We start from the raw sequence: 72,089 nt of genomic DNA, 5'->3' as shown, positions 1-72,089 counted from the left end.
CATCGTAAAAAGTTCTGTATATATTACTATACATCTCCAATATGTTTTCATATTACCTGCATCATATAATTATATTAGTCATAAAACTGTAAATAAAGATAAACTTTGGATACATGATATGATATTGTTTCCTGAGTGATTCACGTTTTGCAACTCCGCTTTCCTGTAGATAAATATCTAACATAGATCTTGTGATAGATACCGGTAGATAAATAAATAGCAAACATACAATTTCACGTAAAGTCATGTAAAGTCATTTCTTGTAAGCTCATTACCTACCCATGCCCATTCCTCATTTAATTACTTTGCTTATTAATGCAACAGAATACTTGATAATAATTATCATAATAAGCTAGTTATCTTATCAGGCATTCCACTGTATAGTCTATAGTGATTGTGACTGGGTGAATGTATGAGGGGCCAGCGATATAGCTATCTTATACGCTGAATGATCTTCGAGTGGTGTATAGGTTATATCCTTCATATACAGATCGTCAACCCTGCAACAGATTGCACAAAAAACTAAGCTTTTGTTTGTAAAATATTACATGAAAAGAGTTGTAAAACGCGTGAACAGAGGGGTTTATGATTGGCAATATATAGCTAAGAACAAAGTCTTTACCTGGCGGTACAATTTAAGGCAGGGATCGAGCTTTGTACAAAGACCTATATTTGTACAGAGTACTTGGGGAACAGAGAGCTTGTGACGAGAGTGTCAGAAAAAAATGATAACCATAAAAGCAATTATAAATCTTACTTCTCCCCTTGGCACGAAACTAGACAGAAATGAAGACAAAGATGAAAATAGCATAAACAGAACAAAAGCAGTTGCAGTCAAACAGTCGTAACAAAACGTAATTAAAAGTAACCCATATCGATGGCTGTTTATTGCATGTTTGCATAGCTACTCCGAGTCGCTGAACTTGACCGCCGGGTTCGTCGTCTATGTCATGGTAGGGCTGATAACAATATACGCTCTCGACTTGAATGTTTGAGATAGCGCAGAAGTCATGGGTTGTACAAGGTTCATTCCACCATATCACACAGCGTGTGCCCTCCTGCCGCCCTAGATGTACATTTCTGCAATGCCATCTCTCCTCCCCAGGTCATGTATCAGTATACGTGCGAACAATCCATGCTAATGATTCATCGTTATATTGACACATCAATTCTTGTACAATGATTCAGTCCATGCTATCAAACCATTACAAAAGACTTGAACTCTTTGGACTGTCATCCGTCCGCCGTAGGCCTATACTGCTCATGGTCCACAAGGAGGATAGGGACGAGGTCGAGGTGGGTATAGGGAGGAGTGGGGTGGGGGGGGGGGTGGGGAAGGTATATCTCTGTCACACTTGCATACAAGTGTATTAAAACATTTCATATATCTAAAATTAAAGATTTGCCGGTGTCGAACCCAAACTAATCAACCCAACGCAACTACCAATGAATGTATCACAAATAGCAAGAAACAACACGCACAAGCACATCCGAAACTTGAATACACAAACCAGTCACTCAGCAAGAAAGCAAGGATATAGAGATGTAAGAAATGTTCAGAAATTAAAAATTCCACGCGTTTTCACTCGATATTGATATCTGTGGCACGCACTTGCCATAACATGCAAATGGGACGAGGCTTGGACATCAGTTCTTTTATCATGATCTGGTTTGAAAAAACAACAACAAAAAACAAAAAATACAAAATCAGGTCTGTGGTCAATGGTGTTTTGATATCAGCTATAGACACAGATTTCATTTCGTTTTCTATTTTTATTAATCTTATTTATTTATTTCCAACAAAAACACATTTGCAATTCATTTGAATGCACATAATCACACAAACGCAGTACAACATTGTAATAAAGGAAAATACAGTGCGATAAAAGTTTTGACAACTCTCCAGTAATTCAATATATGGATATTGTTTCATCCATTTCAATCTAATTTCTAAGCGAGAAATTCAGTGTGTTTAGCACAGTGATAGGCGCATAAGGTAATAATTATTATATCATCGCTTCATCCATATTAATCTGACTGTGACCACTGTCATTGTGCTGTGTAAGTGCGTGTAAAGCCTGATAATGTCACAACTCCCGTATATGATAGTATTCCCGATATCATTGAAATATTTCTGTCCTGTTTGTTTGGTATCTGTTTTTATCACTGGCATTTATAGAATCAGCAGAGGCAAAATCAGAAGGGGGGGGGGTTATAAGTAGACCGACAAGCGCCTCTTTCTCAGGTGTGTGTATATTAAAATGGCGATAGCCGCGGCACCCAGTGTATACCCGAGTGTCATCATCTCGATCAATCAAGCCAGTTGATCGGGCCTCGGAGGTGATGATGAGGCGGAAAGAAGCGGCTATTGGCCCAGCTAGTCATTGATTACCCCGAGGGACATTATAGAGGCCTGCTCTATCATCGGGGTAAACCAACCTTCGTATATATATTCGTGGCATGTTTCATCTTAAATGTCTCTTGGATTCTTAAATGATGTAACGTTGAGTATCCCGACAATCATCTCTGTAGATAATGATCTCTACTCGCGATATCAATCATGATGATAATAAGAATGACGACCCTACTAACAACATCATCAACAACAACAATGATTAGAATGATGACGATGATAACAATGATAAGGATAAAAACAATAATAATGATAATGAAAACGCTATGTGATAGTTATAACATTGATCGTGATATTCATATAACGATGATAGGTTCAGAGCCATATCCGTCGAGTTATGATGCCAAGGGGCTCTCGTGTGATGCACACATTACACTCCCCGATGAGCTCGTCAGCCAGATAGCCAAGCTTCGTATTTTATAGTTAATCCATGCACGTGACACCAAGGTAATTTTTCTCTTATACATTCACTACTGATCGAATACAACATAATAAAAAAAAAATGTCATTGACGCCATAAAGAAACAGTGTGATGACGTGATGTCACTATCAAAGCGATGTCCTATGGGGAAAAACAGTGTCATGTTCTGGTATTAAATCATTAATGGTCTTTTCGTGATTAGTTGAAGGATTGTGTCGATTCTCTTCAATTGCAATGACTCCTTGAGCATACACTGGACTTCCCAAGAAAGGAAAGTGAAACCGTGTGTCGTCGATAGGTATTCATTTTGAGAGAATGTAACGACAAAACCTTCACAATATTCTGGTTTGGGGAATTCGTCCCAAATGTTTAACTTAATTTGTGAGAGGGTTGAAAGATGGTATGAAAAGGGTTTACCGTCTTCACATAATTCACGAGAAATGACCATCCGATATCAACAATGAACTCCACCTCATTCTGTTAGTTAGAATAACGGGAACAAATAGATCCTTTATCCTTCTGTCTTTTGAAGATGTGAGGCTCTTGAACTGAAATGTTCCTGTGCATTCATTTGCAAGGATGTTAGCGTGTGTGTGTGTGTTTGTCTATTAACATTCTACATACATACAGAAGTTATTGGTTTTATAGCTGCATGTATAATACAGAGGTAAAGTTTTAATGAGACGTCTCTGCAAGACAATATAGGGCCTACGTATACATCCCGAATAATCGGAGATATACCATTTGAACCCACCTCCCCCCCCCCCCCCCACACACACACACACACACTCACACACACGCAAGCACACATGCGTATACACTCGGTATATATTCCTTGTGAGGTGTTTGTCTCAGCAGTGACCACAGTACTTCATTCCGTCAAGCTTCTGGGGTACAATGACCAACTCACGGGGAAAAGAGAACATTAACGAAAGCGTATACCCCGCACCTCAATGTGTGTGTGTGTGTGTGTGTGTGTGTGTGTGACAGTTTTGTCATGAAACTACAAAAGCTCCGTGGTGTTACTTTCAATTTCCATTCAATATTGTACACTTGCATCGGTTTTGATTTCGGTTATGGATGGTGAACCGTGCGTGATGTGACGGTTGAGATGAAAATAACGGATTCTCCTTGCACGTAATATTTAAAGAAATATTTGATGACTCATCGTTACAGGTCTACATGTCTCTTTGAATTGAGGATGTTTAAGACGAGATACAATAATTGCAAGTGTACTCATTCTACTGCTTATGGGCTTGTTTATATATACATCGCTGTATTCTCCATGTATCAATTTCGCTCATCTATTAATGCTTTCCTGGGTTTTTTTTTTTTTTAATTCTTCTTCTTCTCTTTCCAGAAGAGAACAGAAGCGAGGACTCATTTGGGCGGCAATTTTACATCGTCCTTCCGGTCGAGAATAGCACAAGGATACGGATGGTCCACAACCTGCGGATATCATCTCGGAGCAGGTAACGCCGTGTCACACGCATATCATGAATGTCAAACGTATCATGAATTAACACAATGTAACATGCATTTGCATTGCATAGTTCTTTTATCATGCTAGTGACATGGTGCACGAACATGCTTCCGCTGTGACTGAAGGAGCATTGCAATCGTCATCCGTGGTTCATTCATTCATTTCATTTTATTTCATTTCTGCCACAAGTATACAATACAATATGACATTTGCATATACAAAAAAAAAAATAGAGTACAATGTGACTTTTGCATATTCAAGCGAAATTAATGCAGATCATTTTTTTTAAACAATAAAACAAAACATTCTTGTAGTTTATGGAAATGCATTGTCAAACTGTAACTGCTTCGAGTACTGTCATGCTAAATCCAGTGGTTGGCCGTTGAAGGTTATAACACCAATGCTGTATAGTTTTCTACAGTTTTGTTTGGAAATAGTTTCGATTTAGAGTTCCTTCTGTTACGATTTAGAGTTCCTTCTGTTTTAATGTGTGCCAAAATTCAAACGAAACGAATGACTCTTACTCACAAAGATATATCAGGTCCTTGTCTAAATTTAGTCCATCAACTGAAGTGAGACCCCCGTCCCCCCCCCCCCCTCCCCCCACTAAAAGCGTATATCGTTCGTGTGCGTGTCAACGTGCTTTATTTTAGGATGTATGTTGGTGTATAAGCTGTGTTGTGCTTAATCCTCAGACCACATTTTAAACTCCCTTTGCGACGTCTGACGCGTGTCTGGCGCTCATACTTCATCATCAGCGTAGGCCCTGTCTCAAGTTACTTCAGCAGTAGATGTTGAATTATTAACACGCGGATCGAAGTGTTCTTTTGTTTTGAGGATCATTAAAAGCAAGGGATTATCAAGCAGAGGGGTGAAGATTGAAGTATGAATTTTCTTCAATTTTTCTCCGTCTATACAAATGAAATGTGCAAGAACGCAACTGCTGATCTACATTTTTTGTTTTGGTACGTTTGTTCATTATTGTACAAAGGGAGACAAGTTGAAGAAAACTCATACCTCCAGAAGATCATTATTATCATCATCATCAATGTCCTCCGCGATTGATGTATCCACACTTATTGCTGGCGCAGTTTCCATGACAACGGCTCCGAATCACCTCCGCCCAGCGGAGCAGAAATGGCCGCTAATGTAGAAATCAGGTGTGACCCACAACCGGGCATTTAAGATGCAACCATGGAGCTGCTCCTTGGTATAATGACGATGAAAATCTCTTCCCTCTCTCTTCCTACATCCATCTCACCCCCTCTCTTTCTCATCTCCCACCCTCATTACTTGTCTGCACATCTGTACGCTGTTTGACTTGTTATTCCAGCTTACCTTCTTTATTTCCCTACTTGCTATTCCTCTTTTCCCCTTGGGAAATAATGTTGCCGTGTGTTATTGACCAACACAAAATTTCAGCAGATCAAGAGAGAATAAGTGATATATTACCGCTGGCTTCATGCAATCGTGATGATTGAGTAGGTATAGTGGTGGGCTTGAAGAATAACTGCAATGGTTGCTGAGGGATATATTCTGTCAGCAACTTTGTAAATTGCATTAACGCGGTCGGTTGAGTCATAGTTTTGTTAGGCCTTTTTGTTCACAGTATAATACCTATTTCATCATTTTCTGGTATGAATGATATAGGACTCAATCAGTATCATGGATTATGAAAACCATAAGACAAACTCACTTTATGTGGGCACCATAGTCTACGTTATAAGCAGATATAGATACTTTATGCAAGATATTTTCACATGATAGCAGTCCAAGTTTGAAATTCCTGACAAGATAATGATTGTCCTTTACGAACAATAAACATGGAGTCAGTTTCCAATAGGACTGGTCAATTCTCGATTTTGAATATCCCCTCTTTCTTCTTATCTATCTATCTATCTATCTATCTATCTATCTATCTATCTATCTATCTATCTATCTATTTATCTATTTATCTACCTATCCAGCTCAACTAGATACTGTTTTGATAAAACATTCTGCTGTAGTGAGAAAGCTGTATGTGGAAGTTTGAATGACTGTTACATGCCTAACTTGCCGAAAATAGCAGTGAAATTCAGTTTTAAATATAAGTTTTTGAGGTGTAAAACTCTATTCAAAACTCTGTAACATTCAGAACTCGAAAGCCTCGTGTTTCTACATAGCAAAGGGTATAGTATAGGTATGCTACGTACCAAAACTGCCTATAATATCGATGCCATTGTACGTGTGTCTGAAGAGTGGTGAAAAGGGAGTAGATACAAGTAGCGGCTTATCGGGGCAGGGGCCATAGTTCCGTACTTGTAACGTATACTCTGCATTTGTTTTTGAGACAATCACGAATTTGCACACAATTCAATACCGCCATTTTGTAGACCTATAAGTTAGCTCGAAGTCTTATGGTGACCTTTTCTTCACACGTCTTTCTTACCATAAATCACCATATTATCAGCTATAGATAACACCCTGGCTGCAAGTATAGGACACGTTGTAAACATAATATGCCGACGGATGGACATTGGACTAATTAAAATGATTGAGACAGAATCAAGAGCTCTGAAATCTCACAGAGACAATGAATACATAGGCCTGTGTGATGAGTAATGCATGTTTTTAATCTTCGAGCGATCTTTCAAAATTAATCTTTGCAAAGGTTGTGGAACCGCAAAACAAGATACGCAATGTGCTAATGTGTATCTGCCCTATTTTGTCAAATGGAAACAGTTACCATAATGTACTTTTAGTTTATATATGTATATGTATATATATATATATATATATATATATGTATATATATATATGTATATATATATATATATATATATATATATATATATGTATATATATATATATATATATATATATATTTAGTTTGTAGTTATATATATATATATATATATATATATATATATATATATATATGTATATATTATCATGGGCAAAATAATTGATCATTCACTGTGATATCAGTTCAATTCCACGACAACTTGACTCCATATGTTCCATATAATAAGATGATTAACTTGACATTCAGACAGCGCATGGTTTGAAAATTTAGATACAATGCAAATGGAACACAGTTCAGCGTGTGATGATTTGCCAACATAATTTGTCAATGGCATTTGTCAATACGGCGTCGAATGGCATTGGTATTAGGTTGTGTGTTTCGCTATCTATTTTTCCCATGGTTATCAATTTCGTTGGGTTTGGGCATGTTGGGGGTTGGCCAGGCACAGGCACAATCGTATGTGCGTTATCTACCTCGGATGAGGAGTCTTTCCCAGCATACTTACATACTAATCTTAGCTGTTTTATGTGTTCGATGCCATGCATTCAAAGTCGTGTTGTGATAGAGTCTGGCATGTTTCAATGTTTGCCATGTTGATATAACATCAATATTGTCAGAACAATCTAACTTCATATCAGAATTACGTCCATGTATACATTAGAATCTATATCCACTCTCCTCCTCATGTCTGTCTGTCTGTCTTTCTGCCTGCCTGCCTGTCTGTCTGTCTGTCTGTCTCCCTGCTGTTATCATTTAGTCTGCGTGCAGATTTATGCACACCTCTTTGCATTTTCATGTCACCCTGTCAATGATGTGACCATCAGAGTTACCGTTCCAGGTTTGGCAATATTAGGCGTAAGCGCCTTCGACATAATCATGTAGAATTATGTCATTTACTGTTTGAACGTTCAAATTCAGTGTTTCTCATTCATTTTTCTTTAAACGAGTTATCCGAAAAAGAAGGTGCATTTTCATGAATAAACTTTCACATTCACTTTCTTTCATTCGAATTTGTTTCCCCGCAAGATATTCTTCAAATGCATCATCCAAAGTTAGACTATAAAAGCAAGCGATCCGAGGAATGTGCATACGAAATATTTTCCTTCTTTCGAATTGATTGTTTTGTTCAAAACAAAAATCAAACAGATTGTTCAAATTCAAATAAGAAACATAATGTTTAGCAAACGGGCACTTAGGTGCCCGCCATCTTGGACGTTGTTCTATTCTGTAACTATTTGATTAAAATTACACTTTTGTCGACTTCAAGAAAAAGAAATGAATCAGCCTCGAGATACTAGTTAAACTAATTGATGAGAGTAGGTTTTTTTTTCTACAAGTTGATAATTCAAGATTTACGAATTAGATTGGTGTGGATGTGCTGCTCCTTACATTATGCCTTTCAGACGTCAAAGACCAAGTATGTAGAGTGATATAGAGTTTATTGTGATGAGGGATGTTTAGTTGGTTTTTTTTTTATCGCAGTTATTGCAGTTTCCTGCATAAGGTTTTTAATTCATTGCTCTCCTCAGGGATACAGTCACGGTCAACGTGACAAGACCTGGTTCGTCATGGGCGGGGAAGAGTGTGGACATTCAAGCACACATTGCCGGAAACATCACCCTCGACATGGCTGGACCCATCAGATACCCCTACAATCCGAATGGAATCACCATCCAAGTCGAAGCGGACGATGCTATATCAGTGTGGGTGGTTCCCGGGCGCGGCGACTTCATTCTGGACGGGTACAGAGCAATACCCCGGGAAGCGTTGGGGAAAAATTACGCCAGTGTTTTGTATCCTGGAGCGGGTGGGTATACATCAGAAATCGTGTTATTTTCCCCCTATGATCTGTCGAACAACATCTACCTCGCTCACGCCAGAGTTAATATGACAGTCACAATAGACAATAAAACGTCGTTGCTACCATCTTTCATCAATCTCCCGAAGATGGATTCGGCAAAGATCGCCTCCTTGTCGGATCTGAGCGGCATGGGTTTCGTTGCCGACGAGCCGATTTCTGTCGTGAGTATGAGGATGTGCCGACAAACAGCCCCGAACCCAGGTCCTGCGTCCCAGTCTTGCAATAGTCTCATAGAGGAGGTACCTCCGCTGGGCGCGTGGGGGCGCTCTTTCGTCATTCTTCCGCAAGTTTCTCCAGCGCCTGCCAAAATGCAGATACGTGTGGTTTCTGGTTTAAATAACACAGTCGTGTCAATCCTCAGACCGTCTGGGGTGCTTTACCAGACGTGGAATATGTCTGATGAGAACATCGTAAAGGACGTTAATGTAAGCTCAGGCGTTCCTCTTACACTGAGATCAAATAAACCAATATTAGTGACACAGTTTTTCACAAGCGGTAGAAAACGCCTGGACTATGGCGCTATGCTTAACGTACCTCCAGTAGAACAATTTACAAATCAAACCGTTGTGTTTCCCGCTCTAAATGACACACTTTTTAGGAACACATTGATATTGATCACTCGTTGTGAACATAGAAAGGACATTACTCTTGATGGGGAAGACATAACTGGACAATATCAGCATAGCGTAGTTTTCACCCAGGAGTTAAACCACACTGTTCACGGAACGTACTGTACGTTGAACACAACAGTGAAAGCTGGTTCGCACACGCTGCAGCTCCGGAAGAACGCCAACATCGGGACGGCGTACTCCGCCATTCTTTACGGCTCGGCCGCCGACCAGGCTTACGCATATCCGGTGGCAGCCGACATGCGGGAAATCGTGTGTAACCTCGTCAAACGCTTTGACATCGAGCTGTGCGATTACTACGTACCGCCTGATTACATCTATTCCACATCGACTTCCGTGCCATTAGGAACATCCGCGCCGAAATCAAATGGTGGTAAGAACTCTGTCATGTTTCATCTTTATAGACGAAAGGTTACGATATTAATAGTTGAATCAGGTCACAAGTTCCCTAATTCAGAAAATAGAAGAAGCTAAACAAGGTCCAGACCTTCTCTCCTTTAGAACTGTCGTTTCATAATGACGATCAGCACTCCTCACGAAGCCTAAATTCAAACATAATTTCTTTTTACCGCATTCCTTCAAATTGAGTGAAAGTTAATGAAATCATTCGCTGAATAGGACCCCAGTTTGATCCTTTGATAGTTTATTCAGAACGAAAGACAAAGGTAAGCATGAGGATTCACTTAATGACAAAAAGATAGTAAAGACGGCATGACTACAGAATGCTCAATCGATTTAATCACCAACGTTGTTTCTTCTTCTTCTCTTTCTTCTTCATGGGTACTGTCCAACTGTCCAACACCCCTCTGCAGGGGCCAATCGGACAGGGGGCGCGCTGATATTGGCAGCGCGGAGAGAGAAGTTAGAAGCTAGAGTTAATTATGTTTGGCTCTTGAATGTGGTGGAGGACTACTATGTTGAAAGTATATCCTCGTGTCACCCAGAAACGAAGTGGTTGAAAACGTCCTCGTTATATATACGTAAAAGAAAGCTGATAAAGCGTTTTAGATGGAACTGGATAAACCAATAATCTAACAAATCCGATTTCCAGTATGTAATATTAGTATTCCCTTCTTTAGTTGATTGAGATATACATGTATTTGCTTTGTATATCACGCACGCAATCGAATGAACAGTGCGTCCGTGCGTGATTCTAGTCAATTCTATATCACTATATCCCCCACCTAAAAGTGAAATAAAAAAGAATGCGAAACCAATATACTCTGAACAAATAACACCTTGATAGCCAAAAATTTAGCAAAAGCAGTAATATTACTTGTAGCAAATAACAAAAACAAAAACGTTTTTCCATCAGTAAAAAAAATACCTCCCTTACCTCGCTAACATGCCCTTCAAAATATTTTTGGGATAATGGTACCAAAGAATCTATCTCTCCACCTTTTCCTGGTTTATCGCACGTTACTGTACACCTGTCCAGGATAATCATATAGCATTACTCAACATTATTACCTTTGTACGTTGTTTTTTCTTGACCCTGTCAGCGCCTGATCACAGCGTTGCTATCATCGTCGTGCTCGTAGTTCTCTCATCGTTGGCTGCGCTCATCGTTGTCGTCATCGTCATTGGTCGTTGCGGCAGGACTAAGTAAGTGTAGGCTGGGCAGATTAATCTCTGCGTAGACAATGCTTGTGTTACAGTGTATTTAATAGTTGACACACAAAAAAACCCAACAACACCCCAATATGAGACAGCGTGTCTTGGCGCCGGCCAAACAAAGAGGGCACTCTCAACAGTTCGTGCCATTGCCGTTTGGAGTCTAATCGTGTTCGTCGACGCTTTTGTGAAGTAACTCGTTCCCGCCTTCTGTTCGCAAGGACTTTGACAGAAGAGTGTGGTCAAAATTTATATCGTACTTTTCAACATCACAAGAGATTTTATGCCTTGATTTCCGTCCGTCGCGACAGACGCATCGGAGAAACGTTGCTATTTTGTTTTTGCTGTATCACTAATATGTAATTGTTTATTTCTATTATTTTTTCGTACGTTATTGTATCTAGAGACAAAATTTGTTTTCAACTTTCGGATATAGAATCAAAATGCCCAATATTTTTGTTTCCTTAATGAATGAATAAATCATTTTTGTAGAAAAAGAATCTAATTACGCAAATCGTTCACTACGTCTTATAGGAGTATGGTGTGAGATCCTTGGAATCCTTAGTTCCTACAACGATCTTATACGTAGAAAATGACATGATGGTGCCTATGGTATCTTAATGACTAGCATGATTGATTAGCTGGGATATTATTAATTGATATTGATCTGACTCGAGGAGATATTTTACAAAATTTATATGGCCTTAGCTCAGGCAATATCACTGATCACTCTTTCTCCACGGTATCAGTCAATAATGTCCGTCTTGTAACTCTGCAATAAAATGTTTGCTGTCTTTCTCAACCACTTCTTTTTCTCTTAATATAATTATGTTGGGTTGTTTTTTTTTCTTTTTCCTCAGGGATGGTTCAAGAGTAACCTGGAGTAGGCTCCAGAACACAGGCGACATCCACTACGATGTCAGCATCGACGGCGACGACGACGTCCCTATGGACAGTGTGTGAAACATGTCCCGATTCAATGACAGAAAATCATAGAATATTATGATGCTCCGCCGGAGCTCCTTCCGGAACTTTCCGCATTTTCGACTCGACGTGCTTGCGCTCCACGGCTGCAATGGACTTGCGCCCACTTCTCATGAAATAACGTCGTTGTGTCGACCACATGGCCTGGTTGGTCCTCAGCGGCTGTTATTACAACTTGATCTGCAGCCACGAACGTGGGCAGTGTGAATGACTCGAACAAAATGTTGCGACGAGATACACACATCAACTCGTCTTTGATGGCAGGTCACTGCGATGATACTTTGTGACGATTATTAAACAAATTGTGATATGCCGCGGAAGTACTGTTTAAAAGATTGTCACATATTATAGACGTAAATAGTATATTCAAAGCAAAGTTTTATTTGAAAAAAAAAAACAAACAACATACATTCAGAGCGAGCGATAAAGAAACGCGAAAGCGATACATAGATGAGAGAGAGAGAGAGAGAGAGAGAGAGAGAGAGAGAGATAGAAGAGGTGGGGGCGGGGAGATAGGAAAATGATTGAGGGGATAAAGGAGATAATAATTATTTATACAGACGGACGGACAGATCGACAGAGACAAATAGAAGGAAAGAGTCAGATCCTAGAGATGTTAGGTACCACTATGATATGTCAGGAATGGGTCGGAACATGGACATTCCTCCAATTCTGTATTTTCTCCACTAATTTTGATATGCATGCGCTGACAAAAGGCGATAGTTCTTCGTTTTGTTTTATAGATATAACATTATGTACCATGAGCTCCTGGAGTATAGATTATCATCAATTCTTACCACCGGATTATTTTTAAAAGACCCATTAAATTATCACTTGAGATGACGAAAGATTCAGTGTGCATACATACGTTGTTAGGGAGGAACATTAAAGGAGTACTTCAGCTCTTTGTTTCTACAGAGAGATTTCATTTCATCTTGATATGCTGCCGTAAACGCGGAAGGAGAGGGAGGAGGAGTGCAGATTTTATAGATGTATTCTTGGGGTTCACCTAACTTGATCGCGAAGTTTTCATACAAAATTGAGACGAGAGAGGCGATTGTTGGTATCAAATTCTGAGAGCGTTGATGGTATTGTGTGTACATGTACAGTCAATACATTGTACTGAGGTTTTATACAACTGTGTGTGAAGATAAATGAACGATTAAATGCCTACACTATAACAAACTAGAACCGCAAGACTCAGCAGGTGATTTTATGTTGTGTTGAGAGTCAGTTTCCCCCTGTTTTTAATCATAATTTGTCAATAAAAAGATATATCGTATCCCTCATACCCGTTCGAAGGTGTATATATATATATATATATATATATATATATATATATATATACATACATATATATGGGACACTCCAGGAGAACATGACTAAAGGTTTCTGTTTCAGAGCAAAATGTACACAAATTGTCACTTACAATTTTCCATTTGAAAAGATTAAGGTAAAATACGATGTAATGTCTTAAAGTAGCATTGCTTAACTTTGTTGTTCCTTAGTTTTCGAAATTTCTGTTTCAAAACAGTATTCCAATCAAAATCAGTACTCAAATCAAATCTGTCTTTCCAACATAACAGTATAGTTAGATCACTTTTCTTACTCTCACATAACAAATTATGAAATTGTTTCGATGTTGTTCTAGATAATCTAATATAATCATAATCTAATATAGTCATTGTCCTTTATTGCATATAAATCAATATCGTAATCTTTGCGAGCGTTTTCACATTCATCTACTTCTAATATACGTTCCACTTCCACCCATATCTTTGGAATTTGCCTTTTTAAGTTTTGACTGCTTAAAGTCCACTAATAAATTATCACAATTGAGAGCACAACAAATTGACTCACGAGATTTAAACATCCATTTTCAACTACATCATTAAGTGTCACGATACCTTTCTTGTGCCATTCTTCAAAAAACAAAGTTTTTCCATTAAAACATATATTACTGTTATACCACAATATTTCATCTAGTATGTTGTTCACATTAAGAAAATCAATATATCTTAATTCGCACCACGAAAGTAAACAATGAGTGTAGAAACGAGGTAGTCTATGCTTCTTGCATAGTGCTAACATATCTTTACATGAACAGTTCGTTTTCATTATAAATTATCAGAGGACTTGGACCGATTTTCTCGACCCAAAATTTGAACATAAACTTCCATGGCGAGTCTGGATGGCAATTTTGATAATTTGCGAACCACGACAAATACAACGATTGAAATCGAGCATGTAAATCAAACATATTCAAACCGCCTTTTTCAATAGGATTTAGTAAAATAGATCGCTTCACCTTTTCTCTCCTAGAATTCCAAAGAAAATTATAAATCAATTTATTCAATTCCATAATGAACTTCTCTGGAAATGGTAGTACTAACGCTACATACACAAATTGTGAAATTATCAATGATTTGATAATTACCACTTTACCATACAATGTTAAATTTCTCATTCTCCAGAATTTTATCATAGTTTTGACCTTTTCTAATTTTGAAAACCAATTCAATTGTTCAGATTCATTTCTGTTCTTTGTTAAAAATACACCCAAATATTTTACAGGATCACTAGTCCAATTCAAATCATTTACACTATTTTCTTGAAATTTCATTGTTACTGCTTTTGTTTTCATGACATTCAAAACTGGTCCAGCAATTTGCCCAAAACGTTTAACTTCCCCGAGTGCTATATTAGCAGACTCTATCGATTTGACGAAAATAACAGTATCATCAGCCAGTTGTGAGATTTTGAATTCTTTTTGTTGGGCTGTGTTGCCGGTAATAACAGTGATACCCCTTATATGACTGTTCTGCTTAATTCTCAAGGCCATTACTTCAGCTACAAGTATAAATGATAAAGCGGAAAGTGGGCAGCCATTAAATTATCACTTGAGATGAGGAAAGATTTAGTGTGTATACATACGTTGTTAGGGAGGAGCAATAACCCTATTCTAACTGGGGGGGGGGGGGTGTTAATTTGACCCCCCCCCCCTCGACATTTCGCGCCGCGATTCCGCAACGCGCAAAGATTTCGCCGCGTCGTTTCATGACTTTTTTCTTTGAAGTCTCCCGCATATTTTGAGACCAAATTTGCGATGTCCGGGTACACCATTCTGAAGTTACGTAATGTTTTGCGTATGCATGTCAACCCGAAAACGGCTCAAATTCATGATATCGTGTGCAAATCCAATGCAAATTGTGTTTTTTTGTTAAATTGATATAAATTCGATTATTTCAACTTTTAATCATTGAAATTAATCAATTTTAATGTAGATAAGCTTGCAAAAGTGCCTGCAACAAATTTTGGCCAAAAAACAATAGAAAACAAAAGGTTAAAAACACAAATAAAATACATAAAAAATTAACAAAACAATGAAAACAAAAGAAACTGATTTTGATTGTGCTATTTTTTTACACGAAAATTGTTCAATGTGTCTTGAGGAACTCTTACACAAAAAATTTAGCAATCATTCAGTCTTTTTAATGGAGTTATAGGTGAAAATATGATTTCATGCGTAAATTTGCATAATTAATTTACTAAAAATAGAAAATCAAAATTTTTCCTTTGAATGACCAAGTTAGTAATCTTGTAGTTGACATCCGGCTATATGTTCAGGCAAAATTTTGCGGCGATCGCGCCATCGGCGGCCGAGATCTGAAGGGGGGTCAAATTGACCCCCCCCCCCCCCCCCCAGTAAAAACTTGGTCTCAAATAGCCCAGTTAAAATAGGGTTAAAGGAATACTTCAGCTCTTTGTTTCTACAGAGAGATTTCATTTCATCTTGATATGCTGCCGTCATATTCCACTGTAAACGCGGAAGGAGAGGGGAGGAGGGGTGCAGATTTTATAGATGCATTCTTGGGGTTCACCGAACTTGATCGCGATGTTTTCGTACAAAATTGAGGCAGGAGATGCAGATATTGGTATCGTATTCTGAGAGCGTTGATGGCATTGTGTGTACATGTACAGTCAATACATTGTACTGAGGTTTTATACAACTGTATGTGAAGATAAATGAATGATTAAATGCCTACACTATAACAAACTAGAACCGCAAGACTCAGTAGGTGATTTTATGTTGTGTTGAGAGTCAGTTTCCCCCTGTTTTTATTATAATTTGTCAATAAAAAGATATATCGTATCCCTCATACCCGTTCGAAGGTGTATATATAATATATATATATATATATATATATATATATATATATATATATATATATATATATTATATATATATACATATTATATATATAATTCAATATTTGATATGTATGAAATAAATATATATATCTAATAGATGTACATATTCGCGCCCAAACACAAACACTCATTAGCAGCGGTTTTTTTTTTTTTTTTTTTTTTTTTTTTTTTTGCTTGTTTCGAATACTTTCATGTCTTGGTGTTGATCGGTGGAACCTATTATTATTTCACATACCCACATGCATAGACAAATATTGCATCTGTATGGCATTAGATCCCATGTATTGGGATGCGCAACGTCTAATGAACTTCAGGTCCCATGTGACTCTAGGTTCGACGGATTAATTCCTAAACATCGGATGACAAGTTCCGATACCATAATATAGAGGTTGGCGTTGTTCTGGTCGTGAAGACAGCCGATTCGCTTCCTCGTACGTTACAAAGTAAAGCACGCCCTCTTCCGGTGATTGGTAGGGCCTGCTGTCATTAAAATCATGACTGCTCGGCAAAAAAAAAAAAAAAAAAAAAAAAAAATTGTCCCTCGTCTTGAGAAATTAAAATTGATGCAAGCACAGAAAACGAACACCCTTCTGTTGATATACGCCAAAACAAACATTTTGATTCTATCGAGTGTTATCCTTGTTTATTATGCACAGCGTTTTTTCCGACAAAATGAAGTCGTTCACGTTCTACGCAGAGTATCCTCCCGTCACCGTAATACAATAAAGTCAACTCGATAATAATAGCAAAGGTCTATAGGAAACCAATGAACTTTGTAACAATTGGACTTAGAAGGGATATAGATCAGTCGGCCTCAGTTGAGAGATAAACCCGATCTCCTAACAAACTTTCTATGTTTGTAATAAAAGTACATGCATCACCATTGTTGCTGCGCTTTTTTTTTTCTGTGTGGACATAATGCACAGAATCAAATTATGTTTATTAGTTCAAAACAAAATACAATATACATCATAGAATAAAACAAGATAAAAATCATCAAAATACAATTCCAATTTGATGAGCTTGCGCTACGGCTAGAAGTACATTTATTCTATATCTATTAAAATACAAGTGAATAAGGTTATATCGAGGACATTCCTAAGCCATATCCTTTCCTTAGTCATATTTATTGTCTTGCCCATAGGTTTATTTGGTTCCTATCATTTCTTTTATTTTCTATTATTTTTATTCTATTTTTATCCTTGTTTTTTCTCTTTTTTTTGTTACGCAAACTAGCTTTTGCTATAGGTACCGCTGGTTAAGTTCAGGTTAATGATTTGGTGAACTAAAGAGGCACCGTCGATGTATAGTGAGGAAGTGGGCACAACAAAAAGACATTCATTAACGGATACAAGTCTTTAGCTATGCATACTTTCTGCAGAAGTGTACAGATGTATCACATTCGGAATTATCCTTAAAAAAATGTTGAGGAAAAACGGCAAATGTAGACTAGTGAAATTTTCCAACTACTTTCAGACCTTATCAAATAATCAGGTCCTACATTGCAGTTAAATGCTCTGACGCAAAGCTTGCATAGTGTGGCGATAAAAACATTATAACAATCAACCCCATTAATGGAACTTTTATTACTGCTCAACATAAATGAAGAAAGAAAAGGAGAAAGGTTAAATTTTGGTCAACTCGCAAAATTGATAACATACTGTTTGTTTTCCACTAGCGCATTTCTATTTGATGAGCTTTTCCGCGCAATTAAATTACTCTTTCTGTTTCAGCACCAAACGACAGGGGGAAAAAAACCGCAGATCTGTCAAGTCACTATGTATTCGATGACCTTTGATTGACCATCAAACAGCTGTGACGACACTCACGGCTCTGATCACCTTGGCTGCATGCCAGCTGCTCCTCCGAAATCAAAACTCGTCTGCATGAAAGCATGTAAAGGAAAAACAAAAAATCATTTGCCTCTAGAAAAAGCGATACTACCTACTTAGGATTCAAATGACAAGATCCATCAGAACAAAGAAATGCACTAGTTGACGCAAAGATGTTATGGATACCATCGAATGTACACATCGGCATGGTGCCAAGATTCTGACGCAGATTACGCCTGACATTTCATGTGTTATTATTTTCATTTTGATTACGTGATGGAAACATTGACAAGATGACCAAACATGTATAACTGAGAAGGAATGCCCAATATTTAGCAACATCCCCAAAATACACCCACACATTCGAACACATTACAAGGGCCGAAATGCAACCAATGTCCCCAAGTACGCACAAATTCAAATGAAGTGGTCAACGACAGGCTTCTGGACAATCAAAGCAAGTAAATTGACCACAAATACTCTCGATACCCAGTCTGGTTTAGGCTTGTCAATGTTTACAGCTATAATGGAACAGCAAAACAAAACCAACCCATTAATTGTTGTAGTTTCTTTTTTCCCTTGTTTGGTCATATATATATCATACATGTTTGATCAGCCTAACTCCGAACATTTGCATACCAGAGTAATGAAACCCTCTTTATACATAGTACTTGATAATTCAAATGACCAGTTTTACATGAGCCAATGTAAATTTAAACCTAACCCTCAACACTATAACTCCCAAATACTATTAAGGACACAGTTCCATTCTATTTGCATTACAAGTTCAATTCACTGACAGAGACAATAATCATTGGCCTGTCCATATGTTCTAGTGGACATACATATACACTATCAAATTTGAAATGTCATATCTTTCACAAGCTGTTGTTGTTGTAACAAAAAAAAAATGTGTGTGTGTGTGTGTTATTCACAAAATTTAGGAAGTAGTACCCTCGACCTGTTCAAAACACAGAGTGTAATTGATTCATTGAGGTAATATTTTGTAATCTACACTGGTCTATAAGGTCACATGTGTTTGTGTGTGTGTGTGTGTGTGTGTAGTGTATGTGTGCAGTGCCTGGGTTGTATGATTGCTATAATATTGACACACAAAACAACGCACTCCTAACAGCCCTGGCATAGCTTTCCGTCCTATGGAAGAAAACCTGTATCAACATACTTACACGACTCCCACTAACGTCACACTCTGTTATTTCTTCCTTGGATTGCAAAGACTGAATGAACTCCTTCTGGCATTTGAGATACTAGTAACACAAACCAGTAACAGACATGCCTCACAGAACATTGTAAAATATACTAACACACATCAAAGAAAGAGTCTACCCATGTTCATATCTATGAAAATATATAAATGTATACATGAATATATATATGTGTATTTTTGTATTTTGCATATTTTTAATTCATATATGTGTGTGTGTGTGTGCGTGTGTGTGTGTACATTCTGTATATTCATGTATATGGCTTAAACTTTGTGTCATCACATTGTTTTCATTTCTCGTCCTCATCATGACACAAAAACATACAATGTATATACATGTGGACTGAGTGATGCAGCAGTATCAGTAGAACACATCAGCAAAGTTTGATGAAAATTTGGACAATTCATGCACAAGTTCTGAACTTCTAAAATTTCTGTGCCACCATCCAAGGATGAGAAGACTACTACAGTTTGTGACATCACACATGTATAACGCTATATGAAGAACACATTCAGAGAATTCCACAAAATTTCAGTTCCTCACAGATACCCTTGAATTCCTACTCACATATACAGCCCCGTATGATAAGAGTATTACAGTGTATATTTTTGCCCCTGCTTTCTGAAAGAGGTAAGTCAGTGCTCTTTGATTATGTCAGAAAAGTGAAAAAATATCATTGAACCTCCTTTGTGTTTTCTTTATATCTTTGTCTAAGCGTGGCCGCACAAAAAATGTTGAAGTCTTGACACCCAGTGAGGGCAGCACTGAACCTTGGAGAAAAAAAACCACAACAACTCATAACTTTTGAACAGATTGTCTGATTTTCCTTAAACTTTTCTGATGTGTTCTACTGATATTGCTGCATAGCCTCAATCGATCGATCTATCTATCTATCTATCTATCTATCTGTCTATCTATCTGTTCTCCTTTAATGTGTATTGTTGTAAAAATTACATTTACAACATGGGGAAAAACAGATACATAATGGAATGTGCAGAGGTAAAATTTATACAAAACCATACCTTCACATATCATAATTAACACACAATAAAAAGATAATGCATATACTGCTATTATGTCGGCGGAAAACTGAAAGTTTTTTATTCTCTTCTTTAAAAGAAGAATACAGTACATGCACACATTTTCCTTTCAGTACATGAAGGTCAAATATTTGGTGATATATATATCTAACAACAGTTGTCATGACAAAAATCTTTCCTCCAAAATCACACTTTCCCCACATTTCATTCTTGGAAGTGTTTTCTCTTTTTAAAGGGATCTATAGTTTTGGTTGAGACCTAAATTCAGGTTTCTAACATTTTTTGGTGAGATAATGAGAAACCTCTTATGAAATATGAAAGAGCATGTAATTCTATGAGGAATTCAACATTTATTTGATGAAAATTGGTTTTGAAATGGCTGAGATATGCAAAAAAGACGATTCTAATAAAGTGTGGGACCCACACTCTATTACGATCGCTTTGTTTTACTTTGTTTTTGGATGTTTCAGTCATTCCAAACCAGATTTTCTTCAAAATAAACTTTGAATTCCTCTTAAAATGGTATGTTCTGTACTATATAATAAGTGTTTTCTTGGTATCTCGCAAAAAGTTAAAAGTCCAATTCTCATCTCTACTAATACTATACCATCCCTTTAAATCATGAAGAGACTTTGCATTCCAGATACAACTCTAGAAACGAGAAAGCCTGACAGATACAAGTCAGACAAAAAAAGAGGCGGAGAAGATACAGACGGGAGTGGATGTGAGGAGATACAAAGAAAACTAGAAATATCACTTAAGGTGATTAATACCCCCGTCCCGTGACGACAGTCTTACCCAAGGAATGATCTTTCCTTGATCTTCTGCCATTTAAATGCCGTTACCATGGCAACGCAGCTTCCGACATGTCCGAAAAATATGTCTTGCACATCTTCCCACCAAGACTATTGTGTGTGCCGCATTTCATAAGCTTTTGTCAAAAACTGAGGAAGCAGTTCAATCCACAAGATCTTTCCTTGATCTTCCACCATTAATATGCCGTTACCATGGCAACGCAGCTTCCGACATGTCCAAAAAATATGTCTTGCACATCTTCCCACCAAGACCAATGTGTGTGCCACATTTCATGAGCTTCAGTCGAATACAGAGGAAGTAGTTCAATCCGCAAGATCTTTCCTTGATCTTCTGCCATTTATATGCCGTTACCATGGCAACGCAGCTTCGGACACGTCCGAAAAATATGTCTTCCACATCTTCCCACCAAGATCAAGGTGTGTGCCACATTTCATAAGCTTTGGTCAAAAAACTGAGGAAGTAGTTAAATCCGCAAGATCTTTCCTTGATCTTCTGCCATTAATATGCCGTTACCATGGCAACGTACTTTCGGGTACTGTCAAAAAATGCGTCTTGCACATCTACAACCAAAGGCACACATCTGTACCAAGTTTCATGGAAATTGGGCAAAAACTGAGGAAGTAGTTTGCAACACAAAATTTTCCATCATTTTGGCTCATAATATGTGAGCTGTTACCATGGCAACATACTTTTTGTCACTGTCAAGAAATGTGTCATGCTGACCTATATCCTAAGACAAACATTCAATATGAATTCCATGAGAATTGGAAGAACACTGATGAAGCAGTTTTGCCATGAAGCATTTTACCCTATATTTTACCAATAACATGCCGTTACCATGGCAACGCACTTTTTGCCACTGCGGAAATATGTGTCTTGCACATTAACATATTCAGATGAACATCTGTACCTAATTTCATAAAAATTGATCAAAAACTGTGGGAGGAGTTCGCGACGCAAGATTTGTACCCATTTTTGCCCATAATATGCCGCTACCATGGCAACGTACTTTTGGGTACTGTCAAAAAATACGTCTTGCACATCTACAACCCAAGGCACACATCTGTGCCAAGTTTTATGGGAATCGGTTGAAAACTGAGGAAGTAGTTCGCGACGCAAGATTTGCAACGGACCGACCGCCCGACCGCCCGACCGCCCGACCGCCCGACCGCCCGACCGCCCGACCGTCCGCTGATTCCTATATACCCCCTTCAAACTTCGTTTGGCAGGGGTATAAAGAGAATCATTGTTTCAGAGAGAGAGAGAGAGAGATAGAGGAGAGAAAGAGAAAGAGAAAAAGATAGAGAAGATACAAATGGAAGTAGATGAGATGATATACAAAGAAAAGAGAATGGATATTTGAAAAAGAGAGAAAGAAATGGAGAAGACATGGAGGGGAGTGAATGTGGACAAATATAAAGAAAAAGAGGATGGTTTTTTCATAGAGAGAGAAAAGAGAAAGAGATGGAAAAGATACTGATACTGAGGAAAGTAATAAGATACAAAGAAAAAGAGTGGTTGTTTCAAAGAGAGAAAAAGAGAGGGAGAAAGAAAAAAAGAGGGAGAAGATTCAGAGGGAAGTAAATGTAAGGAGATACAAAGAAAATGTGAATGGTTGCTTCAAAGAGAAAGAAAGAGAAAGAGATAGACAAGATACAGAGAGAAGTAAATGTGAAGAGATACAAACAAAAGAAAATAATTTGTTTCTCAGAGAGAGAGAGAGAGAGAGAGAGAGAGAGAGAGAGATGATAAAAAAGAGCTACAGCATAGACATAATTGTCATCATAAACCTCTCTTCTTTTCTTTATCTTTATAACATTCAGCTAAAACAGAAATAAGTTCTGTCACCCTCATAAAGTCACAAATCCTACAGCTGAGAAAAATTTAACACAAGGTGATATGCGTTGATATAGAAATTCAAATTTTCAAGGTCTTGTTTGATTTGGCTTCTGGTTTGGAAGTATGACCTGAACCTTTTCAGAGCAGCATCAGAGACCCTGTAACCTCTTTTCCAGCCACTTGAGAAAGTATGTCTTATTCTGGTTTTATACTGCACACAACGCCCTGGTGGGCTATCACGGTACAGTGGTCAAGGACATTTGCAGCAGCAATAATTAAATTTTGAAGTGATATTTTTGGTTATGTTTAACACATCTATATTGGATTAGGGGCGGATCTAGCTTTTTATAAAGGGGGGGTTGGGGGCAGTATGCGAGGGAACGTAGCGACTGAGCCCGATCGAGCGGAGCAAGCGAGGGGGGGAGGGTGTGGGAGGGGGGTGTCCCCCCTCCCACAGTAGGGAGAATTTTTGAAAATCTGTGTGTGAAAATGGCGTTTTCTTGCATCTAAAACACCACTATTTTTGGTATGGAGGTCATTGCCAAATTAAAAATTACAAGTTTAAAAAAAAAGATAAGATTTAAAAAAAAAAAATGGTCCCCGGATTTTTTTTTTTTTTTTTTTTTTGGGGGGGGGGGGGGGGGTTGCACCCCCCCCCCCAACCCCCAACCCCCCCTCTAGATCCGCTTCTGTGGATAGGTCTGCTTTAAACTTATCAAGGTTGTGGGCTGTCTTCACACTATCTGGTAGTAGGTTCCACTCTGTCTTATTTGATAGACCAATGATTTTTACATTTATGAGAGAAAACAACAGAATGAGGCAACAATAGTTCCCATACTTTCTTCTTTCTTTGCATGCTTGACTGCTTATTCATTCCAGTGCAGTCCTCAAAGAATTGTGCTGATATGGTGGCTAGAATTCCCATTTTGTTTCCTTTGTTACCTCCGCCAAGGGAGGAGGTTATGTTTTCGTTACCGTTTGTTTGTTTGTTAGTTAGTTAGTTTGTCTGTGTGCAAAATAACTCAAAAAGTGGTTAACGGATTTGGATGAAACTTACAGGAAAGGTTGAGAATGACACAAGTAACAAATGATTAAATTTGGGTTGTAATCTGAGAATTTTTTGGGAATTTATGAAGGATTTTTGATATTTTGACAGGTAGGGTCAATGAACTTGGGAGTTCAAGCTGCGCATTTGTGAGGTTTTTAAACGCGCACTAAAGTGCATGCTCCACTTTCTGCTAGGGTGAGGTACGCCATGCAGCTGAGGGTTTATGACGTAACAAAGGCTTCTATATTGGGAAATCGGGTGATTTTTCAGTATGTATACCTATGGGTGGAAATCACTGCTCTCGCCCAAAGAGCTTTTCCCCAGTGGTGGAGAGGTGAAAAATCTCTTTGGGAAGAGCAAGATCATCGGTAGAAAGTAGCTGCTTGGCAGAGGTCTGCGCTCTCAGAGTGCTTTTCTAGTTGTTTTTGTGATAGGACCTTGTTTGTAAAGTATGAGAAACCATGCATTATTTATATGCTTAGGGTATGGAAAATACAATTCCAAAGTCAGAAAATTGAGGTCGAAACACTTTATCATGCTTTCATGGTGGCGGGTTGCATACACAAAATCGGAAGTAAACAAACCAACAACATTGCCACCTACAAAGAATCTGTAGCTTGCAAGATGAAACCATGAATATTAATTGCAAATTTGCTGCATATGAAAAAATTAGATTTCACAATTGTGAGCTATTTGCACTGAATGTCAAGGACAGTTCGAATGGAAGCTAAATCACCAGGCAAACTTAACAGTGGCCCATCTATGATATGTACGGTAGTTTGTGTCATCATCTTATTACAAATACTTGCCACTTCCTATTACCTTCAATTTTGTTTTTGTCTTTTGAAAAAATGAACTATTCTTGTAAAAAAAAGGCAGCTGCAACTCTGTTGGCACTGAAAATGACTATTAGAGCACAGAAAAAAAACCCAGAAAGACACAAATAAAAACCAACCCCATAACGAAACACACGCTGGAATTGGAAAGGAATTATTTCAGAAAAACGTTGAATATTAACAGGCAAAAATTGGCTTGGTATGTCGACCCTTTGCTAGCTGATCGCCATGTAGTGCTTGGCAGTTGTACTGATGACTGCGCTTGCTCCTTCCAGCCAAGTGAGGGCCTCCTTCACCGCATCAGAACTGATGTGCTCATAGCCCGCCATGTTGTGCAGACGATCCGTGATGTGCCAGAAGTGGCAGCCGTCCTCGTCTGTACAGAGGAAAAAAGGTAAGAGAAACACACAACCTTCATCAGGATTATTAGGAGAATTACGGATGGCTATGGGAGGGACTATTACCGTCCTAGATGTGGTTTGTTGCGAGCAATTCAACTTGGACGGCAACCAAAGGGAGTGATTGAGAAACGGTGCTGAACGCTGAAGCTGTTGGCGTGGCGATCGTGAAGATGTTGTACAAAATCTTGGTCCGTTATCACTTATCGATTCACCTCATCATGGTAATTGCTGTGTTACATTGGGAAACAATGATTTAATTATCAACTCGAGGCACGCGTTCTGCTCACATTGCATCTAATGTTTGTGTGTGAGAAGATGACTTTTAAGGAAACATAAAATGGGTGCAAAGCTGGTTTGACTTACTACTGTCAGTTGGGCAAAGAGAGTGAAGATGGTCTAAAAGGGGTTCAAGTTAGGCTCTGCACATCAACTCATGTGACTTCTCAACTTTTCAGAGTGCCTCCCTTTAATTCCTCGAGGAAGTGAATACACATCTCGCCTACGTCACACAACCTCCTTGACAGCAACTACATGTGAACTCCCCAGCAACAACACAGCTGTAATGCACACCCAACAGACATGTAAACGACACAAAAGATGAATACGTCAGTGAAATTCTCACACTGCCCTGGCATTTCTCGCTTCATCTAGCCTTCCAAGTGGCACAGAAAAATTTACTCGCCAGAGAATCGCACACCAGCATCGGAGGGATTAACGAAACAATTATACTGAAGGAGAGTCCTTCTGCTTTCGGAGCTTAGTTTCATTGTTGTATAAATCAATTATGGGTCATGATCAGTTTTCATAGCGAGCGAACGATTACTCAAGTATTTGTTGACATCTACATTACTGGGCTTGCATCTTGTGGTAATCTTTACTACCCAATGTGTGCTGCATGGCTTCCCTGTAAAATACTTGGTGATGGTGTTCACCACGGCAAAGTAAACATTGTACAATGATTTATCAACCTTTGCAATATGAATGGTTCATTTCATCAATACAGGCTGCAAGATATTGTAGAGAAGTATGGTATTGATGTGGCTCATCACAAGGAACTTCCCAATTTTGATATGGAAAGGTCCTTGTCTGTCCTTGTTTCTTTTTTTTTAATCTATTGACTTCACTCTGGCTACTGTACCATGGTTGAATCCATTTTGATGTAGGGACTGTGTTTTCATGTCCCTCATGCCATTTTTATGAAATCAATGCACATCTATGGGTACTGTTCTTCAATGTTATTGTCTAAAAACAGCTACAACGAAGCTATCAGAGCCTATTATTGATTTATGGTGTCATATCGCAAGCCACACAAGAGTTACAAAACCAGCCACTAGTTGCAGTTCATTTCTGCATTCTGTAGTTGCTTGTGATAATATTACCTTGTAGGAGTATTTATGATCTATGTGGCTCTCTTTAAATAGAGAATGCAAACCCACACTGCACATAACTTGCTTTGAACAAAATCTCTCGTGACAAAAAAAAGCAGCAACACTAAACAATGTCTCGCAAAAAAGAGAGAAGCTACTTTGGGCTTGCAATAAGCCATTATGTGACCAGCTACAACAAAAGGATCCAAAAGTCGGGGGAGGTCCATTTTCTGATAATGACATGACATTATTCCCTCACTCTTCCACTTTAATTTCATATATAACATGACTCATAGAATTACTCAGTTGCAGAGATATTGATAATTTTATGAGACCATGTCGAGTGGTCTAGGAAATCAGCATTTCGAGAAAATTGCCTTCAAAGTTTTCTGTCCGATGCAATCGTGATCAATGGGAGTGAAGACAGTTTTCACCACTTGCAACAGAAGGTCTGCTCATAGCAACATTCGCGATGTTCATTCAAGCTTAGTGCCAGCAGTCTACACACAACCAATCAGTAACCGGGATGCCACGCACTGACCAATAAGATCACTACCTCATTGCTACGGGCAGAGTTTATCTGCAGCGCTAAATCAAAATCTTCGGACACGTTTCTGTTCCACTGAAAATCGGAAAATCATGGCCCAGAAATATCCAAAATATAAGGAGATATCTTTATATTTCTTATTAAACCATAACTGTAGATGGTTTAGTCTGGAAACATTTTTATTATATCTATTGTTCACATTTTGTATATTTAACAATACTTAAAGGGGATGGCTAGTAACTGATCAGTGGGAATCAGTGGGAATGCTGGAGGATGATTGTTCCAATCCTTGTGGGATTCATTTAAGAGTACATTATATATCTATTGTTGTGTGAAAATTATTTGCTTCAGAATGGTCTCATATTCAAGTACTGTAAAACATGATATATTCGCGGCATGAAATTTTCGCGAATTGGAGCCGACAGCCTTTTTCGTGGCATGAAATTTTCGCGAATTGCCACTGGCGTTCAATGCATGTAGTGTAGACAAAAACTTTCGCGTGCATTTTAATTTCGCGAATTTTGGCGCTCGCGAAATTCGCGAAATTAAAATGCACGCGAAAATTTCTCGTTTTACAGTAATGTGCAATTTAGTGTTTCCAGGTTAGCGTGCCTGGTCAGTGATGGGGCATTAATCTGCACATTACTTGAATATGAGACCGTTCTGAAGCAAATAATTTTCACACAACAGTAGATATATAATGTGCTCTTAAATGAATCGCACAAGGATTGGAACAATCATCCCTCAGCATTCCCACTGATTCCCACTGATCGGTTACTAGCCATCCCCTTTAACTCGATTGTACTGGTTCAAATCTTTATATTGCTTGTCTATCTCCCTAACTCACATTTAAGAACTATTTTGAAGCATTAATGCTGGGTTTTTGTTTCATCTGCAAATAGTAAAGTATGCCTTTAAAATACATTTATTTCATCTTTAATTATCCATGCCTTGCTTGTAGTTCAAATTGCTGTTCAATTGCTGCTCTCTTCCTGTGTATCATGCCATGTGTAGCTGATTGTTTGTACCAAAGCACCATGACGGTTGAAAGGCAGTCCTGTGTGCCTCACATGTAGTCACTATCATTTTTATCGTCATTACCATTATCATTACCCTTGCCATTACCGTTACCGTTATCCTTACCATTATCATTCTTCTTCTCATTATTTCTCCACTAATTCTTGTTCTTATACTACAGCTCAGAGCCAGTGCTTACAAAACCTTCGATCTGTGTGCTTTGTTTAAACCCAAACAAAAGATGTGGGGGCGCTGTGGCATAGTGGATAAAACTCTCGACTCCCGATCAGAGGACCTGAGTTCCAGTCCCGCCGAGTGCTTATGTCCTTGGGCAAGATGTTTTTACCCACCATGTCCATCTCGACCCAGGCGTATAAATGGGTACCTGGCAACGCTAGGGTAATAATGATAGCAGGGCCCCCTGGTAGACCAGTGGCAACATTGAAGAGGATACGCTGGGTAGATAAGACCTTATTATTATTATTATTATTATTATTATTATTATTATTATTATTATTATTATTATTATTATTATTATTATTATTATTATTATTATTATTATTATTATTATTATTATTATTATTATTATTATTATTATTATCATATGGCAATATAGCCTTCAATTAGGCATCTGCCCTTGACTGGAATTCCCTGTCTACAGAAATCAAGAAAACACCTTCATTTGCACTATTTACGACTGTTCTCAAGACCCACCTGTATTTAAAATGCAGAATGCTAGTAGTAGAATGCAAGTAGAGTTCTCATTTGTCACTCTGAAGAAACTTGTAACTCAATTATTTAATGACTTTCTTAAATCTAAAACTGTAATTACTTCAATGCTGTTATATATGTGTGTATGACTGTTAGCACATGTATGTAAAGTGCATATAGAAAATTAAACAATAATCCTTATGTAAATCATTATAACAATCACTTTATAAACAGGCCCGTAACTAGGATATTTATGGGGGGGGGGGATTCAGAATTAGAAAAAGTTTAATCCACGTTTATGTTCAGTTCTGTTATTTTACACATTCCGAGCAATACCAATTAAGGAGCAAATGGGGGGTTCTGCGGAACAAAATGAACCTGTCCCCCCTCCAGTTGCGAGCCTGATAAATCACAATTATCATTATTTCTTGTTTTGTAATGAGAGAGAGGGGGGGGGGGACAATTCCTTTCTTTATTTTGTTTGTTAGATTCTGATATGTTCCTATGCTTTCCTGATGACAACTTTCAGTACCTAACCACATCCATGAAAGCAAAACATGAAAAGCATATCATCGAGGGTTGTAGAAAAAAAACACCACAATGACACAAAACATTGAACTGCTCGAGCAAGAAGTGCTGCTTTAACATCATAATGGGGATCAACGCTCTTCATGGGACGGGGAAGAGGAAGAGGAAGAAAGAGGAAGAGGAGAAAGCGAGAGACGGAGAGGAAGCAACCATCACCACAACATTACGCCACGTTGCCATGGCTGCAGTGTTTTCCAACGACGGGTCTCGTGACAGAAACGAAAACAAGAGCTGAAGGAGGGGAATGGGGCCTTCTTCTCATCTTGCATGATCAGCTTTGCTAGGTACGCCAGACGTTACGGTAATACAATGCTCTAAGACACCAAAAGACGGAAGGAGAGGGGAGGATGGGATATCAGATGAAACAATTTCCGGTCTTTTCTGTTTTTGCTTTGCAATGACGGAAGAAAGAGATACAGAAGACTGGAGAGAGAAAAAAGAGATAGAGAAAAATATTACAGATAGAGAAGGATGGAGAGAAGGGGAAAAGACTATCCCTACTCCCTATTTGAGGTCCTCTGGTATAAAACTACTATATATGCCGAATCTTTCATGAGGTTTTCATTTTTGCGAATTTCACGAGTCGGTTGCTATTTGGGAATTTAAAAACACACAAAAATATGAACTCTGCTCCTGACATGAATGTAACATGCACGCAGACATTTTTCTGTTCAGTACTGTGCTCCACAACTGCCAATTTAACCACTAGCAAAATTGTCGGGAAGTTTGGATTCACGAAAAATTAGACTTACTGAATATATGGCATATACAGTAAAAGAGAAGACATCAATGATATTTGTACTCACACTTGGGAAGTTGGCAGTCTGCCCGAAGAATGTCCAGCAATCTGTCATTCAGTCTCTTGTTTCCGTGCGTGGGCTGGCGGAAAAGAAAAATTGACATTTTAATCAAAGATGCAAATGAACAGGAAATCAAAATATTGTTGCCACCTTCAACAGCATACCAACTGGGTTGAAGACAACGTACACATCAAGCTGCCAGATAGATGTTATGTTTTCTTATGACGACATGGGTATACACTACCCTGTGTCAATCGTGTTTGTTGTGAGTGTCTCTCAAATGAAATGCAATGGAAGGGAACAGCTGGTATTATACAAATTTGTATCATCCATCGCCCCTGTCGAGATATTGTAAACTTTGCATCTTAGCATTGGAATATCCTTAACGTATGTCTTCTTCCCACTAATGACCAGACATCCACTTTTCACACTCAGTACATACATTGGCAAACTACACAAATAGGGTGATACTAGTGAAATTGTGATATCTTATGGCTTACAACTCAGTTTTTCATGGCTCGATGACATATGCTCCTGCAACAATTGCTCCTACAAAATATCTGCATGCTATAAAGCAAAACATAAATTCTCTACCCACAGACATAACCCTTACCCTAATTCTAATCCTCACATCAAACTAAACCTAAAACCCTCTCCCAACCCTAACCCTAACCCCATGTCCTTATAGAAAATAAGAGAAGTAGGAGCAAATGTTGCATCATCCTTTTTCCACAGCTTTTAAAATATTGATGAGTAATTGTGAAACAGATAATACTCCTTCTTTGATTCATTGCGCTTCAATAGATATATCCTCTACCATGATATATCCTCTACCATGATTATAATCATATGTGACCCTGCACCTCAAAATAAACAAAAAGTCGCCAGACATGAATTTTTAGTTAAGACCATATTCTGAAAGAGCAGACTTTAAGCTTTAAAATGATGTATAACTCAAATCAAATGGACTCTCCTAACCTATCTAAATATTGGACAGAAAGCACAAACTCAGGAAAAGTGTGAACTGAGAAAAGAGGCTCCGAAGTACAGTGTCTATTCAAGCGCTTAATCTTTACCAAACCGTGCTGGCTGTGCGATGAATGGGACAAAAAACAGGAAGTAAACCACCAGAGTAACAAAATGAAGGGATTATTAGATTAAACTGAAATTGAGCATGCCTCATTAACACATTCTGTCCATAATTATTGCCAGGTTTCAAAGCAGTAGTACTATCCTTCCAAAAGTTATTAGAGTTGAAGCGAAGAGTGTGGACAACGTTTTTCAGAAATGGAAAAGGGATTCTAAAGACACACCTAATCACACTATTCTACCAAAAATGTTCGAGATAAACTGCTTAAAAAAACACACTTTCCTGCCCGTTTTATGATACCAAATTTTAGCAAAATCTAAAAGAAGACCCGCTCTTTCAGAAAATATGAAAAAGTCAAGTTCGGCTAGGTTGACCTATTTCACTTATTTTCAGTCCTCATGCAAAATCAGTGTGTGCGACTTTATGTTCGTTTTGAGGTGCACGGTCACATATTAAAATGGGCCTCCCACCATTCTTACTCAAATTTTTCTCTTCATCCTCTGGCCTAGTACTCTTCAAAGGAAACAAAGAATTTAGCAGAGCTTTGCTAATGACTGGACCCATTACAAGATATGAGAGTAAATATTTTTGGAGATATATTTGAACTCTGTTGACCATACAGCCCTTTACTGATGGATTATGATTTTCTCTTTCCTTTAGTTGAAAATGATATTACAAAAATCCACAGATCAAAGAATTACATATTCTGAGACTACTGCAGTGATATGGCACTGATAATGAAAAAGATTTGTGACATGAAAGGTTATAAAGTGAAATTGAGGCACACTGAAAAAAGTTACATATATGAGAAACCATAAAATCTACATGTCGTCTGTTGAGAATGATAAGGGCGTTAAGTTGCCACAAAACCCATAGTGTTCAAGACCACTTAACGCCCTTCTCATTCTCAACAGATGATGTGATAAGTTTCTTTGTTAGTGAATGTGTTCTGTATTTCCTACAGATATATCCCATTCATGTAACAGAGTACACTTTTTTAGATTTGCTCTCAATGGACATTGGCCTGCACTGGGTATACACATATTAGAGTCTAATCTTTGACAGTAAGTACATTCTTCTCAGTCTAAATTAGGTAAATACCAGCTGATAGGTAATATCATGATTTAATGAAGGACATGCATATAATTTTGACATAAGAGACATTGCAGTCCTAATGGCAAACACTTTTAGAGGCCTTACAATGGTGAAATGTCCTCTGGTAAAGACTTCTGCTTCAACTAAATATTCACTTGATCACTAGTCTTTGAGATGATGTTCACCTAAATTCACTGGATTTCTCGCCTTTGATACAGCATACAAAATATACTTTTTCCAACTGTATCATCGAAAATTGAAGATGGTATAAAATTTTTCAGAAGTGCATCACATTAGCGCAATAGTGTTTCATATCTGTGTCAAATAGGAGACGCCCTTCTCACTTGTAATAATTCAAACTGAGGAAATTGCAACCTCTTTTTTTTCTACTTTCAGGAATCACTACATAAACACAGAATCAGGACATCCAACAACGAGTCTCCAAATTCTCCTTCCATTCTGTATGCATCAAATATAGTTCTAGGGCAATTACCCCCTGGACAATTACCCCAGACCCTTCCCCTGACCCTAACTCTAAACCTAATCCTAACCCTAACCCTAATCTTTACTCTAACCTTATCACTAATCAGTATTTAGCCGGGGGGAGGGAGGGAGGGGGGGAGGGAGGGGGGTAGTAATTGCTATAATATGGTCAAATATACTTCAAGGATCAGTAACAGAACTCATTACAAAATTGCTGCATCTGCTGTAGGACCCCAATCATCATGTGTACCATTTAGCGGTTTCCTTACTTGAAAGAGTCCCGCTTCCTCACTGCTCTTGAAAACCTGACCCTCCCGCTCCAGACTGTCCACCGTCTCCTTGAAGATGCTCTTAATCTGCCTTGCTGGAGCCTGGCCACCTGTGGCTGATGTCTGCAGATTGAGATAGGGCGGTAGACAAAAGTTTATCATAAGACCAGTCCATCAAGTAGGTGCCCCGTCACCGTGACTACCAGGGCTGACAACATTCACCATCAAAATAAGTGGGATTCCAAAGAGCAATCAAGGAGAAACTTGTGTGTTACAATATACATCTTAATAGGCAAATATCATTTGAAATCAGGGAGGCATTTCATGTTCTCATGTCAGGACATGAAAAGATATTTCATTTTTCTCAGGGAGCCTTCTGCAAATTCAAGGGGATTTGGCAGCAATGTGTTTATCTTGACATGAGAGGCCTCAGAATGCTGCAAAGTAAGAGAGTTTGACTGAAAATTCAGAAATGTTTGTATTTGTTTAAAAAAAAACCCAGAAAATTGGATTGCTTAACTACAACCTGTCTGTTCAGAGACTACCCAAAACTTCCCACTTTTTAACCCATCAAAGACAGACAGATTTTTCCTATTTTTAACACACATTTCCCATTTACCCCAGCCCGAGAATACTTGGGATTGGTCTTAAACGGGTTAAGGAATCTGTTAACAGTGTTCTGAATAAAAAACCAAAAAACAACAACAACAAATGGCACCTCAAATTCAAAACCACATTTCTCAAAACTGTGATTATCAGGGAACTGCTTTCTCACCATTTCTGTTCATTTTTTTCCGAAAATTACGTGGCGAAAGGCATACACTCTTTGACAGCATGGAGTTTAAATGATACAGTAATACCAAAATCATAATATTAATACTGATCAACATTCTTCAAGGGATGGTTCAGTTTTGGTTAAGGTGGGGCAACAGGTTTCCAAAATTTTTTGATGATGATTTTGATTTTTTTTTAGATAATGAGCAACCTCTTATGAAATATAAAGAAGCATATAATTATAAGAGGAATACACAGTTTATTTGATGAAAATTGGCTTTGAAATGGCTCAGATATCCAAAACAAAGCAATCCTAATAAAAGGTGGGACCCACCTTTTATTAGGATTGTTTGTTTTAGTTTGTTTTTGGATATCTCAGCAATTTCAAAACCGATTTTCATCAACTGAACTTTGAATTTAGACCCACCTTTTATGAGGATCGCTTTGTTTTAGTTTGTTTTTGGATATTCCAGCAATTTCAAAACCGATTTTAATCAATTGAACTTTGAATTTCTTTTAGAATTGTGACACTCTTTAATATTTCATAAAGTGGTTTCTAAGTATTTTGCAAAAAGTTTAAGGCTAAATCCTCACCTCAACCAATACTATACCATCCTTTTAAGATGGTAGTTTACACACATTTGTACATTGCTGGAATCTGACTGATATAAGATTCTCACATGGCAAACCAGCTTGCTCTAATTACTGGTACTTGTTTTGAAAGTTATCTTTAGTGTTATGTTTGTCTTTCATTTTGTATACTTGGACTCTGAGCATATATGCATGAATATATTCTATGAAAATATTCATTTCTTATCATGTTAACATGATTTATGTACATTGATTAACGGCCCCATTGAAAAACCACTTTTGCTGATTGGGCTTTTTTATCCGTGGTTAAATAAATGAATGAAATGAAATGAAATGAAATGAAATCCTACTAAGGAGAACTCAAAACTGATTTTCTGAAGACTATACAAGATACTTCTTTGTCTGGTTATCTTTTTTCCTCTTATTTTTTGCTTATCAAGCACCAACAAAGTATACTTCTTCTAGCCAATATGCTCCAAGATTTTGTAGCATAGACAATTTGATGATATATTTAAATGTAGTTTTCACTCACATAGATTATTTAACACACATATTCATATTCTATGCAAATTTTTCTCAAAATATGCTTTGTTTCTGAAAATGAGAAAGCCTGCCCAACACTTGCTTGATTAATTACGAGCTATTGCATGCAACTAAATTAAAGGTATTGAAATCAATTTGTTGTGAACATGTGAATTGACTAGTTTATAAATGGGTTCTTGGGGAATAAAAAATCTTGACACTTGAATGCATCCGTTAATCAACCACTAGTAGGAAGTTCATACTACCTGGATATAACAGCTGCAAAATCTCTAAAATGAACAGATTCGGTTGAAAAATCTTATACTTACTCAAAACTTGACATTGCGATATCCTTTTTACCGCCCAGTTTGAATTCAAATTGTGGGAAAGTTGCTGATATCGGTTCAGTTTTTATGAAGCATGTTACAACAGCATTTTCATGAAATGTGTCATGGCCTTCATTAAATTCATCAAATCTGAATATCAATTTGCATATACATATATTTTTCAAATTTTTTACAAGCATTATTTCTTCATTTTATTTTGAACTTACATGGATGTGGCGACCTGTGAGACATTTCTTACAGAAGTATTGGAGAATGCGGGGCAACAGGCTGGGTTACTAACCTCTTTATGGCTATTCATGTACCTGGGTAGTGAGCAATTCAAGTCACATCTTGCTTCTGAATTTCAATACTTGAAATCCAGTTTGCATGCATTTGTTGTCATTCCATAAACAGGATTTGTGTTACCACTGTAAGAAAAAAAAAATTGTTGTACCATACCCCCCTCCCCCCCCCCCCCAAAAAAAAAGTGAATATATGAAATGGGATGAATTTGAAAATCAGAACATCACTGAATAGCATTATGAATTTAACATAAAACACAGCATAAGCTTGAAACACATTTTTGATTGAAAGCGACTGGAAATTTATCCTTAATCCTCACAGTATGATTGGCAGAGATGTCTAGACACTGACTGCCAATGAGTAAGTAGATAATAACCTAATCTCTTTAATCCCTATTGTGTCAGAATGGCTTTCCTGTGGGACTGTTACATTGCTATCCTGAGTCTGTTGGCAAAGTTCAAATACAACTAAAAGTCAAGTTTGGAAGATAAAGTGAATGCTGATTAAAACAGAATGGTAATTCACAGCTTCTTCACAGTGTCTGGGGCACATACAGGGTTAACCCAAAGCATAGCCATACTTTGCGTTCCAATGTTAAATGTCTTCAACAAATATGAGTCATTGCACCACTGGCTGAGAATTTAGTCACATTTCCAAACTGAAAAAAAAAAACAAACCACAAAACAAACTGATGTGTCAAACATAGCACCAGAACTTTAAATTGCACAATACAACAATGACAAAAAAAATCTGACACTCTTTGGAGTGACCAAGGTATGCACGTCATAATCATGTTTTCTTTAGACAGCAGAAGTGCAACCCACTGAAAAACGAGGCTCAAAATCAAAGTCCACTGGCTTTTCAAGAGTCACAAAAGATAGCATTTACAGTATGATGAAAGAATTGAGGACGGACTGATTTTGCTACAACACGCATTTCCCAGACTTGCAAGTAATGGAATGACAAAATCACACAAGTCACGTGTGATTCACACCCTCATCACATCAACCTTCCATAGACATTACAGCCATGTAAATACAAATTAAGGGGATTTGACTGAAAAAATAGAGCTTTCATTTGTTCTTCAGTTGTCATAAATTTGATCAACAGGTAAATTAACTTTAACCCAAATTTCATAGTCTGGGAATGTTTTGAACTTTCAAAATTTGGGCTTAAAAATGGGGCATGTTTGTATAGTGCAATGATTTTACTGCAAAACCTGATCTTGTCCATGATTGGTGGCATCTAAAACTTCAAAGCTGATTTTTTTTTCCAAAACTGTGTATATTTGGTCACACATATTCTCACTGTTTCTCTGGTAGTTTCTTGGAAATGAGATGTAATAAATGAAGTATCACTGAAGAGCTTACAGAACTTATTTAGAAATATTAAACCCTGAAAAAAGCAAATCGTTACTGACTTCATCAGGCTCAAGTGGAAGCAGGTAGCACTTGACTGTCCGTTCTCACAGATCATCTACAGTCTATTCTCACCAGGTTTGTCACATCATTATATCACAAGAGAGGTAATTTTCTTGTTTGTTTGTTTTTTAACCAAAACCCACAGCATAGACAGAAACTGTGACAAAGGTCTTTTTCATTTTTTTTCTTTTTGGAAAATTGCAATCATCTTGCAAATATGGATGTGCATGCTTATCAATAAAGAGGAAATGAGAACTTTTTAATTAGTTGGTTATCCTGAGCACAAGAAACCACAAGGCTATGTGACACATTGTTATGGTTATAACCAGATTTCTTCACGGACCCTTTACCCGAGACACTTGAAACTACTCTTAAGCTTGCTGAACATCAAATAGCTTCATACTCAAAGTACCAAAACCCATTTCAATAAGGCAGAGGAATAGGCTTAATTGATGTACTAATGCTTTTTATCTACTAACACTTTCAAATTCATATATCATCCTGTTCCCAAGAACCTGAGTTAACAATGAGTACACCTATTCCTAAATCAAAAGATCACTGAGTTCAATCTACAGTCAGCTCTTTCAGTAATGTCGGGCAAGATTTCTAGCTTTCCAGACCACCCTCTTTTGCAAAGGTATGCAAACAATTAGACCATGTGTGGTTGCATTTCCCCCTTTTTATTTTCTGTTTTAATAGTGAACTGATATAAAATATTATATTCCACATACTAAGAATCTTGCTATAGGATTGGTCAAGAGCTGATCACGTGATAAAAAGCGTAGTTTTGCCCATCACATCACCTGAGAAGAAAGTTCGTTACACTCTATGATGATAGTCATTTTGTTTCGCTGATCAGCTCCTAGTCCACACAGTCCTAACGCGTGATATAACTTACAATTTTGAGTACGCGCAAAATAAAAGTGCGTTGCACTGTGGTCAATCATTTGACCTGGGTCAAGTGATAGACCACAGTGCAATGCACTTTTATTTCGGTGCCACGCGCGGGGCGTCGACCCGCGCGGAGCAAATTCGTTGTTTTGTCATCTACGCGCATACGTCTAAAGTAAACTACGTAGCCTAAGCCCCAAGGATACCCTAAGACAGCTAAAACAGTTTCAGATGTGGAATAAAATGGGAATATCTAGGACCCTAGATGTGGAATATAAAGCAAATAATCAACTTTTAGTTTCAGGCAATGAGACAAACTATCACTTCCTCAGCAATCTGAACATGTACGCTATCTTTCCTCAGCTGCGCTTCGGTAAGATAGCTACATCCAGATCGCCTCGGAAGTGATAGTTTATTGTCCCATCACCTTCACAAACGTTGATTATTTACTTACTATTCATATGCTCACATGGATAAGAAGGACTGACACATTTCTTTGTATTGTATCTTTACATTGCTTTACGATTGAAATAAAATGAAGTGTACAATTACTGTACATGCCATATATGGTGCAGCATTTCAGTGTTTTGTAAATTTGGCCAATCAACCAGCACAAGCAAGATCAACAAATCACAAATTGATTGCCTCCTGTGGCAAAAATGCACTGAATATCTTCTCAATGATGGAAAACTGGTACCTGGTATGTGTATTTCTGAGGATAGTATATTTCTGGCGATAGTATTTTTTTTTCATTCCATCACCGTGGTTCTCAGTCAAGAATTAAACCACTTGCACTCTTGATTCACAAAACATCATGCTCACAAAATTACTGACATATCTGTTACCAGATCCGGGCTGCCAGTAGCTGGTAGCCCTAAACATATTGGCGCCTGCAGAAGGCATATCCCAGTATTGGGTGACTCTGCTGCACCCCAAAGAGCTGATGACGAAGGTTCTGTGATATCATTTAGGTCACAGCGATGCAAGTGAATGTTGACTCATCTGATCACTACAGTTAATTCAAGGCCACAGAACAACATTTACCACAGGAATACGACCTTCATATTTAACCCGTTCAGGATGAGTGCCGAGTATACTCGGCTAAGTGCCTACGGGAAATGCGTGTTGTAGCAAAACCAGCCCATCCTCAACGGGTTGAAAGAAGTATTTCATGGGCTGTGGTGAGCATGTACGACCTCTACTGTGATATGTTTGCCAGTTGGCACAGAGGTATGGAAACTTCTTGCCGATGAATGCTGAGATTACCTAATGTTCTCAATCTCTTCATTGCGTAACAAAGGCCTTCCCATATTGGACTGAGGCACATAGTTATGCTCAAGTAGGATGGCTAAATTACAATTAGGTCAGCTGGGTGGTGGAAGGCTTAGCAGTGCACCACATATTCTTTCTTGGGTATGTATGTGATTCTGAAAAGGGCCTACCAACTCCCGACATTTCGGCAAGCATCTTCTTGCCGTTTCAAACATGCTTGCCAAAACATCAGGAGTGACAATTCCAGGCCTTTCAGGGCCACATAAATACCAAGGAAAGAATATGTGGTGCACCGTTAAAGCCAGCTACCTCTTAACGTTCTACTGCTATGGAAGTCTTCAAAGATTTCATACCATTAGGCCAGGTTTTAGTGACTAATAATCTAAATGTTGATGAAAAAAAACACAGCAAGTTAGAGCTCTGAGTTTGGGTACATGAGGTTTAGACATACCTGCTGGTATTCAACACATGGGAGTGAGGCAGTCTCCATCAACTCTTCTACAGTTTCCAGCTCATGAAGATAAAAGTTGTGGATGGTCTTATCTTCAAGGAGTGCTACCAGCTTCTGCTTGACCACACTGACCAGATGTTCCTGCATAGGATTTAAAAGCCGCACCGAGAATTTTAATAACTGACCTCTTGATCCTTTCAGACACACAGTAAGCAGTTGCCCATCCTGAAGCCGACATCAATTATCAAATTGATAAAGGTTTATACATAAATAGTAACATCACTGAATGTAAACTTTTACATCAAAAAATATATCAATTTACATAGAAACCAAAAAGAAATTAGAAAGATATACTCTCATGTGAAATAGATATTCATAAAAACAACATTAATGGATTCTTCAATTATAGCAAAGATGTTTTATTGAATCAACTTCTTTTGAATTTTTCTCTTTCGCAACATTGGAAACAGTCTCAAATCAATGACACAAGACATATATAGGACAAATGTGTACAATACAGGTCGTAAAACAGTACGCATAGCACTGCTTTAGAACAACTACATGTACCAAAAACTGTATGTACAGTAGCCTTATGCACTGTAATGGTAGCTGTGAATAGATTGACTATGTAGTCCACTTCCATCAAAAGTTTTGGGCTTTTGCTAGTTCTATATGGAATAAAAGGACAAGTAATCTCATTAGTAACAGGATTTTGAGAGCAGAAAGCAACTGATGATGAAATATAGGGACCACAAATATCTCCATAAATTTGTAAAGGAAGATCAAGGACCCTGGATGGAAATGAATGGTGATGATGATCCATAGCATTGGCATGGCGTTATTTTATCTATCTTAAAAGCATTCAAAGGTGCAGACTCCTCCAAGAGAGTTAGCAATGAATGTCTGGTGAAAAATGTGGGTTTTGAGTGATGCTTTGAAAGCTCCAATTTGTCAATTTCACACAGAAATGACGGGAGTTCCACAGGCGAGGAGCGATAGAGGAAAATGAATGAACAACGTTTCCATCTGGAACATGGGGTGCTTAATCCTCCCTTGACAAAATGATGGAGACAATTTGTGAAACTATGCTGTACAGTTTGATGACTGGAAATGATTAACATACAAACCCACCCAAATACATGTGTGGGATTGAGTGAATGCAGCAATATTAGTGGAACACACCAGTGAAGTTTGAGGAAAATCGGACAATCCATTCAAAAGTTAAAGACATTTTTGAAGTTTCAGTGCTGCCATCATTGGATAAGAAGACTAAAACAGATTATAACATCACTGAAGGACAATGATATACAGAAAATATCATGAGAATTCCTCGATCTTTCTTTTTTTAAAATGAAAAGTACACATTCCCTTGACTTGTTTCAAACACCTGTTAAGGAAAATATTGTGTCCCCTGCTTTCTGAAAGAGGCAAGTCAAGTGCTTTTCACTTTGCTAGAAATATGAAAATATGTTGGATTCTGTTTATATCTTCGTCATATTGCTGCTGTCTTGCCGTGACGTCACAAACTGTCATACTCTTCTCATCCAGTTATGGCAGCAATGAAGCTTTAAAAATATATCATAACTTTTGAAAAAACTTTTTCCCATTTCCCTAAAATTTTTACTTCTGTGTTCTATTAATATTGCTGCATTCACTCAATCCACACATATTTTTGGGTAAACTTGTCCTTTATCTCACAAAAGGACAGAAAAAGAGAGCATATTGATGGAATTAAATAGATAGCATGAAAGCAAAGAACAGTACCTATCCGAGATAAAGTACCACATTAAGGAGAGATTGAGAAAATCTTCAGGACAAGAAGAGAGGAAAGAAAAGTATTCACCTCTCGCTTGAGGCCCAGTCTCTCCTCCTCCTCCCTAGCCATCATCCTCTCCTGGACATCGGCTGATAACTGGAATGGGCGGTCATACACGGACTGGTAGAGGATTGGCAGCTCTTCCATCCGTTTCATCTCCATCTGGAATGTGGGATCCTTGATTCTCCCTTGACAAATGCATGAAGAAACACAATTTTTAGCCCTTCAATAGATGATAAACTCTTTCAAGTTTCAAGTGCACAAGTCATAGGTCTGTTTTACCACAATATGAACTAGGATGTAATAATTGATGTTTTAACCTGTTGAGGATGAGTCCCGAGTATACTCGGGCAGGTGTCTATGGGAAATGTGCGTTGTAGCAAAATCAAACTGTCCTCAACGGGTGGAAGGTTTTCTTTACCTAGGGTAGTCCTTTCAGTGTTGCTACTGCTCTACCAGAGGGCCCTCCATTATTATTACCCTAGCGTCAGATAACTATACACCTGGGTTGAGAAGGGCATGGTGGGTAGAAACATCTTGTCCAACGACGCGAGCACTGGGCAGGAATTGAATTTGGGTTCTCTGATTGGGAGTCAAGGGCCTTATCCACTATGCCACAGCGCCCCCACTCAAATTGACTCAAATGATATCACAAGTCAATGAAAACATCTGATTTGAGAATGTCAACTATCAGCCACATAAAAAAGAGGCCACATCTCTGTACAATGTCATTCGGAGCATTACGGTCCTGATTCAAAACCTTAAAATTATCGATATACCCTACCCTTTTTATTTCAGGTGGGCGGGTGTGTTACTGGTTAAAGTCTCACAATCACAGGAGTCTGTACATTATCTCAGTGAGTTTTTATTACTGGTAAACAGCTCTAGGATTTATCAGACCTTATAGCCCAGAAGTCTCTGGAAAAAGGATGAAATTTTGAGACAGTGTACAGATAGAAGTGATTTTAACCAGACCAAACAATGTCACTGCCAATATGTATAAACATATCCACGAAAGACAAACATCCCTGATGATGACTAAAATACCTCAAAAGCACAGCAAACAAATGTCATAATATTTATGTCATCAACACTCATCTTAATATTCTATAATTAAGAATGGACACCAGTTACGTTTATTGATCTTCTTTGGATATTTACCACCTTGAAAGTACTCTTATGGCCTTACAAAGATGGAGCCTCATATGGCAGCTGTTCAAACTTTCACCCTTTCTCCTCCCCTTCTTTTCTCTCTTTTTAATAAAGTAATCATAATTTAGGAAAATGGAACCAAATTTATCCACAGCCATGCAATGTGTTGCTATCCCTCCAAAGTTTGATGCTCTGTCTGCTTTCTCAAAGTCAATATGGTTAAATAGAATACATGCTTTTAATGTGATACAGTCATATCACTCATTACTATGGCTGCAATGTAAATAACATCATGCACATGAAATATAATAACAGTACCCATTTCCTAACATTTGATAATAACACCATACAGTCTCTGTGTACACTGAACACAAAACGTTTACAAAGTTTACAATGAAAATTCCAACAGGAACTGACTGCCATAAAAGCATTTGAGTTACTCACAAACAAGTAATTCCCAAGATCTAGTGCCACTTTCCAAAATGCTCTATTTCCAAAAAGTTTTAGACAAAACACATATTGCAAATTTCTTGATTAGACAGGCAATTCATTTTGGGTGGTAAGCTGTAAGTTGTTGAGGGTAGAGATGGGGTGCACCATGAAGACACTTAAGCACTGCTATAACAGAAGCATCTTTAACCCTTTGAGGACGGACTGATTTTGCTACAAACATGCATTTCCCATAGACACTTGCCCGCTCTTATTTGGGACTCGTCCTCAACTAATGAATCAATAAAGATCCTACAAGATTGTATATTCATGCTAAAATTATCCATTTCAGAATTTTAAGTGAATTACACTTTTATGCCAGAAGCGATACGACAACAACAACTAGATTCGGTAATGTAGACAGAACACAAAGTTGACATTCCTGGTTTGCCAGACACTTCCTTGTACAAGATAAACACATCTATACTTTTCAGCCGCTGAACTGATTGGCTGCGAGATGCTTTCTCCCTTGCTGCCGACATAGAAATTATGTCATTAATATCATATTTGTTCTCTGAGTCACCATCTCTTATTACCGCATAATACAGTCTCGAGAATAATCTTCCTTCCGACTTGAATTGTTCCCGTATGTTTAATGCAACTTTTAAAAAAGTTTAAGGCAATTTTGAAAATGACTGTAGGGCCACATCTTCTTGGCAGGCTTTGGTCTGTTGTAATAAAGTCTGAAAATGTAGTTTAAAGGTCATAAATCTGAAACACAGTAAAAGGAAAACTAATTTGCATTGCACTGGCTAGAAAAAGGTTGCTCTATACGGTGTTGCTGCAGCATTTGTTCTTTTATATAGAGTGCCAGGTACAGTATGAAAAAACAACAACAATAACAACAAAGTTTGTTACAGACACTACCACACATCCTGGCAAGTAACTGTTAAAGGTTTATAGTACTTAATAAAAATCCTGAACCAGCGAGTGTGCCTTTATCGAAAAAAAAAAAAAAATGAAGGCCTTAATACCAGCATACATTAAAAATTTTCTTTACAAGAGAGCCTGTATCTTTGAGATACAACTGTCACAGTACCTGCTCTCGCATCAATACTCACTATGTTCACATACACGAAACCTCATACACTCTACCCGCTCTACTTAATGTTAGTCATCTGTGATGGCGCCCTAACTCCAGTAGGCGTATGCGTGAATGACAAAATCCTTCAAGATTTTAAAACGTCGCTCCTTTCTGTACCTAATCTGTGGGATAAATCAGGTTACAATTATCGATAACAAAGTAAAAGGGATAAATCAGGTTACAATTATTGATAACAAAGTAATGATGTATTCAGACACGACATTCTTTCGCTAAGATGATTTCTAAAGAATGTGATATCAACAGCTGAAACATGCTGTGCGTAGTTTTTGTTTTTTCATGATCAATCAAAGCACACTATAATTGAAAGCCAGTATGCAACACTAGAGGTTAGTTTTGCAAGAGACATTACAAGGAGAACACAAGTAAACTGCTTTACACATTATATATCTCACAACAGTGAAAAAGGAAACTCAGTCTCTGTTTAAATGACATCTCAAAACTGTGCCCCAAGGCTGACAAAACTAAAGATTGTCAATGTAGATTCCATCACATACACACACACACACACACACACACACACACACACATGATTACCATTATCCGCCACCATTTGAATCCATGGCTGTAGATACAACCAAAGCACGGCACAACCAAGTGGTTTAGAAATGCCACATTCACTGATATCTGTCACACACTCTCGTCTTTTTCACTGAGCGAGGAAGCTGAGCCACATACAACCAGAATGAAGCTTAACTGTCCTTCATAAATTACATTCCAACACTTTGATGAGCTAGTACTGCTAAATAATGATGATGATGATGATGATAATAATAATGCCTATAATGTGTCAATTCCACATGACTAATGTACTTGAGGTGCGGTAGGAAAAGTGAATTATGAAATACTAAGATCACTACACACACATGTATATGGAAGTAAATGAAACAATAATGATGAAAAATAAGATATTACGTAATGTACAATTCTACTGGAAAGCAGTTATAAACAAATATCTTGAGGGCAACTTTAAAGCAATTTACCAAAGTCAAATCGAGACAATATAAGGGCATGAACTACTTTTTCTGCGGCTGAACGAATTAAATACTTGTGAATAATGCCTTTAAGTCATGTACATCACAGATTTACAAATGGCAGAGATCTTAACAGACATGGACATTGTAGAATCAAATAATACTCCAAGATTTCTGCACGATTTAGATGGAACAATAACCACATCATTAAATCTATGTCTCTTTCAGCAAATCAATACTAAAATCTGTTGTTTTCAAGCCATGAGTACACTCATTTGCAGCAGTCTATAAAGAACACAGAAAGCTACTCTTGGTGGCGCCTGTCAGATTTAAGTTTATACAGACAGTAAAATGGTATCACCAACGCTACACACTGGCACTGGTCTACTGGTCCCTGACCAGTAAAAATCACTGTCGGGCCAGTAACTTTTTCAGGAATGGACCAGTTAAAAATGGAAAAACTGGGTACCTACTGGTCAAACAGACAGGTCGGACCAGAAGAAAAAAATGGTTTAGTGTGTGCAGCTCTGGTATCACATTTACTGCTTTATCTTTTTATGTTTATCATAACTTTAAGGAGAAATATATCATAAATGATCTGGAAGGAGCATCGTCATGTGGGGAAGGGTGAGATATTGTGACAGGTACCACTGATATACAAATAATACACATCAATGATGCCATTAGTAAGAATTACCCACACAAGGTACACTTGGAAGAGTCGAAAACACACGAGGCGATAGCCACGGGCGTTTGGATTGTTTCAAAGGTACCAAGTGTGGGTTATTATCCTAATTCCTGAACAAAATTATGTGCATTGTTATGGTGATAAGCACAATCAGGGTATGCAATCATGACTTTCTCACTTTAAAAAATTGTAACTTCTAAAAGAATGCACCAACTGACTTAAAAATTCACATGCAGCATGCTAACAAGACATCAGTAATCACATGTGGTAAGACAATAGCTAATTTCTTCTCATTTACTGTTAATTATTAAAGATTAATTACCAAAAAGTCCCCCAAAACCCACGTAATGCGTCAAAAAAAGCGTTTTACAACTTACGTAAAATCAAGATTTGAGGTCCATATTTTAAGTCTACCCCTATGTGTTTGGTATCAAATTAATGGATTTTTCCTGGCATTGCTTGCATGCAATAAAAAACAGTGGTTCTTTGAGCTGGAGAAAGTTATAAGGTCTGAAGTCCCATCCTGGTAGGAGTGTAATGCTGGCTTATTTTTGTGACATTGTGACCTTTTAACCCATGCTGTACAGCTATACATGGAGAAACAGCTTATTTTTCTGCTTTTCCTGAAAGTACTGAAGACACACTACAATATGGTGCGCTGTTTGCCAATAAATGTTCAGCCAGTTTTGAGTTTTGAGCCATTTTCAAATGCTGAGTAAAATAAGTGCAGCCGTTTTTCAGTATTTTCAGTGAGGTATATCCTAATTTGACTACTTTAAAGAATCTTTTCCCCTTATTGAATATCCTTGATTTTTTAACCATGAATTGTACATATGTAGAAATCTATTGTGTGAAAATTTTAGCAAATTTGAGCAATAGGAACTTATTTTTAAATATTTTTACAAATTGCTGAGCATAAAAAAGTGCGATACACGCCCATGTTATACTGCATGAAGCTCATATGATAAGTGTTCAGTGTTCATATTTCAATGCTTGTTCAATTTCTAAAGATATCATAAGCGAAAACGTATTTTGGCTTAATATGTCATTGTTTGAGTGTCACAGCTTGGATATCAACTCAAGTCATCATAAATCTCACATTCATTCGTCTATCTGTGTTTACAAATATGAGAATTGATCCAAACACTGTGCGCACATTCAAGGTCAAACTGTACAGATAATTTTTTGATGAAAAATATAATATCTTCCAAAGTACCAGCCCTAATTTCATAAAAATTTGTAATAATGGCCACTATATGTCTGTTACCTATTCCTGAAAGTTTCGCCTCTTCACTCTTTGGCAAAAGTGAAGTATGATAAAATATGTAAAAGTGGTTTTATTTGAATTCAAAATAATGCCTACAAAATTGATCATCCATTTCGAGAAGTGAAAATATGAAATTCATTCATATTTTGTGATATGTCATGGCTGTGTACTGGTGGTGAATGAAAGGGATATTTATCAGGAATATCTAACAGCAATATCAGATGAAAAAAACATTCTCCTTTTTTTTAATGAATTTTTCCAATATATTAGTCATTTCAATGTAATTCGACACCCCTAATTTAAATGCTAATTTATGCGCAGTTTAATGCAAAATTTTGACTCTTTCTTTACATGAAATGAAAATTTGAACACTCAGCTACAACAAACAACAAAAAAAGCATTTTCACCAAGTTTTTTCATTTTTGCCCTGTTACACAATTGCATACCCTGATTGTGCTATTGACCTTATACAGAATGATAAAGCAGATCCTTGTTGTCTAAAGAACTTGAAGTGTAGGCATTTTACGTTCTGCTTCAGCCATTTTCACAATTAAATAAAACAATGAAATCTAGATCTTGCCCAGTCACCATGGAGATTTGAAAGAGCTAATGACTGGTCATTATACACTCAGCAAAAAAAAAAAAAGAAAGTACACACTTTTTCAAGTTTATATTTCTAATAGAATATTTGGCTAAAAGTTGATGTATTATATACCATATGAAAGGTGTTTTACTTGGCTATCAACCTGGTAGGTTAATAAAAAGAGAAACTTTACGCATGAGTGAATACCTTTGCTTTTCTCTTCAAAGGCACAAAAGTGAATATTGTAAAAATTAACAAGATGTCATTCATGTGTAAGTGCTCTCCCATGTAACAATAAGAACAAAAGACGAATTTAACGCAATAATAAAACATGACTTACGTTGCAACAGTAAAACTATGATCTCTATAATATCTTTGAAGCTCAAAAAATAAAAAATGGCTAAAATACTGGAGGAAAATGAAGAATCTTCTGTCAAATCCAAATTCAAATGGAATGAGAGGAGAAGCAATAAAAACAAAAATGGTAGGAATTTGAATTGATTTCTCAAATTAGGAAAATTGTAAATGATATTTGGTTCTTGAATTTGTGTCATGAATTTCTATATTACTAAATCAAAAGAATGAAATACAGATATTCTGTTCACTTAATAATCTTAGTGCCTTTATTTCCTTTGTCATTTGAAGTTTGAGTTGACAGAAAATTCTTATTTTATTCTTATAAAAATAAATGTGTTCACTCATGGGTAAAATTTCCCTTTATATTGACCTACTGGTTTGATAGCCTCTGAAATTACCTTTGATATGATACATAATACATTGATTTTCATCTTCTTTTATGAAAAAAATATGAACTGGAAAAAGTGTTTACTTTCTTTTTTTGCTGAGTGTATTTATTGACTGGTCATAAGCAAAATCATGTGTAAGTCAAAATGAATACACTCTCAACTATTCACTTGACTGGGATCTGCTTCATGGTTTTATAGTTTGAAATGCCAGTCACATCACTCTGGAAAGTCAATGCAGGTTGGGGAGAGCAGCAGATGAATCACATATTTCAAGACTCTTTTCTCACATTTATTGGATAATAAGGTCTTCTTGATTAACAAGCAGACTTCCGGTGAGTGTGACTGAAATGCTCACATGACTGAATTTCCTATGTTATGTGTGACCAGTCATCATGACAGCTTGATAACATTAATTTCTTGAGTTTTAAACGATTTTGTTGTACGCTCAAGTTCTCTAGACTCAAAGCTTTGTTATGATACACACAAGTTTTCCCACTTCGCTACCAAAACTGTACCACAGAAATGGCATGCAATTTAACCTACTTGATAAACATGGTTTTAAAGGAAAAAGAGTTTTGATGTTTTCTTGCAGTCCACCAAGCTAAAGATTGGGCATTCCGACACTATGTGTCAATTTAAACAAGCGCATTCAAAGAACCAATGACAGGATTTGTTAAATGTAATTCTAAACCTTCAGGGACTTTGAAATTCAGACACAAATGTGAAGATATATCACACCTGACATTTAATACTTCAATGAAGATCAATCTTTTTGGCAGTAAGGGTTTGTGATTTAATCATGATAACTTAGTGACTCATCACATATAACATAACCTCACATCACACACTAAGGCCAACATAAAGTGATTAAGATCAACCTACAAGATCATACTCATAAATGGACACTGATCAATAATGCTTATTTCCCTTTTCTAACATTTTCCAAACTTGACATACTCCTTCCATTCAAACCTTAAGTTGACGGTCTAAACTGAAGTGAGAGTAGTGTGTTTTTAAAGTTATTGTAGACCCATGCCTCTTCCATCTGATGTTTTTCTCTATTTTCTGCTCCTGAATTCAATGGTAGTATACATGAAAATCACACAAGAGTTTTCCAATAGGTCTACACCTAGCAGTTAAGCATTGCTCCCCTTGGATAATCTACAAAAGGCTGCTAAACAGATTCAAACTCCTAAACTTCTTCTGTGTATGATAGATGGTGAGTTAGGATACATTTCAATAGACCCTTAAACTTCAAAGCCCCTTTATATACACGTAAAGTAACATTCCTAAAATTGCGATTTTCTATTACTTATTTCCACAAGTTAGGAATGCCTAATTTGATTACTGGTAATTCAACAGCAACATCAAGCCTAGAATCTATTCCTTCAACATATGACCTAAATTATATGCAAATATTGCACGTGGAATGCTTTTGTATTTTTCATGATGTGAAGTTATCTATATCCATTCTTTCAAATGCGTGAAGATAATAGCTGAATAACAACAAACGCAGGTGGCACCATATGGAATGTTTAGGCTCTTAATGCAATTAATTTTCAAGGAAACATGGGCATGTCATCTTAGCACATAATCTGGTCCATGGATTAACTTTTTATGCACCACTTTCACACACCCAACTAAGTAAACGGCATGCCAAGTTCGCATATTTTGCTCAAATGCACAAATCCGCCTAAACCAACCAATAAATTGTCAAATCCCACAGAACAATGAAAGCTTCCCTCCTGATCCCATTCCTGTCACACAGTGCATATCAAAAAAAAAAGAAAAAAAGAAAAGGGAAAAAAAAAGGTAATCCAACTTTGGAGGGCTACTATTTCATAATCGTCAACTATGGAGAGCGCAATGTTGGTTGTGAGGAAAGGGGAACTCTTCCTCTTTCCATTGATATCTAATTATGTTGACAAATGTCATGCATGACTGAGCACATGAACTTTAAATACAACAATGACAAATTGCACTTTTTCCAAGTTTGCATATGACATGTATTGTGAAGGAACAATGCATGCCTCACTGCATGGATAAGATCTGTTAATGAAAGTGGCCAAATAGGCCAGTCTATATGAATGCAAGTTTGTGTTTAGGGTTTGTGTCTAGGGTTTCTCTTAACATTTTATGGTTCATAACCTTTAACATGGTCACCTGTCCTTTAAAGGGTGTGTACAGTTCTGGTCGAGGTGAGGATTTAGCTTTTAATATTTTGCAAGATATTCAGGAACCACTCAATGAGATGTCAAAGAGCATGCATTTCTAAGGGGAATCAAAAAATTATTTGATGAAAATCGTTTTTGAAATGGCTGAGATATCCAAAAACAAGGTGAAACAAAGAGATCATAATAAAGGTATGGCCTGTCGCCTTTTATTATTATCACTTTTTTTTTATATCTCAGCCATTTTAAAACCAATTTTCATCAAATAAACGTTGAATCCTTCTTAAAATTACATGCTCTTTCATATTTCATAAGAGGTTTCTCATTATCTCACTTAGAAATGTTCAAAACATGAATCCCCACCTCAACCAGTACTGTACAGTCCCTTCAACTTGGTCACTCCCACAGAGGCCAACCAACAGAGTTTATTTTTCTCTGTTCATATTTAACACATAGCTCGCAGCGACAAACCATGTCTTGAATATGAAGAGAGAAAAATGGATAATGGTTTAGTGTTCATGGGAGTGACCAAGTTATCGACAACATGGCCATGTTGAAGGTTATGAACCATAAAAGGTTAGAAGAAACTCTAAACACGAACCTGCAGTCGTTCAGGCTGGCCTGATGATTTGACCACTTTCACTGACAGATCTCATCCATGCAGTGAGATATGCATTGTTCCTTTACAATAACAGGCAAACTTGAAAAGAGTGCAATTTGTCATTATTGTCTTTAAAGTTTATGTGCTCAGGCATGCATGACGTTTGTTAACATAATTAGGTATCAAAGGAAAGAGGAAGAGTTCCCCTTTCCTCACAATCAACATTGCGCTCTCCATAGCTGAAAATTATAAAATAGTAGCCCTCCAAGGTTGGATTACCTTTTTTTGATACGCACTGTATACCTTGCATTGTGTGGTGATTGTTCTCAAACAGAGTTCCTTTTTGGATTTTTTTTGGGGTAAATTCCAAGTTTCTGCCACTGTTTTATTAGCAAAAGTCATGCCTGGACAATACTTTAGCTAATGGTCATTTAAAATAAAAATAATCATATATTTGTCACAAAATTTACATCAAAGCAACACTTGGAATGTTCCCTACAACTTTGCTCCTTGCATGTCCAGCATAACAAAAGTCTACAAAAAGTTACACGGAGATGATAAACAATGTTTTCCCAAAGCATGCCTGCGTTGCAGGCTCACAATGTGGCACACAGGGAGTTGACACTGTGGCATATAAAGAGTAAAAATCTAGACCTGTCATTTGTTCTTCTTCCCACTATGTAACCACACATTGGGCCAACAAGAAGAAAAGCACAGTAAGCTGTCTTAGGCTAGCACGCTCGAGTGCCGCTGCAGGAAATATAAGGTGAATGAGAATGCACTTCCATTATCTCACTGTTGTGTTCACTCACATTTTCCACAAAGGTTGTTTCACAGCATGCTTATGATTCTGTAAAGGAAGGTATTGAAACTGGAAGTCATTGTCATTTGAATAACTTTGAGGGGTGCCACCATAGAAATTCTAATGGACATTAGTCATGCATGGATGAACGGTGGATACCAATGTCACAACAAAGGGGACAAATACAGTCAACAAACTTACGGAAGAAAGATGCCGACACTTCTATGTTTCCTCTAAAAATCTTGATCCTCCCTCTCACATGAATAAGGTCTCCAAGCTCAAAGGGTGTGACCATTTCCTCATCCGCCTCCATCCTTCTTGTCTGCAGGGACGCCACCAACTCACTTGCTGCATCCCCTTGAGGAAGAGAAACGCAGAGAATACTAAGAACAAACTCTCAAGACAAGGATTTAACTTTGAAAGTCCGCATTAAGTTCTCGAGATATCAGGTTAAAAAAATAGAGGTTCTGTTTTACTTGAAGGTCGCATTAAGTTATGGTCATGGCATAGATGTATGAGACTCTTCATTTTGGTATTGAGGCTTTCCATTCACTAAGGTGGTCTTTGATACACCTATAGTGCTCAGCCATTTGACAAGATACAAGTGTTTCTTATTTTTCCATCGATAAGATATCGGTCATTCATGCGTGTTGTGAATTAAAATACATTCTATTCCCCAGTGAAAGCAATATCTGTCCAGAAAATATGGTTCAGAAAAACTGCTAGTATCTCGATTTCAGTTTTGTTTTAAGCTATGAAACTTTGACAGTGGGTAGAGAAAAGATTACCCTCCCAAGACAAAGTTCAAACATTTGAGCTGGTCAACGCAAATTACATATTTTGGTCAATTACAGAGAATCCTAATGTGCGACTTTCTGTGGGTTTTGAGCTGGGCGGTCACATCACAAATTCAACTCGAGGTTGAGTCATCTCTACGCTATACTTTGTACCAGTTCAGCAAGGACGCCACCACGGTTGGAATAGAGCAATTCCACAATAGGTCTCACAATGTTCCTGCATCAATGCTCTTTGTAATTACTGTACTGATAGCATTGGTTGCACTGCCATTTCCAAATAACATATGTTGGTCCATTGCAAAGAATCCTAATGTGCGACTTATTGTTGGTTTTGAGCTGGGCGGTCACATCACAATTTCAACTCGAGGTTGAGTCATCTCTGTGCTATACTTTGTGCCAGTTGAGCAAGGGCGCCACCAAGGTTAGAGCATTTCCACAATAGGTCGCCAAATGCTCCTGCATCCACGCTCTTTATAATTTCTGTACTGATAGCGTTGATGGCACTGGCATTTCTTTATGATTAATGTATTGCTCATCGTCAAGTGGAATTTGCGTTCTATAAGACTAGGCCTACCAAAATGAAAGACAACTCTTATTTTCAGCTCCACAGTTTTAACCAGGAGAAATTGTGGTTGTGCATGTGTCTGTGAGTGCTTTGTTTTCTTAATAGGTAGGAATAACCATATTTCACTGTGCACCAGCATTGCAATGATGTATGTTATCGGTATCATATTCTGCCCACTTGTCTAAGGTTTGAAATCATGAGGCTTCAGGGCAGTCATCATTACAATTTTATCAGAACCAGTGGAGTGAATTTTACAAGTTAAGCCCATCACCGTATCATGTTTATGATGAATGAAAAATGGAATAATGCCCTCTCCAATTATGATCCCACCAACACTGAGCAGAAGTTTTCATTTTGAACCATCACATACATTTTGTTTTCCACTGATCAGGGTCTATATGCGTCCACTCAACAAACATTATCTGAATCATGAAGAATTGGTGGTAATACCATTGGTAACACAACTTCTACTTTACGTTAAGCAATACATGAGTCATTAAGAGTTTCCTTGCTATCACTGTCGCCACATTGATTACAAAGAAATGGACGCAGGAGCATTGTGCGACCTGTAGTGGAAATGCTCAACCTTGGTGGCGCCCTTGCTCAACTATCACAAAGCAGAGCGCAGAGATGCCTCCACCTTAAGTTGAGTTTTTGATCACCAGGCTCAAAACCCACAAAAAGTCCCGAATTACGATTCTCTGAAATGGACCAAAATATATCATTTTTTGTTATCCACTGATCAGGGTCTACATGCATCAACACAGCAAACATTACCTGAATCATGAAGAATTGATGGTAATACCATTAGTAACACAACTTCTACTTGACATTAAGCAAAAAATGAGTCATTAAGAAATGCCAGTGCCATCACTGTCACCACATTGATTAGAAGAAGAGGGACACAGGAGCATTGTGCGACCTAATTGTGGAAATGCTCTAATCTTGGTGGCGCCCTTGCTCAACTGGCGCAAAGTATAGTGCAGAGATGCTTATAAAAACCTCAAGTTGAATTTTTGACCGCCAGGCTCAAAAACCACAAAAAGTCGCAAAATACAATGCTCTGTAAAGGACCAAAATATGTTGTTTGGGTTGACAGACTCAGATTTTTTTAAGTTTGCCTAGTACTGTCTAAATTTGGCAGCTTAAAAAAAACTGAAATCAACATATCGGCAGTTTTTCAGGACCATATGTTTTTGGACAGACATGGCGTTCAATGAGAAATATAATATTTTAATTGATACCTCTGCACAGCATGCACGAGTGAATCTTATCTCTAAATCCTCTTTTCTCCCTTTCTATGAAACTGCACCTCCTAACCCTCTTCTATTTAAGTCACTCTTAGTATGGCTTAAGTCAGTCTAATTTGAACAAGTTATATCATTTTTATAAAGACTAGCACTTCCTCTTTTAACCCCTTGAGGACAGGGTGATTTTGCTGCAACACGCCTTTCCCATAGACACTTGCCCAAGTATACTCTCAGGATTTGTCCTCAACAGGTTCTCAAGTAGAAAAGTGGAAATTAGTTTGGCATACTTTTTGTGGGTTTTGAGCTGGGCAGTCACATTTGATTTCTCCAACATTTGAGGGTGTGCTTGCACATCTATCTGTGTGAGCAAAGAAAACTGCAAAAGGCTGTCTGATACATAATGCTACAATGGGTATCACAATGGGTAGAATGCACAAGTGAGTCAATGTCTGAAAAGAGAGAAATAGACACCTGGTGTTACCGGGTGTGGCATCTCCCTGGTGACCGCATCTCTCTTTGGCTTCCAGCAGGTTGTCTGTATCACTCCCGTTCCATCATCAACTGCAGACAATTAGGAGCAAAGAGCACTCATTCCATTTTTGTCAAGCAACAAGAATGAGCACATTGGCTGGCAAATGTTAGAAAAAAAAGAATGACAATTTATCTGCCTCAGAATCTATCAATATCTCACAAAAATAGTATAACACTCTGATAACCACAGGGTTAGTAAAGAATACATGTTGGAGGCAAATTAAATAGCAATGCCACTCTTTGTAAGGAGGATGATGAGGAAAGAACTTCATAGAACCTTTGAATTCATGAACAATCTGGGTGTCCTTTGTTCTAATCTTTGTCAAGTGATGTAACCCACTATTTCAATTTATTCCTGAAGACTATGAAACTTTCTCTGAATTTGTATCTAGAGCACACACAAAAAATATGTTATGCATCCTCTAGAGACACAGTGATGATAGCAGCATTTATAGTGTTAATTATCCTTTTGTGACTTAACCCATGCCCTAATATATCCTAAAATCGCCATAGATATTCAGATTAATGATGCAGCAGTTTCCTGCACGCATCGGATTAAGGACAAGATTTCCAACGGGAGCTGCTACAATGAGAGAAGACCGGAAGACCACTTTGTACAAATCTGGTGTCAGAATGACACCTCATACATACATAAAATTTTCATCATATAATACTATATGTAAAAAAGTGATGTAAAAGGACATCTTGTGAATCTCCTCCATGTATGACCCTAAAGAAATGAATCAACATTGGTACACCAACTGCTCTTTTTGTTCACCAGGCTGCACAAATTACTGAATACTCCCTCAAGAAATGTACTTCGGCATATGTTCTCTTTCTTATCCTGGACTATCAATTACTGAATAGCACCCTCAAGAAATGACACAACATTGGCACTTGAACTCTTCTCTTTCTAACCGTGCACAAATTCCTGAATACCACTATCAGATGTTGTTTAATTAGGAATATAAGCATCACAATAACACTAAATCAATCTGCAACAGGCTGACTGAGATACATGTATGCTATATTCTAGTGAAGGATCAGATACTAGAAATTTTGAAATGGAACCTGGTACAACTGAATATTTGAGTTCAATCTGCAAATGTTGAGAAAGTGGTCTGAACTGCACAACACCGTTTTGAATCTCTTTATGTGTTAACAGCTCAATTTGCCAGTAAAATTTTCTTACAAAAGGTCAGAGGCAAATGCATTTATTGCCATTCTACATAATACTCAGTTCGAGTGTATGACATCAACAGAACCTCAGAGGTCATTTCACCCACTCAGGAAAATTCTATAGTGTATGACCACAAGAAACCAAAATTAGCTTTCAATAAAAATCGAATAATTAGAAACTTACCACTATTTTTTTCTTATCTGCAAATAGTGTAATGTAGCTGTGAATAGGAGCCGCTAATACAGTCAAACCTGTCTATAGCGGCCACCCAAGGGATACGGGAAAAGTGGCCGTTATAGACAGGTGGCCGCTATAGACAGGTAACATGTACCATCGTTGTATACATCATACATACATGTACATGTATGTGTGTACGTATGCACATGTGTGTATCATGCATAGAACAATGCCGGTGTTTATGAGATTGTTGCACAGTACATGTAGCATGTGCACAGTCATGAAGAAAGCTTAATATTGTGACTGGATAAGTGATGAATGCAACGGTGGCAATCACTGAACGTTGCCCAGGAATGACTGGCACGGCTAACAAGCAAAAAAACACGCTGAATTATCGGCTCGGCTACGGCTCCATCGGGTTTTTGGCCGCTATAGACAGGTTAAAATCTACCACGGGAAACAAAATTTGTGGCCGCTGGCCACGTTAGACAGGTGGCCGCTATACACAGGGTCTTTAACATTGCTTTTCTCTCGGGGAGATTTTTCAGTGGCCGCTATAGACAGGTGGCCGCTATAGAGAGGTGGCCGCTAAGGCAGGTTTGACTGTAGTTACTGAAACACAGTTTGTAATTTCACAGATATATTTCAATGGTAATGATAATCTGTGATCCTTTTGAAGTAGTCTATTCCCATCAAGAAAAATTTGTTTAAAACTAATCTAAGTGAATCACTATGACAAGTAGGTGAAAAAAACAAAGTGACATCAGGCAAGCATTAAGAGATAAATACAACCTGTGCACAGTCAGGAAAGCACACACACTAAAGAGTCATCTCACATGGCTTCCTAATTATAACTAGATCAAGGTGCCATAGATTTTCTAGGAAGTAGCTGGTAATGTGAATTTCAGAACACATCTGTAACTTCCAACTTGAATATGCTGTTGAGTGTGTGCAATTATGGGAAAATATTTCTGTTGTGGCTCTCCAAAAATTACTTACTTGCCCTATGCTAGTGAAAGTGACAAAGGAACCAACCTTAAATTTGAACCCAGCCATCACCCACAGATTAGTAAGAGCACCACTCTATCAACTAAGCTGAAGTCAGTTTGTGAGAAGTGATCATGACTTTGGAACAAAGATCAAATCACTCCACATCTAGGCTTTCCCTTTGGTCTATGTCAACATGTGTCACCAACCAATTGTTTTGAAATAATACAACTTTCCCTTACTTGTGCAGACCCTGTTTTTAAACTTGAAAGCAGATAAATCAAAGTTGTAGCCAATTGGATTTTCTGTTTTGAAGTTCAGTAAAATATGAAACTTGGTATGCAGAACTGCAAAATGCTTACAACTGGATCCAGCAGTCTCCTTCAGGAATGAAACCAACTACCAAAAATTTTGAACTAGAACCAAGTTGGAGCCAACTGGAACCAACAGACCATTTCCAATCCAGATCAGCTAACAGCACATCACTAACACGAAATCACTAAATTTGTCACCAACTATTTCCAACTTGAACCAATTTTCTACCTGCTGTCTTTATGTATACACAATCTGTCGTTGACATCTGTACTTGACAAAGCTTGCTTTTCAGGAGAAAGTGACAGTACCAGTTACAGATTGTTCTGAAGCAGAACCAAGTACCAAAATGGTTCCCAAGGAAATCTGAAAAAAGCATTGCTTTTCAGTAACAGGTCACCTCATGTTCATTTGGGAATAGGTCTTTAAGGTAATCTTAAGACTCATTGATTCTCCTCAACTTACCAGCATAATGGAAGAACTTCTCTCTCTCTGCCACACTCACAACAAGACCCATGATGTCCACACGGTAGATAGGATGATTCTTGTATGCATAGGCATCTGAAAGACACAAATATTGGGAGTACCATGTTTACAGCACTGACTACATCATTATCAAATGCATCATTTAACATGAAACTGTACATCGGTTTTTTTTTTCTATTCTATATAGTCATGAAAATCCCACTACCAAAATTATTCAAATAATTTAGCAAAGAAAAACAAAATGCCCTTACAACATTACCTCACTTGTAGACATTTCACTATCATACCTTCAACCAGAAAGATTGCTGAAAGCCTGACCAACAACAAAGACAGGCAGACTTGATTCTGAGCATGGGCCACTATGGTAAACTTTAATAGCTATGTTGTAAACATTCCATTTGTTTCATATAAGTATCTATTTCAAGTGCCCAGGTTCCCCAAGAAGTAATCATATGATGGATCTTCTGTTACAGAGAGCAATCCCATCAACACATAAGCAATGTCTGCAACCCATCAGAGGAAACCAGTCAACATCTGATCCAACAATTTAATTCTACTAACTCACATGGACAGAGTATGCCACACACTAAATCCGTCTAGGCCCCTTTTTATCAAAAGATATAATCAATTATAAATGTCCTTAACACACAGGCTGCCATAGACTTATGATAGAAATCAACTATATAATCAATCATAACTCTTCATAAAACAGGGTCCTGGAGGTACAGTATTTTGCACACAAATGATTTATTGTGATTCTCAAGAAATAGCTCTAACTACCAGCAGTTATGTTCGTCAAGTATATGAACTGGAATCTACAATCTATGTCATGAAAGAAAATTTCAAGGAAACAGTGGCAAAATAAGAGAGAACTCTTTGGAGGAATCATTATCTTGACAGATAGATATAAAAAAAAAATACTGCAATGTCCTCTGTCTCAAAGCATTGTCCCTCTGGACTCTATAATCCATGCAACTTTGATCTTTTAAAACCTTGAAGATCTATGGGATATTTAATTGAAATATTTGTTGAATGTCAATTCTGCTTACTTCTTCTTCTGCTTTCTTCTTCTTCTTCTTCTTCTTCAGCTTTCTTCTTCTTCTTCTTCTTCTTCTTCTTCTTCTTCTTCTTCTTCTTCTTCTGTTAGTCCTGTCCTTCAAGTTTGAAGATTATTACCGGCGTGGCGTGATCATGATACAATTAAGTATGATGAATGTAGACCAATATTTTGCCTCACTACTGCGTGATATGCACAAACAACACAAGATTAATCTATATTTAGTTTGTTTTTTCCCCTTGAAGAGAGAGAGCCAATGGGCATGCTTTTGCAGTATGGAATACAAGAGTGTGGAAATTCCAAAGGACTTGGAAATGTGAATCTTGTCTAAGGACTGCACAGACCAGCTATGGAAAAGTTTTCTCTGTTTTATGAAATTTTTACAATGGCCCATCTTCTCTGGTCTTCATCTTGACTGTTCTACCTGAACATGTATGTACGATCCTCTGGATTATAAGAACAGGAATAAGTCACCAGATAGGAATTTTTAGGTAAGGTAAGATTCTGAAAGAGGAGAATCTTAACTTTTTAATCAATACAACTAAAAAAAATGCATTTTTGTCATGCACTGAAATAAATCACAGAATATCCAACCTGTTACTTATTAGAAGAGTGGTTCTGAAATAAGGAGATCATTAAAGTGTGACAAATCACCTGTAATTGTAAATGCAATGAAATGGGGGTTGAAAACTCCTAGAGTAGTGACCAATGTGAAGGGATTATCAGATTAATCTAAAAGTTGGCAAAATCATTGGCAATCAATGTATTCCTTTCATGATCATGTTGAGGTATCAAAGCTAGTGCTGATAGTTTTAAGGTTTTCTATACAGTTTCCATGCACACTGTCATGTAGCCTTAAGTGCCTCATGGATGGATATGCCTGAAATCAACTTGAGACAGAAATAATTTGTGTGGTTTACAAAAACTGCTTGAAGTACTATTTAAAACCCGATCAAGGCTTGAATCTCTGATTTTATTATAAAGGTTTATTCTTTCACAACATATCAAAACAATAACAATAACAACAACCCAACAACTTTGTTGACAAAAAACAAAAATTTTCAGGGCTACTGGAAGTAAACAGTGTGACTTTTCTGAGGATTTTTCTTAGTTTCTTGCTGAATTGACAGAAACAAGACTTGACAACATAAGATCGACAGCAAAGTTTCATGCTTAGACTGGAACAGTTGAGTATAAACTACATGGAAAGTAAGTGATGCACATCTGTAGGTGGAAGAGCACAAGCCCACACCTCAAGCTTTCTTGGCCAAGCTGACAAATTCATTACCTGTCTGCTCCTCTCCTTTTCTTAATGAACTCAATTATACCCAAACATGAAGCCCACTTTGTAGAGCGGGTTTGCCACTGGTGTGAGTTACAATGTACGCTTGTATTTTTGTGGCTACTTTGAGAGTGTTCAGCAAAGGAAACAATAATGATGATGAACAGCATTTATATAGTGCCACTTAATATCTGTAGAACATTCACAGGCAACTGGCTCCCACAGTATGTCACATATTCACAAAGTTACTAAGTATTCACAAAAATGAGTCATCCTTGCGATATAATCATTGGGGAGGTGACTGCAGTTTTTGCAATAATAATGATAGCAAAACCATCTAGATGAAGTTTATTTGAAGTTCCTCTTTAAAATGGCAGCTGCCAAAGTTACCTTTATTTTCCCCAATACACTGAATGCTGCTGAGAAGCTGTCAGGAATCATATTATTTGGACAAAATAATGATTTGCATGTAATCCTTTGAAGTATGCTACAACATTAATTACCATTAAGGTTTACATATACCTGCTACAACCATGCAGTTGTACAACTGCATGTTGAGGAAAAACATCTTTTATTTGTGATCATCGTTTCCACAAAGTGTTAACCAAGTAGCATATAGGCCTATGACATATCATCATTATACCTTGATGAAGTCATGGACATAAATGTCATGAAAATGGCAAAGTAAGGTGATATGGCAAGAGAATAGGAAATTTGACATTTGTTCCAAGAAGTTTGATACTTTTCCTAAGACCAGTCGGAATTTCAAAGTCTAGAGTATTTTAAAATTGGAAGCTTTCACTTATCATGAAGCATATTACTAAATGGTATAGGATATTGAATCAAACTAGTGAGTTTAAATGTCTAATCATATTTCAAACACTTGATAGGAGCTCAACTTTGACACGTACAGATCTTGCTAAAAACTGTAAATCATGGTAGCAGCCCTTTAATGACTATACATTGGTTTGAGGTAGGTTTAGAAATAACTTTTAATATTACATATCATTAGATCACTGGATCAAGATGTGAAAATCAGTGTTCTGCAGCTCTATCAGGATTTTGTAGTGACAGACAGCATATAGGCCTAGTACTCCTTCAACTGGTGTTGCTGAATATGTTCTACAGAGCACTGGAAAAATTGCCCTAAAACTGCTTGAGGACAGATTGGACTGTGGAGTCTTTTGAAGGAGCTTTGGAACACAAGTCCCAGGTACTACAGCAAGAAATGAATTCTGACATTTATCAGGGCACTTGCTGGTCTGACCCTTGATTGACCCCACTGAAGCCTGGTAAAGGCCAACTCCCACAGAGCTTGAGGTCACAGCAAAACAATCTTTTGTAGTACAAACAAAGTCAACCTGCCTGCCTACCTACTGGTGCAGCTCTATATTTTATTTATTGTACTGCATACCATGTTTCCACTGAAAGGAAGTGGAAGCAAATACATACCATACATCTCTTTTTTAAGTGAGATATCTCACAATTATTGACATTCAATTTTGAAACCATGTATTTACCCAATCAACAACCACTCCTTTGCGGGAGCCACTTGCATGCTATGCAAATTCAATGGAGATTCCAGAATCTCCTACTAGGTAACAGGTCAAACACTTGTGTCATAACCTTTACCCACATAACCCCAAATGAGATTAAATACTGCCAATCTATTGAACCATTGCCATTCTAGCATGTAAGTATCAAACCTTTAGCAGACTGGCACTCATTGTGGCATTAATATGTAAACTACACTGTAGCTGCATTACCGACTCTTGCTACGAAATCCATTTGAGGTACACACAGACACAAAATTGCATTAGAGAGATAAACTTACTCAACCTTTACGTCAGCAGTTCTGTTTCATTGCTGATATATGAAACACAAACAGTAGGCCCTATAAGATGAAATATATATGGCCAAGCTCTCACCACTGGACAATAAGCTTGATGCAAACATAACTGTGGAGGCATGTGACCAAAGTAGAAATATTTGTACACTGTGGCAAGCATCTTCTATTGAAAACATATAAAAATATAAAGCATCAAAAACAATGAAACATGAACAAATAACCTTGAAAATAATAGCCATGATACAACCTTGCAACTTCTTTGCAAATGAGAGCTATCAGAGTTAGATGATTCACAAAGAAATTCCTACAAATCTTACACCCACAAAAAGTGTTAAGGACTAGCGTCCGCAGATTTCATTTGAGCCACTAACCCCGTCTTCAAATAATAATTAAATGCTCTTTTCCACGAACAAAGAGGAAATTGTTTACTTTGTCAATTGCATCCTACAACTCATTTCTTTGAAATCTTCTCATATAGGGCCTTATATTGTGCACCTCCAATTCTGATTTTCGCCAAGAAAAAGAACAACCTCACTAAACTCATGATACAGATGTTACATGAAGGACTGACTTTGATAGCAAGCAGACTATCTTGACTAAAAATCAGTTCCAAAGTTATTTGGGAGCCCGTACAAGAAACTGACACAAGTATAAAAGAGGGGGCCCTGAATGTGTTGGTGATTTTGCTCTGCTACAGCTATGGATTCGAGATTCTGATTCACTCAAGACAACGCCATGCAGTCAGGCATCACTTGAAGAGAGACTCTGGCAAAATAAGGGGATATCTACCGCATGACCTCTGGCAAAAGTTTTGTCGGCCCTTGAACGCAGTCAAACTTACATCAGAACGGCGCCATTATCGCCCACTTCAATGCTGTCCTTTTCAGTGATATTCTTTTGCATATTACAGTCAGATCTGCACAATCATAATAGTTCAGAGTGAAATTAATCTCCCCAAAATTGACTGAACTATTATGGCAGTGCCCATAAAATGGAAGGAAACAAATCATACTGCCATGTGTTTTCCTTGCGACTATCCAACTCTGTCTGCTCATCAAGTTCTGGGTCCATGTATGCGTCAGCGTCTGTGTTTGCATTTAGTGATAAGCAGGACTATTTGCTTGTCTGTAATTTGTATTGTGGTATTTAAAAGCCTCAATGCTGTAACTGCTTAGTTGTCTCCCTTATGACTGAAAATGAATGTATGTCCAACAAGAAACGTTTATTGTGAGTCACATTTGCATTGACATGATCAATAAATAAACAACAAAAAATGAAGTTCAATAATGATTTGGTAAAATTGTATCATTTAAAGACAGTATTGAAAAACAAGAAGCACCTTGCCCATAGAGAAATCATTCTTAAATATTGGCATTATCTGTTAAATTAGTTTGTAAAAATGACATGTGATGTAAAAGGAAAATGAAACATAAGAGCTGTGAATATTGCATCTGTAAACTGACTAGAATGTGGACAAGGAAGCAGCTATAAAATGAAGAAGGGGAAAACCGTGTCAACTTCCCCATCACCTCCAGTTCTGAGAAATCTGTAGTCATCAAAATCACGAATGCAGAGAAATCTGCATTATGGCTTATTTATTCAGTCGGCAGACAAGCTTTCTTAAAGACACTGTACAACTTACACAATGTAATGGACAAAAACTTTTCGTACTTTGCTCTGAGAATTCAGTTTACCTGGTACCTTTTGTGCCACTTTGTAGATTTGACAACATATCTTAGTGATCTTTTTGTTGTAAGGGAATATGGCTTATGTTTATATGTATAATTGCATGCATGCTTATACTTACTGTGGCATTCTTTCATCAGTTTACAAAATATGAAATGGCTATCTAAATGCAAAGTACATTGTACTTGAAAACAAAATGCCAGTTCTACATCACTGCAAACATAAGAATTAACAAGTCGGTAATAACATACCCAAGCCCTCAGGAGGTATTAAAATAAAAATGTCACATTATAAATAATCACTGACAGTTTTAATCAAAAAGAAAAGTAAAAACCAAGTCAGTTGTAATGTTAGTGATATCACATTATATTTTTTTCCTTATAAATGTTATAGTGCTGAGAGTAGCAGTATTCTTTTTCAGGCCCTTCCAGATTGCAGTGCCTTTTGCTGAATGTGGTGTTGGGATTAACTCAATGCTCATGAAATAACAGTTTAAACTGATAACGTAAAACTACATTTATCATTTAAAGGAATATGAAGGCATGAAATGCCTAGGAGATGATTTCGTGAATATTGATACCTCCCATGAATATTTGTTTCAGAATGAAATGATGACATGACAACAAACTTCACTGTTATGTGTTCTACTAATATGGTGGAATTCCCTCAATTCAGATTTATTTGGTTTCATTCTCCTGTAAACTTGCTTTGTTGTTCTTATGTAATTTTCTTTTCTACTACTAGATAATGATTACCTCATTCATTACTAACTTTTGTAACTGCATTTCATTGATACATGACTCCAGTGGTTAAGAAATAGTTCTAATCTGTTGAAGCATACAGAAAAGTTTATCTACATGTTATATCAGATATCACTGATGTAATGTGAAAGGAAATACTTAAACTTGATTATATGACAACTTACATTGTATATGAAGGTTTTTCAGTTTAGAACATTTGATTTGCAGTGATTCTTCATTAATAGATTGTTACACTTCCTTGGCTTGTAGGCACCAAAAAATATCATTACATAGAGACCACAAATTTTATCCCACCTTTTCACTGTTGATCAAGAATGACATTGGGAAATTTCAAATGAAAAATTCTCAGGATTTCAAGGTCAGAAAACAAATATATTTCAACATCACAACAACTAGTCTCCACAACTCATGATAAAGGTACAAACCCATAGAAAATGTCGATTTATAATCACTGATACTTTATGTATAATATTACCAGAACACTGAAATTTACTTAAGTTACTGCCTGTACACTGCCTGTTATCCAGAAAGAAATTCTTTTAATACCAAATGATGATAATACAAAGCTTAAAGGTACTGTTTACCATTGGGAGCAGTGATTTAAAAAGTGTTCGAGTTATCACATTTGATGCATATGTGTAGCACAGTTGTATCACAAGACATCCTACCAGTACCACACAAAAATTTTGCAATAAAGCCTAAAATATTAGGAGATACCAATATTTTACTCAATAATCCATAACTGTAGACAGCTTAGTCTAGAAATAATCTTATTATAACTATTGTTCTCATTTCATATTTAACAATACTTACATTAATTATACTGATTAAAATTTTCACATCTAATTGGTTGTTTCTATCCCTAACTCATATTTTGGTACTATTTGAAGCGCTAAAGCAGGCTTTTGTTTCATCTGCAAATGGTAATTAACACCTTTAACACTGGTGCCAGTTTGATGGTCCCAGACCATTAAAAATCTCTGTTGGGCCAGTAAATTTTCAGGAATTGCCAAATTTACTGGTCTGACATGATTGGTAGAGAAAAAAATTGTCATGGCCAGCTAAAAAACAACAAAAAGAACAGGAACAGGTTAAGCTTAGTAATACAAGGAAAAAACTGGGTATTTAGTGGCCTGACAGGGACAGGTCGGACCAGTAGAAAAATGGGTTTAATAATGTGCAGCCCTGGATAATATCAAAATAAATCCAAAAATATTTTCACAAATTTCTCCTTACACCTAAACAAAAGATTAATCTTCGTAGATGAACACTCTGACGAGTATCAACTTTGACATAATTATATTCTTCCTGTATGGCGATATGAAATTTCAGTGCTTTTGTCCTAAAATTTTCAAACATTTAGTGTGAAATTATGCATATTCCCCCCTGATCACTGGAAAGCTCAGGTTCTGAAAATTTCACACGAAAGCAAATAAAATAGCAATAAAGGTAACAGAAAATATACTTTGTATCATGGTTGTAGTTTTATAATACTGGGGAGATTTATCCACAAATAATTTCAGGTTCAAATATCAAAATATTTGAGTATACTATGGTAAAAAGATAAATGAAATAATTTTGTGTTTCAAATCCAGCAGTTTCCAATTATGTTGGGTGAAACCCATTTTTTTTTGTCTTTATAAAGCGGACACAAAAACATGACATAAAAAGACAAAAATTGTGAGAATGAGTATTCTAGAAATTTGCAAGACTATAACCAATGTGCAATTTTTGTCACATGGCAAGTGCTGATCTATAACATTCTCATAAAGTTAAAAACCATTGGATGCATGTTGTTTTTTGTTTTTAATCATCACAATATTTCATGTCATTTAACATTGATGATCCCTGATGTCCACCTCGTAATGAATGTTACATTTGGTTCTTGTTTTGTTTTAAAGTTTATTTCTTGAAAGAACTCCATGGAACAAATTAGATTCAGAAGAAGACAGTTGAGAAGTAATACTTAGAAATACAGGGCACATTTGAAGTTCAAAAATTTCTTTGGGGACCGTGTCTATCACTCAAACTTAAACTCAACCTTCACAGCAAATTTAAAGCCAATCTATAAGATAAAGCCATTTCTTTGCATTATATGGCATTTCATCAAATTCAAAAGGTGTTCTTTTTAGCACTAATGTCACACTTTCATAGCCCAGTAGGCCTTTTGTAAAATTACCCATACACACATTATTTCTATCATGTCAGAAAAATGAAAGAATCATTACCCAAAAAGAAAAAAAAAAATATGTGGCTCTGGCATTGTTCTTAGTTCCAGAGGAAGTGAGTTGCTGTGATAGTGTCTATTTCACTAAATCTTACTGGACAAAACAAATGATTGAAAGAGTGTTACAGGTAGAGAAAATATCTGCAGCTTTGACCTTTTATAATTATCATAAGGGCAATAATAATAATCATGATAACTGGTAATAATGACAATAAACTTACTGGACAAAATATATGATTAATAGAGTGTTACAGATACAGGAAATGTCTGCAGTCTTTGAATTTCATAATAATCACAACAACGATGATATCAATCATGATAAATGGTAATAATGATAGTAATGGCAAAATAACAATAACAGTGTAGAAGTACATATATTTGTAATGTGTCATGTCTGTCAAATGTGTGCTGTGAATCTCCTGCTGCATGGGAGGAATCATTCTAATTTTTGTCCAAACATAAATTTTTCTAGACATTACATGTTGCGGTCTAATTACTTTCACATCACAACTCTTGTTGTTTGGCTTATATGAACCGAAAATCAAATGAATTATTTTCGACATTCAGAGTTATCCTACCACTCAACCATGGAAATCTTCAGCTCTTGGGAGTTTTTTTTATTTGCTTCATATGAAAAGCTTAAAACAAACTAGGACAGCTACAGAATGTGCAGTGCAATTTCTCTACTTGGGCCCATTATAAATCTATGAGGAGACAATTTATACAAGGGAATACAAAAGAGGCATTTAAGATTCATAGGGAAATCTTAATTCATTAAATACTCAGTACAGCCATGGAAGGCTGTCATCAAATAATACGACAAATAATTATTTCAAATCACCCAGAGCAGCAGAAAGGATTACAATTTTGATTACAATATTTCCTCAATTCTCTTGAAGAAATCAACATTAATGTTTACATGCTAAAAGAAAAAGAGTTAATGGGTGTTCTTCTTCAATTGAACAGACTGTGTTGCGAGTTATTCTAACTTTTCATTTATGTTATGCTGTAAAGTTTGGGTAAAAGGGTGCTGCGCAAGAAAGTTCCAAGTTTACCAATATTTGCTCTGTAAATCATTATTCTGAAACACCTTTATACATAGTTAGTGTTTGTGTCGCACAAATTCCCATAAATAATAATTTTTACACCATTAGGCCAAATGCAACCCCCATAATAATCTATCGAAACTCACATGATTGACCTTTTTCTCCCCAACATTCAACTTTGTTCCACTATAATTTTGTCCATTAAACATTCAAATACTCATGGTCACAGCTTCTTGAAAGCACGGTATTTCAGTGCAATATATAGCCCACAATTCCAGTCCAGGCTTTCATTCTCATAGTTTTTCTTTACGAGGTGATAGTACCGATATAATAACAGCCCGCCCAGTAACGATCCCACCCACTGTAACCAGCAAACGTAGCCACACACGCACGCACAACAATGTTGACATTTTGTTGGGCCCCGGGAAAAGAGTATGCCTTGACATTTCGGCACACATTTCTTCAGATTTCCGTCGGGAAAGACTATGATTGAAAAAGACAAGTTATTATCAACTACCTATACACATTCCTCCTATATCACAGATGACTATGATCTTGTTAATTTCTATGGGAGAGGGTGCATGCCCCACTTTGGGCCAATCATGTCTCGTCCTCACGTTTTGGACGAAGGGGAAACACCATTTATATTCGTCCTTACCAGCTGGGCCCGTGGCATAGGCGTTCATGTGTAGAATATCGTCGATATACAACCGGGCATACGATTTGTACACGGGGTCCATACTCCAAAGTTCGCGCGGAATAAACTTGTACTCATCTTCATGCGACATTCTCCCTGTCAACCCGTTGCATACGTGAAGAATTTTCAGTCAAAAGTCATCTGGACTCCCAGAAAGAGAAGTTATATAATCCGTATATGTACAGGTTTTGCTAGAGTACCTGCAGCACACATGTACGGTATAAATAGCAACCCAATTGTCCACCTGGATGATTGTTACGTCATACACCTCAAACTAGAGCCACTCAAGCGAGAGCACCCCTGGTAGACCCAAGTACTGGTATACAGTGCCTTCGACGTCCCCAGATATGTGCCAGTCCAGGGTGTTAGTCTTTAGTTCATACACGGTCATAAACCTTTCTTCAACTGTGCCCTTATACCAATCGAAAGTTTGAAACATTCATACGGTAAATGGATGCCCTAGAATCATACTGAAGAAGGGAGATAGCACTCAATACCTATGCAACAATGTGATTTCACGAGTATGTATATTTTAAAGTGCCTAACAAAGCCTAGAATTCAGGCTAATTGTAAACGGCTGGATAAACAGCACGCTGAGCATGCGCACTTCTGCCCCAGGTCCGGCCTGTTAATATTATGAATTTCTTGGGTCAATTGGACTATCAACATAAGCGTCGTACCTTGCGCGTTCCAATAAATGTTCAGGAAAGAGCTTAGTGACTTGCAAATACCCAGTTTCATGATATGGTGTCATTTCTATGCCGACTTTGTCATTTGGCTATCCCTGCAAATATGAACAGTTGTATTCAGAAAGCGTGTCCAACAAAGTAAAACTTCTACTGCGATCTTTCGCTTGAAATTATTAATAATCTTTTTCCTCCCTCCCACAAGGAAAGAAAATTCTAATTATTATAATAAAAAAAGAAACCGAGTATACTAACACACACACGCAATAAAAGCGCGAGAAATGTACTTCCTTATTGCTTACGGATCATCTAAAGCCTTTGCTTCCTCAGTGGGAGCAGCAAAAAGAAGCAGCACTTGCAAAAAACGTTGACGACGACGACAGCTATGGATTGCTTGACATTTTATGTTATTATGGCTATTCGATGAAGGAACGAGACTGTAATAAGCGGAGAAAATCTTTAATCAATTTGATTTAATGGCACAGAACAGGTTAAGCAAGTCTATTACACTGTTGTTGCGTGCGTGTTCCACGCAATACGCCGATCGTGGAATCTGCCTTCATGGCTTCAAATTACTGACCGATGAACTTGATGGAAGTGACGTGCGTACCGTCCGTGCTGTCATACTGAACATTGCGTGTATAATTCACTTGTCAAAAGGCCTCGGTATTGAAGACGGGCACGTAGGAGAATGATCCTTACTGATCTCTTGTTTGATTGATTGACTGATTGATTGGCTTGACTTGATTCATAAGCCCATACTGTTTCTTCTGACAAACAACGCAATATCAACATACCAATCATAGATTCAATATTTAGAACCTTCATCCATTTTTGTACTGCCCGACTATCCTTGACCCCTATCAAACATTCTTCAATCCCAGGCCGTCCATTGGTAATTTTTGGAACTAGAAAAATAAATCCTTTACCACTGACCATTCAAATAATACCCCTAGCCACTCCCTGTCTTCAGCCCCATGGGGGTGGGGAGGAGGCAATCGCCCACAAGAACTTTTCAAACTCCCATATTTCTTTTGACTCAGATATAAGTTTCAAATAATTTGATCAGCAAATGAGAAAATCACGCAATAATTGAAGAGTCTAAGATTCCTTTTTACTAGTGTGTTTGTGAGAATATGCATGACATTATCGTGATCTCTGTCACCAGTCCATTCACTGTCGTTTATTTTGCGTTAGCCGGTGAGCGTTATACACCTCCATTAACGTAGAGTGCACAGCGAAGAAACACTCGCGGAACAAGAGGCGAAGTATACGACCACTTAACCTTTCAGATTTCCCCTGAATATTATTTTCCAAATATTCCAACCAATGTGTGCACCAGGTCGTTTGTTTGTTTGTTTGTTTTTATTTCCGAAACGATAATTTATACACAAACTAAGCAGTGTTGAACATGACATAATTGAAACATGAATCAAGGCTGAAGTATCGGATCGGGTCGGAACTATCGGATGTATGTATACCCCGAGGAACTGTCTCTATATGCAAAGTTGTAGCTATTGCCAGAAATTTTGCGTTTAGTGTGTATAGAAACACTCCTTGATGTGACTTCAGCCATAGTAACGGCAAGTCCTACGTTGACACTCACGGTGATGTAATAGAAAAAGAGATTTCAATTTTTTAACTTTTTTTTTCCTTGTGTCATTTACGATTTTCTTCTTTGAACATCTATACTGCCTTCTGCTCTTCTCACTATTTTTATGACGTTGTGTGTCATTTTTTTTTAAAATCTTCTGAGGGCGCTGTTGGCTGGAACGCTGTTTATAGCCTTCGTTCCACAGCCGCGTGGTTCTCCAGATTCTTGTTGCTATACCACGGCTTCACCGGCTTACCTCAAAAGAGAGAGTTGAGCTAACCCGATCAGAACTGACGACCCTGGTCCTAGATAGATTGTCCTGGATTGAAAATGAGTTTACCCCCACTTTCATGACCAAAGTTAGAACAAACTTGCAGAATTAAGCTTAAATTTAACTTCAACTTCTGATGTAGGCCCTACCATCTGACTTTGAGTGAAATCAAACAAAGAAAATGATTGAAGTATATTGAAAATGAACATGGAATAAGAAAGTTAGGCCCTATGGAATTTTGGATTTTTTTCAGATGTTATGGAATTCTGACTGTTTGCTCAGAAATACACACACACACA

General features: G+C 37.4%; 2 protein-coding genes across 2 annotated transcripts in view; one reads left to right on the top strand and one right to left on the bottom strand.

Annotated features, from left to right (window-relative positions):
• The window catches only part of LOC139742421 (uncharacterized), a 15,558-nt gene extending 3,389 nt beyond the window's left edge, over positions 1 to 12,169 (top strand). Inside the window, exons 2-5 of the mRNA XM_071652978.1 lie at positions 4,195 to 4,306; positions 8,632 to 9,965; positions 11,095 to 11,197; positions 12,067 to 12,169. Coding sequence (XP_071509079.1) covers positions 4,195 to 4,306; positions 8,632 to 9,965; positions 11,095 to 11,197; positions 12,067 to 12,169 — 1,652 coding nt within the window. The remainder of the gene's footprint in view (positions 1 to 4,194; positions 4,307 to 8,631; positions 9,966 to 11,094; positions 11,198 to 12,066) is intronic.
• An 11,666-nt stretch (positions 12,170 to 23,835) lies between these two features.
• On the bottom strand, positions 23,836 to 69,886 carry LOC139742560 (CST complex subunit STN1-like). Its single transcript, XM_071653095.1, has 9 exons — positions 69,201 to 69,886; positions 58,614 to 58,709; positions 55,433 to 55,522; positions 52,551 to 52,706; positions 41,802 to 41,962; positions 39,955 to 40,099; positions 33,408 to 33,523; positions 30,477 to 30,549; positions 23,836 to 25,415 (listed from the first exon to the last, which is right to left on the bottom strand). The coding sequence occupies exons 1-9, from the start codon at positions 69,328 to 69,330 to the stop codon at positions 25,255 to 25,257; spliced, it is 1,128 nt and encodes a 375-aa protein (XP_071509196.1). The 5' UTR covers positions 69,331 to 69,886; the 3' UTR covers positions 23,836 to 25,254.
• Positions 69,887 to 72,089: the final 2,203 nt, after the last annotated feature.

Source organism: Diadema antillarum, unplaced genomic scaffold (genome assembly GCF_040938485.1).
Source record: "Diadema antillarum isolate AM-2024a unplaced genomic scaffold, OU_Dant_1.0 scf00000032, whole genome shotgun sequence".
In the NCBI taxonomy this organism is placed as follows: domain Eukaryota; kingdom Metazoa; phylum Echinodermata; class Echinoidea; order Diadematoida; family Diadematidae; genus Diadema; species Diadema antillarum.
This window is presented reverse-complemented; position numbering and strand designations above follow the sequence as displayed.

Bases quoted from the DNA above. Each gene is read 5' to 3' on its own strand.
- LOC139742560 (XM_071653095.1), bottom strand. From the start codon at position 69,330: ATGTCGCATGAAGATGAGTACAAGTTTATTCCGCGCGAACTTTGGAGT. The intron at 55,523-58,613 runs GTAAGTTGAGGA...AATTGTCTGCAG, and splicing joins GAAGTTCTTCCATTATGCTG to TTGATGATGGAACGGGAGTG. The intron at 33,524-39,954 runs GTCTAAACCTCA...TGCAGACATCAG, and splicing joins TGTTGAATACCAGCAGGTAT to CCACAGGTGGCCAGGCTCCA.